Source organism: Nicotiana sylvestris, chromosome 4 (assembly GCF_000393655.2).
Source record: "Nicotiana sylvestris chromosome 4, ASM39365v2, whole genome shotgun sequence".
In the NCBI taxonomy this organism is placed as follows: Eukaryota; Viridiplantae; Streptophyta; class Magnoliopsida; order Solanales; family Solanaceae; genus Nicotiana; species Nicotiana sylvestris.
In genome coordinates this window covers 28,941,156-29,013,244 of record NC_091060.1, presented here as the reverse complement: position 1 = coordinate 29,013,244, position 72,089 = coordinate 28,941,156, and the positions used below count along the sequence as shown (strand labels likewise).

General features: G+C 36.3%; 1 protein-coding gene across 1 annotated transcript; it reads right to left on the bottom strand.

The window, feature by feature from the left end:
- Positions 1-27,195: 27,195 nt before the first annotated feature.
- LOC104240519 (uncharacterized) lies at positions 27,196-27,747 on the bottom strand. Its single transcript, XM_009795379.2, has one exon. The coding sequence runs from the start codon at positions 27,745-27,747 to the stop codon at positions 27,196-27,198; it is 552 nt and encodes a 183-aa protein (XP_009793681.2).
- Between the last annotated feature and the right edge of the window lie 44,342 nt (positions 27,748-72,089).

The window sequence follows — 72,089 nt, the reverse complement described above, 5'->3', positions numbered from 1 at the left end:
ACGCAGCAGCAACCATGGGTGTCGAGCTCAAGCTCGAGCTTGACGAAGAAGATGAAGGCAGAAGCAGCAGGGTCTGTTTGGACGTAGCAGAAGACGCGGCAACGCAGCAGCCATGGGAGCTTGACGAGCTCGTCAATGGCGGATGTTGTTCGTCGATGAAGACGAAGCTTGGGCAGCAGCTGGTCGAAGAAGAAGAAGATGCACAGTAATGGGGGTCGTTTGGTCTTCAATGGAGGACGAGGGAGGGGCTGTTTGGAGCGAGCTTGAGGGGCAACCATGGATGGGCTTGGAGTTTTGGGGATGGTGAAGGAGAAGAGAGAAAGAGAGGGGGCGGATGGGATTGGTTTAGGTTTAGGTTTTGTTTTTTTTTGTTTTGTTTTGTGAAATGTAAGATAATAGGGGTGTTGGGTATTTGGGTTATGGACTGGGTCGACCCGTGTTGAGATGGACCGGGTAATGGGGAAGGTTGGGTATTTTTGGGCCTGTGGTTTGAATTTGAAGAAGAGCCCAATTCCGATTTTCTTTATATTTTTGCTCTCTTTTATTCTTTTATTTTTCTTAAACTAAATTCTAAATATCCTTAAATTATCATATAGAACTAAATTAATTTATAAAAGCGCAAATTAACTCCCAATAACAATTAACACACAATTAAGTAATAATTAAGCATAAAATTGTACAATTGGACATTAAATGCTAAAAATGCAAACGATGCATATTTTTGTAATTTTCATTCTTGTAAAACAAGCTTAATTATTCCTAATTGTATAATTAAGTCCTAAATGCAAATGCGACATATTTTTGTATTATTTTTTTTTTTTATTAATTTAACAAATAAACATGCACAGACAAATACAAATAATTATCCAAAATGTCACAAAAATTCTCAAAATTGCGCACCAAGGAAAATCGTTTTATTTTGAATTTTTGGGAGTAATTCTTATATAGGGCAAAAATCACGTTCTCACAGCTGCCCCTCTTTGTCCGGAAGCACGAAGGGTTTTCGCGCAAAGATAAAGTGAGCGGATACGAGCGATTTTTGCCCGTTGGAATACTCCGTGCGAAGCATTTTTTGAAAGATTTGACATAACCTTTGCTTCAGAGGTTTCCTACATATCCTGGGCTAAACAGGAATCAGGTCAATGTAGTTCGGGAAGTTTTGGTAGCTGGGACTACCATGGGACTGCAATGTTACTGCTGTTGCATGCTACTTTTAATGGTAAAGACATGAAATGTATTCCCTTGTTATACAGGTGGGCGCCTAATGGTAAAGACATGAAATGTATTCCCTTGTTATACAGGTGGGCGCCTAATGGTAAAGACATGAAATGTATTCCCTTGTTATACAGGTGGGCGCCTAATGGTAAAGACATGAAATGTATTCCCTTGTTATACAGGTGGGCGCCTAATGGTAAAGACATGAAATGTATTCCCTTGTTATACAGGTGGGCGCCTAATGGTAAAGACATGAAATGTATTCCCTTGTTATACAGGTGGGCGCCTAATGGTAAAGACATGAAATGTATTCCCTTGTTATACAGGTGGGCGCCTAATGGTAAAGACATGAAATGTATTCCCTTGTTATACAGGTGGGCGCCTAATGGTAAAGACATGAAATGTATTCCCTTGTTATACAGGTGGGCGCCTAATGGTAAAGACATGAAATGTATTCCCTTGTTATACAGGTGGGCGCCTAATGGTAAAGACATGAAATGTATTCCCTTGTTATACAGGTGGGCGCCTAATGGTAAAGACATGAAATGTATTCCCTTGTTATACAGGTGGGCGCCTAATGGTAAAGACATGAAATGTATTCCCTTGTTATACAGGTGGGCGCCTAATGGTAAAGACATGAAATGTATTCCCTTGTTATACAGGTGGGCGCCTAATGGTAAAGACATGAAATGTATTCCCTTGTTATACAGGTGGGCGCCTAATGGTAAAGACATGAAATGTATTCCCTTGTTATACAGGTGGGCGCCTAATGGTAAAGACATGAAATGTATTCCCTTGTTATACAGGTGGGCGCCTAATGGTAAAGACATGAAATGTATTCCCTTGTTATACAGGTGGGCGCCTAATTACTAAAGACATGAAATGTATTCCCTTGTTATACATGTGGGCGCCTAATTGCTAAAGACATGAAATGTATTCCCTTGTTATATAGGTGGGCGCCTAATGGTAAAGACATGAAATGTATTCCCTTGTTATACAGGTAGGCGCCTAATTGGTAAAGACATGAAATGTATTCTCTTGTTATATAGGTGGGCGCCTAATGGTAAAGACATGAAATGTATTCCCTTGTTATACAGGTGGGCGCCTAATTACTAAAGAATAACTTGAATTTGTTTCCTCGATTCTCCGAGAAAATTTTCACCTGTGGCAGAAAATTTTCTGCCCCAGTTCTGGCGATATTTCTTATGGCGTGTCTTTCGGCCATTATCAACACTTTATTTTCCTATTCAAATCAAAGAAAATTTAGTTAGTTTTTAAAATATGGCGAGTGGTCATGTCACTCCTGATGGGGGATGATTGTTCCCTTCTCCTTATTCCTGTTTGGCGTTCCCAAAACTTGTTGGGGATGACGTTATTTGCTGGGGATAACATTCTGCTGGGGATGGTTTTTCCATTTATCCCTTCCCTGTTCTGTGTCTCAAAACTTGCCGGGGGTTATTTTGCTGAAGATGGATTTTCCTTTCTTCTTTTCCCACTCTGTGTTGTCCGAACACCTCGGAACTTGGTCGATATTCGGTCGGAGTTCTACTGGGGATCCTCTTGGAATTTGGCCCATAATTTCCTCAACATGTTTTTTTTCCGGTTCTTCACCGTACTTTCCTTGCCATCTTAGACCAATATTGTTCGGCCTGGCAACCAACGTCTTTTGTCTTATTGCCTTGTCTCTGGCCTGTCCTCTTCATATTTTGCGTCATACCATTTTGGCAACTGGTAGTAAGCTCTGAAAGACCTTTCTAAAAAAAAATCTGGAAAAAATCTTTTAAACAAAGAAATGAAAAGATAGAAAAAGAGAAAATCTTTCTGAACAAATGCTGGGGAAAAGAAAAGAAATGAACTTATCTCGGTGGTATAACAGATTCCAACGATCATGTCATGCATTCCAGATTAATCAACCCAGTCTATTTGTGTCGATCAATCTTTCTGATGTCTTCACTTGCTGGGGATAAATAGGTGTCCACCTCTTCGCAACATGCGGATCCTTTCCGCCAATCTATCTTGTCGCCTCATAGTGCCCTTCGCGCGGTTTTCGCTAATAAGACTCTCTCATTTCTCTCAGTTCCCGTCGTCTTATGGCGCCTTTGAAGGTTTTCACCGATAAGACTCTCTCATTTTGCTTCTCTTAACTTACGTCGCCTTATGGTGCCTGTGAAGGTTTTCACCGATAAGACTCTCTCATCTTATTTTCTCAGCTGGGGTTTGGAATGTTGCCGGTAAGATTATCTCTACTGGGAATTCTTATGGCTATCAATTCTTTCAGCTCATGATCCTCATTCAGTCGGGGACCAACGTGTTATTCTCGGCTTTCATTTGCCTGTCTTGGCACCTCTCGGACACTGATCGGGAGGTCTTTTTTGGACATCAATATGGGTTTTATGTGGGGCTTAAAAGAAAAGGATATAAAAATTCAAAACAACTTTGGTGGGTAAAACATTACAACTCTTGGAATCAAACCCTTTTTTTTTCAAAATTTAAAAACATAACTCCTGCCCCAGTTTTCTTGCTTGGGGAATTTTTGATTTTTGTTACATTATGACTGAGCCGTGAGGCGCCTACGTATCCTCTTTGAGGAATCAGGTCGAACGTAGTTCACTTGACTCCTTTGTTTTTCTTGCGACCTTCCCTTTTTTTTTGTTATTATTCTCCTTCTTTTCTCTTTTTCATTTTTTTCTTTTCCATTAATGATTCCAAGGGAGGGGTATAAAAGAATAAGTAAGGCTCAAAGGGGTAAAGCAAAGGTTAAAAATGTTTGGATAGAAGAGAGAATTGCCTCCGTCATTTCATTATCCGATAAGCACCAAGTACAAACAAACAGATAAACAACAAAAGAAATTACACATAATATCTCTTGACTGCATCAGAATTGATAGCCATGTCGATACATTTCCCTTCGATATCTGTTAAACATATAGCGTCATTGGGCTTGCTTTGTTCAGATTGCGATAATCAACACACACCTTGATTTTTCCATCTTTTTGGCCCTGATACCACATTAGCCAACCAATCAGGATATGGAGATACCCGAATAACCTTAGCATTCAGCTATTTGGTTACCTCTTCCTTAATCTTCACACTCCTGTCGGTTTTGAACTTCCTCAATTTTGCTCGACGGGAGGAAATGTCGGGTCAGTGGGCAATTTATGAACCACTAAATCTGTGCCTAACCCCGACATGTCATCATATGACCATGCAAAAACATCTTTGAACTCAATAAGTGTTTTGATCAATTCCTCCCTGATATTTGGTGCAATGTGGATGCTTATTTTAGTTTCTCTGATATCGCCGACATCCCGTAAATTGATGTCTTCTGTGTCATTTAAGTTAGGCTTGGATTTTTCTTCAAACTGGCTTAACTCCCTGTTTATCTCCTCGAAGGCTTCATCCTCATCGTATTCCGACTAATCATCACAATCTTGTACTATAAGTTCGAAATCAGATTGATTTTTTAGACTAGGTTGAAGATCCGTCGTGCATGCCATGTCATTAGAACCAGTATAAAGAGAACTGTTCAGAAGACAAAAAGAAGAAGAAAAATTAAAACAAAATAAGGAATGAAGAAAAACAACTTTCACTTTATTAAAATACGGGATAGCAAGGTTTCACACTTTGGCGAGCATAAAAAGAAATCTGGATTACAACCCTGGAATAATCCAGACAACGAGAAAGAAAATCAGAGCCCACTACCAAGACTCCCTTCGGATAGGAAGAGGAGTAGCCATTCAATTGTTAATTTTTGCTATCAGCCCCACAAACTGTACATCTGCCACCGCTTTTCCACTAGTCGACTTTTCTTTGAACCGGCATGGATCGTTATCACTGTTTGTGAGAGTTTCTTTAGCTCCCCTCCTTCGTGCACTAGTTCGATCATGTGGGCCTCACAGTGAACCAGTAACGGGTTTTCATTGATGTTGGGTGCCTCTAGTGCCTGGACCTCGATCCTATTTGTGTCAATAAGATCTTGTATGGCAGTCTTCAACTTCCAACACTTCTCAGTATCATGCCCGGGAGCCCCCGAACAATATTCACAACTTACTGAGTGGTCCAGATTTCTAGGAAGGGAATTTGGCAATTTGGGTTCAACAGGACTCAACAAGCCTAACTGCCTCAATTTGTGGAACACGGCAGTATAGGTTTCTCCCAACTCAGTGAATGTTCTCTGTATTCTTTCATTTCTGAAAACCTGATTCCCCCGGAAACCTGCCCCTGGAGGGTTCCTGTAGGCTCTTGGCGGCAAATAGGTGTTTTGTGGAGGTGGGTATGTATTTTGTGGAGCCGGCGCGCGCCATTGCGGGCGAGCCGGAGGCTGAGTGTATGTCTGGGCTTGGTGTACGGAGAAGTGTGGTTCTTGCGGCGGGTAATAGGGTTGTGGAGGGTAATTTGGAGTGTGAGGGTAGTTTGGGTGATGGGGTCTGGGTTGGTAGCGAGGGGAAGGACCTCTCGATCTGGACCAGTTGCCTGCCTCTACTGCCGCGACCTCTTCTATCTTTTTCTTTCCAAGCGCACCTCCCGTGTCGCTCTGAATGGCCTGAGTCGTTGCCTTGATTGCCGAGTAACTCAGGATCTTATTGGACTTAAGTCCCTCTTCAACCATGCCGCCTATTTTTACTACTTCATTGAAAGATTTACCAACTGACGTCACCAGGTGACCAAAGTAAGTTGGTTCCAACGTTTGTAAGAAGTAGTCCACTATTTCACCTTCCTTCATTAGCGGATCGACTCTTGCCGCTTGTTCTCTCCAACGGAATCCAAATTCCCGGAAGCTCTCCCCGGGCTTCTTCTCAAACTTTAGCAATGTGAGACGGTCAGGGACTATCTCAAGGTTGTACTGGAAGTGACCTGCAAAAGCCTGTGCTAGATCGTCCCAGGTGTACCACCTGCTCGGATCTTGTCTTGTATACCACTCTAGTTCCGACCAGCTCAAACTCTGGCCAAAGTAAGCTATTAGTAGCTCATCTTTGCCTCCCGCTCCCCTCATCTTGCTACAAAAGCCCCGTAGATGTGCCATTGGATCACCATGCCCTTCGTATAAATCGAACTTGGGCATCTTGAACCCTGCTGGTAATTGGACGTCAGGGAAAGGGCATAGATCCTTGTAAGCCACGCTGACCTGGTTGCCTAACCCATGCATGTTCCTGAAGGACTGCTCCAGGCTTTTAAATTTCCGCATCACCTCGTCCTGCTCTGGGCTCTTAGCCGGCTTTTCAATCTCCGCCAGGACCTCAAAGTGGGGATTATAGGTATGTGGCTCGGGTGCTTTGAATGTGAGTTCAGGGGGTAATATTGCGCATTGTGAGCTTGAAGAAATGGCTCACTAGACGATCTGTGCAATGGGGCTGGGGCAGGCGCCACAAAGACGGGAATATTTGGTGGAGGAGGATTCTGATTGGGTGGTGGAGCTTGGGGATCATAGGCCTCTCTTCCCTGATAGTAGTGATGGCTTGGGAAACTCGTCGAAGGGCCGGTGGAGGGGTATTCCGGTGTGTGTCCTGGTAGGAGAGTAGGAGTAACGGGTAGTTCATGCCCCTTTTGGGCTCTAGCTAAGGCTATCTGCATTTCATTCATTTCCAGCCTCATCTTTTCCATTTTTTCCATGGCCTCTTTCAACATCTGATTTGTCGTCTTTTCCGACTCAACACTGTTGTCTGAGCCAGTCATGCTTTCTGGTATGGGCCCTTTTGATCTTGTTTGATAATGGTACGGTGCCAGTACGCTTTAACAAACTAACTGATATAGATTAGAAAAACAACAAACTCGTCAGTGTTAGAGTCTTAACAGATATTGTAATTGCACGTTGGGGGATGCAATGTTCTTAGGTGGTTAACCATTTCTAATATGCTTTTGCTCTGACCGCATGCATCATCCCGGCTTATTTTATTTGTGCCTCTTTCGAGTGTTTTAGAGACCTCTCTTTTCTTCTTCTCTCTCTTTTTTTAGTGATGGTCGAATCTTATGTGGATTGCCTACGTATCATGTCCCCGCATGAATCAGACCGAGCGTAGTTCTGCCAAAATGAAAGGTAACAACAATGAAACATTTTTTTTTTTGGAATTATCAATTTTCATAATAAAACAAACTGGGTTTCAAAGGTTTAAAGATGACCTACAAACTCGAAAATCAAACAACCCACATATTCTAATCAAAAGATTTACAAACTCAAAAACAAACGGCCAGCTCCCTTTCTCCGTTTGACAAATGCAACCAAACGGTTATTTTTTGCAAATGTGGCCCCTTCCAAATTTCACATGAATTTTGAGGTCGGGGAGGATTATTTTATGACACTTTACAAACTTATCCGTTCTTTTACGAAAATAGCCTTTCGACAACTGAAAGATACTCTAAGTCTATTTCGGCAAGAACGGTTTAAGACGCTGCCGAAGCTGGCTCGGCTTATTTTGACCAAAAATCCAAACGGTATTCACATGACCGCTGACTCTTTGTTTTTTTTTCAATTAAAATAAAAGACCTGGTGTTGCAAACACAGCCTTTCAGCGTCTCGGGGACAAAGATTTTAAGACTGCGTTAGCTAACCGGCCAAAATCCTAAAAATGACCCAAGGTGGCTGTTTATACAAAGTCAGCCTTCCGGCGTCCCTTTCGGGAACATTCGGCTATTTTTGACAAAAATAGCATCACCCAATTTATTTGTGACTCTTTTTATTGTTTTTCAAAATAGAAGACCCGATATTGCAAACATGGCCTTTTAACGCCTCGGGGACGTAAATTTTTAAGGTTGTGTGTGTCAACTGGACCAAATCTAAAAAAATGACCCAAAGGTGACTGTTTATACAAAGTCAGCCTTCCGGCGTCCCTTTCGGGAACATTCGGCTATGTTTTGACAAAACAGCGTCACCCGAATTCTTTATGATGAAATTAAAATTTGACATATTTTTTGGCTATTTTAGCAAAAGGGGAGGTTGGACCCGATTAGGGCTGCCTACGTATCTCACATCCGATGAGAATCAAACCAGCGTAGTTCGCCCATTTAAACAAACTATATTATTCTTTATTTTTATTTTTTTATTTGTTTTTTTTTAAAAACAACAACATATTTTCGCTTCCTTTGGCAAATAATCTATTTTGAAACAAAATCAAGACTCTTTTTCATTTTCATTTTTCAAGGCAAGACAAATTATTTTGCTTTTCTACTTTTGAAAACAAGACAGAACAGCGACTTTTTATTTTTATTTTTTTTTATTTTCAACAAACAATAAAATAACCTATTTTTCCCAAACTAACATAAAGACTCTTTTTCTATTTTTCTTTTGCTTTTAGTAAAACAAAATATTTTATTTTATTTTTGAAAATTTCGGCAGAGTTTCGACACTATTTGGACATTGTTATTTTTTCAAAGCAGAAAATTAACCCTATACACTGTTATTTTTTTTTTTAAAGTTTCCAATATTCTAAACCGGTCAGCATGCAAGTCCAAAGCAAATAAAATGCACAAGCAGTAAGTAGGATGCATCAGGATGGTCTTTTCTGTTTCAGGTTGCTATTCCTAGACGGACCCAACCCCTGTGTTGAGTCCCTAAGTCAAAAATGCACAAGATGCAGATAAGCGTTCCTACTAGGGATCCGGCATGAAGTTGAGTTATTCTAGGTTCAGAACCTGGGTGTTTGTTCTAGACCTGGCTTACCCGAGCGGACATCTCGAGCCGAGGGGGAGGCAGCAATCCGGGAATACAGAAGCTTCGCCGGCTTTGCAACTTATCCAAACCTCGTTCTAAATTGGGATTTGACACTATACAGAAAAGAAGTCGTACGAAGTACCCTTCTTCATGATTTAGAAGACTCAGAGAGGAGATGAGTTTCGGCACAGTTTATATACAGTTCACAAAATATCAAAGCGGTAAAAGTAGTTAGTTAACAAATTATGCACAGATCATGTAACAAAATCAGATAAAACCAAATATAACAATTTATCTAAGCTCGAATTTCTAACCCTGAACCAGTGGTTCTGGGTCCCAATCCCCAGCAGAGTCGCCAGAGCTATCACACCTCTTTTTTCAGTCCCCGCAAGGGGTGAAGGAGTTTTTCCAATTAAAGGACAATCGAAATGGGATTTATTTATTTATTCAGAGTCGCCACTTGGGAGATTTAAGGTGTCCCAAGTCACCAATTTAATCCCGTATCGAGGAAAAGAATGACTCTGTATTACAGTCTGCGAACCAGAAATCCGGATAAGGAATTCTGTTAACCTGGGAGAAGGTATTAGGCATTTCCGAGTTCCGTGGTTCTAGCACGGTCGCTCAACTATCATATTCGGCTTGTTTATCTGATTTTATACAATTATAAGCTCATGTGAAAATTTTAACTCTTTACCGCTTTTATTATTATATTTTAAAAGAATGTGAACATCGTTTAAAAATATGTCTTTTTGGATTGCGTCACATGAAATGCATTCGCGATCCGGAACGCATTATTATTCAATATTTTGGGGATTTGGACTTGGGTCGCATGAAATGCACACCCGAGTTTAAGAAGGTAAGATTATTAAAATGCGTGCCTAAAGCAATTAGCGTATTATTATTTCTGGGTAAGGCCATGGAATTTTGCTAAAACGGCTTATCCCGAAGTCTAAGTAATTTTAATTAAACATTTATTGAGGGCCCCACAATTTGTGTGTTTTATTGGGCGAGGCTCTTCTCATTTATTTTAAAAGGATAATCCTAAAGTGCCTACATTTTTTTTCTATTAAAATTGTCTCTACAAAATGAAAGAGAAAAGGTCTTAATTTATTTACATGCTTGAGTTGTTATAGTTGGGTTTCGAATATGATTCATAAATTCTGAAAATGATGCAAGCAGGGCAGTCCGTTGCCAATGCGGGCCCAGGCCTAACGTGTATGGCATAAACTAAACCTGGGCCATCTTATTCACATGTTACTACCTAGTTACATTATACTAGGCATGTTTACAGTTTGTCAAATTAAAAAAAAAAATAGCAATCTAATTTTAATTCTAAACCATTTACATGCTGAAATTAACCAATAATATTTAACTAAACAACATTCCTACAAGTTCCAAAATGATCTATTCGTTTGATGAATTAACGTGTTTTTTGAGACATGGTAATCATCCAACAATAACGAATTAACTAGACGGAGTTACTGCACCATTTATTTATTTTTAGGCAATATATAGATAGTTCGTCTGTTAAGTTATCGTCAGATGTTCCACTATATATATTAAACAGCTACATGATTCTGATTAGAGTAAGCTAAATAATTTATATATACAAATAAAATTCAGAATATAATTAAAATAAATTTAGAACTTCAACTCTTCATTTTCGTATTCATGCTTCATGTTTCAGTTTACAACAATCAGCGTGTCAGTTGTGTACCTGATATTGGAAGCAAAAGAAAAGGGAGATCAGCAGCAATTCAGTAGCATACAACAACAGCAACACCCAATAACCAGCAACGAGAAACCAGTGACAGATTTTAAAATCAAGATAAAAATCCAGACACACCAACAACAATCAACGGACAGAAGCAAAGGGAATCTTTTCAGATTTGGAAGACTAATTAATGTTTAACACTTAATTTCTGAATCCGTATATCAGAATATTTAGATTGTATATCAGGTGTATACTACTCACTCTTTTAATTTCCAGAATGTTTTTATTTGTATTTTTGGAAGTCTTAATATTTTCGGAACTTTTCCCTCTCTTAAAAATTCAGCTCTCCTTTTTTTTCTCTATCTTCTTTTTTTAAAACTGTCCAAGTCCCCCTATTTATTACCATCTTTCAGCAATTTTTAAAAATTAAAACTCACTATCTTCCACTCATCCCTCTTTTAGTCCCACTACCTAATGTTTTGTCCCCCATTATATTAAACAAATACATTATCCTTCCCCCATTATATCTTGTTCCTCATGCCTATATTAAACAATTGCATTATTCCCCACCATTATGTCTTGTCCCCCACCATGTACTATTTTAATATTATTAAAAAATTATTTAATCTTAATGGACAGAGCACTCAAAATAAATAATTGTTCAGATTTTTAATTCCAAAAATACCTCTCCGCCCTTACTGAAATTACCATTTTACCCCTGAAAATACTGCAATTTACTAATCTACCCCGTCAGCTATAACCAATTCACCTAATCAATTCTAACCAAAATATAGCAGCTATAACCAATTCCTAATCAAATTTTATGAACAAACTCAAACTATATGATGAACAACAAAGAAACTTGAATTATTTTGACTGAACGATATTTTTAACAACACATATATTTTCAGATTCAATAATATTAACAAATTGAACATAACAAACAAGTAGATTTGAATTTCTAAATTCAATAATCATTTGAACTTTAAACTAAATCCAACAACATTACAACCAAGATAAATATTCAAATTAAATCAAGAATTAAAACATAAACTCACATTAAATCACCGGATTAAGAACGAACTTCAAACAAAAGATGAACACGAATTAAATCTAAGCTAATCAACAAAGATGGATGATCCAAGCGATTAAACTAACATATTTCTATATTACAACTAAATTCTTTTAAACGAATAAAAACAAACCGAAGAAGAAATAATTAATTGAATTATAACTTGAATCTAACAACATTAAATTTCTAAAAAAAATACATAAAAACACATGAAACAAACTGAAGGAATAATTAATTAAATTTGAATTTGAATCTAACAACATTAAAATTAAACTAGCAATTTCTTTTAATAAATAAAAACACATGAACAAACTGAAAAACTAATTAATTAAATTTCAATTTGAATCTAATAACATTAAAATTAAACTAAAAAAATTTAAAAACACATGAAACAAACTGAAAAAATAATTAATTAAATTTCAATTTGAATCTAATAACATTAAAATTAAACTAATAATTTCTTTTAATTAAATAAAAACACATGAACAAACTGAAAAACTAATTAATTAAATTTCAATTTGAATCTAATAACATTAAAATTAAACTAACAATTTCTTTTAATAAAAACACATGAACAAACTGAAAAACTAATTAATTAAACGATGAACACGAACAAAACAAGAATCAAACATTTACCGATTTTAGATCCGAGAATATCAAAACAAAATACGGACAAAAAATGGAACTCAAAACTCACTAACCGCATCGAAACGACGAAGAACTTGAATGAAAACAAATCCGTCCGGAAATGATTATCGCACCAAAAAAACTCGACGCCGAAGACGACCACGAACGGACCATCGAAGAAGATGGTCGTTTGGTATCCGTCGAAACTGGACGAAGCAGAAGGATTGAGCAGCAGCAATGTTGGACGACTGGAAACTCACGAGCAGTCAATGATGAAGACGATGGGTTCTTCTGCTGTTGGTGGTCGAAGACGAAGCAGTGGCGATGGGGTTTGGTTTCGAACCAGCTGCTCGACGAGGCTGGATGCAGCAAGATCAGCAGAAGCAGCTGGGTTTTGGACAAGCAGCGACGGGGTAGTAGGGTCGTTTGGTTGAAGACGATGCAAAAGAAACAGTAGGTGACGAGGTGAAGAAGAAGACGCAACAGCAGCCATGGGTGTCGAGCTCAAGCTCGAGCTTGACGAAGAAGATGAAGGCAGAAGCAGCGGGGTCTGTTTGGACGTAGCAGAAGACGCGGCAACGCAGCAGCCATGGGAGCTTGACGAGCTCGTCAATGGCGGATGTTGTTCGTCGATGAAGACGAAGCTTGGGCAGCAGCTGGTCGAAGAAGAAGAAGATGCACAGTAATGGGGGTCGTTTAGTCTTCAATGGCGGACGAGGGAGGGGCTGTTTGGAGCGAGCTTGAGGGGCAGCCATGGATGGGCTTGGAGTTTTGGGGATGGTGAAGGAGAAGAGAGAAAGAGAGGGGGCGGATGGGATTGGTTTAGGTTTAGGGTTTTTTGTTTTGTTTTGTTTTGTGAAATGTAAGATAATAGGGGTGTTGAGTATTTGGGTTATGGACTGGGTCGACCCGTGTTGAGATGGACCGGGTAATAGGGAAGGTTGAGTATTTTTGGGCCTGTGGTTTGAATTTGAAGAAGAGCCCAATTCCGATTTTCTTTATATTTTTGCTCTCTTTTCTTCTTTTATTTTTCTTAAACTAAATTCTAAATATCCTTAAATTATCATATATAACTAAATTAATTTATAAAAGTGCAAATTAACTCCCAATAACAATTAACACACAATTAAGTAATAATTAAGCATAAAATTGTACAATTGGACATTAAATGCTAAAAATGCAAGCGATGCATATTTTTGTAATTTTCATTCTTGTAAAACAAGCTTAATTATTCCTAATTGTAGAATTAAGTCCTAAATGCAAATGCGACATATTTTTGTATTTTTTTTATTAATTTAACAAATAAACATGCACAGACAAATACAAATAATTATCCAAAATGTCACAAAAATTCTCAAAATTGCGCACCAAGGAAAATCGTTTTATTTTGAATTTTTGGGAGTAATTCTTATATAGGGCAAAAATCACGTGCTCACACACATAATTTGTTTTTACTTCGTTAGACAATTATTAGGAGTAGGAGATTTGGCTTCCGTAAAAATCAATTGATTTCCTCGTATAAAACTTAGAAGTTTTAATTAATTAATTAATATAAGGAAATAATAATAAAGCTTTTATAAATTAAAGATACAATGTATGTGCGAATTAGGACTCGTACAAGTTAAAATAGGAAAATATTTAGTAGTCAATATTTTAGTTGATTTCAAACACTTAAATATTAGAAAATAACTAAATAGGAGATTTGACTTCCGTAAAAATCAATTGGTTTCCTTGTATTAAACTTAGAAGTATTAATTAATTAATATAAGGAAATAATAATAAAGCTTTTATAAATTAAAGATACAATGCATGTGCAAATTAAGACTCGTACAAGTTAAAATAGGAAACTATTTAGTAGTCAATATTTTAGTTGATTTCAAACACTTAAATATTATAAAAAGAACTAAATTACTATTTTGTCTAGTGCGAAATCTATTTTGAAATAGTAAAAAAGACGAACGACATTTCGCTAAGGGCCTTCGTGCTTTTAGTATAGTATATATATATATATATATATATATATATATATATATGTATGTATGTATGTATGTATGTATGTATATATATGCATGCTAAAGTTAAACTTGTATGTCCTAGCAACTTTTCAGACCGATTTTTGAAAATAGTCAGAGTTTGAAAATCTATTGAAAAATAGCCATTTTTAATGTAAAAACTCAATGATAGTGTTGTAGATTTTGAACTTAAATACGTAAAAATTTCATTATATCATCCTGGTTTTTTATACTCTTAATAGTATCATGTATTTTGAACTTTAAAAAGTGAAACTCTGTGACAATGTTTTAGATTTGGTCCAGGATATTGTAATTGAGTTTAAATTTTTTAAGTTCGAAATCCATAACGCTTTCATGCTCTCATAGATTCCAAAAATTTGTCATTTTTAGTGACTTTTAAATCGATAGCTATTTGTCAATTACAAATCCAGTAAATCGCTATTTTTGAGCTTTACCCTATGCTAAGGCAGTGCCGGCTCAAGCACAAGCCACTAAGACAAGTGATTTAGGCCCTCAAATTTGGAGGGCCCCATTTTTCAATAATTACTAATATTAGGGACTATGTTTATATGAGCGTTTAAAAAAAATATATTAAATTAAATTTTGATTTAAAATGAAAGACAGTTTGTGCATATATAAATGAGGTGAATTATGAGGTAAGTTAGGTAATAAAATCAACACATTTATCTTAGTGTGTGAATTGACATTATTTCTGTGATTGACCCAAAAGGTCATCACTTATTTTAAAAATGAATTATGCGTTCCGAGTAGGTGTGTTCATAAAAACCCGAAAAATCGAACCAAATCAAAAACCAAACCAAACCGACCAAAAAACCCCGATACTTTTGGTTTGGTTTGGTTTTGGTTTTGAATTTTAAAAACCGATCAAATTTGGTTTGGCTTTGGTTTTAATCAAAAAATAACCGGAAAAAAATCGAACCAAACCGACAATAGGAGTAGCTATTTCAAATTTATTATTACACCTATATATATATATATATATATATATATATATATATATATATATATATATATATATATATATATATGTATGTATATTTTTATACAAAGTTTTAAAATTTTTATGGTGAGTGTTAATCGTTTGCACTTTTAGTACACTTCTTTACCTTTATATTCTAGTTTGATTGGTAGTTTTCTTTTGTTAAGTGTAAGAATCCATTTCATGTTTAAAAAAATATATTTTTAATTGAGTCCTTAAATTATTCATCACTATTTGATTCAATTATCATCAATGTATTTTAGTGAATAATAGATTTCTCGAAGGGCAATTGATTTGATAGTGTTACGTTGAAAATGTGATCGCCGAAATATGTGTTTGGTAGTGTATGTCTTATATTTAAGAAAAAATCGACAAATAACCGAAAAAACCGAAAACCCGACAAAACCTTACATAAACCGAATCGAGAAAAAACCGACTTAATTGGTTTGGTTTGGTTCTAATATTTGAAGAACCGACTTACTTGGTTTGGTTTCTTTTTAGGGAAAAACCGATCCAAACCGAACCATGAACACCCCTAGTTCCGAGACCTTAAAAACAACTTTCAGCATCACCTCGATTTGCGTGCGTAGTTCGGGCGCGTAGCTGGAAAGCCAATATGTGAAAATTTGTGAAAAATGATGAATTTTGACTTTAAAATGAATTAATTTGACTTCGGTCAATATTTTGGGTAAACGGACCCGGACCCGTAATTTGACGGTCCTGGGGGGTCCGTAGGAAAATATTGGACTTAGGCGTATGCCCGGAATCGAATTCCGAGGTCCCAAGCCCGAGAAAAGAATTTTTAAGAATATTGTTGAGTTTTTGAAAATGATACGTGTTTAGAACTTCATGGTATCGGGCCCGTATTTTGGTTCCGGCGCTCAGTACAGGTCTTATATGTGATTAAGATAAGTCTGTGAAATTTGGTAATAAACAGACTTGAGATGACGTGAATCGGATCGTATTTGAGAAAATTGGAAAATTTGAAATTCTTAAGAAATTTCATGATTTTGATGCTAAATTCATAGTTGTTGATGTTATTTTGGTGATTTGAATGCACGAGCGAGTCCGTATGATATTTTTAGGTTGGTGTGCATGTTTGGTTTGGAACCCGGAGGGCTCGGGTGAGTTTTGGATAGGCCACGGATTGGAATTTGGACTTAGGATGTTGCAGATTTTATCGGGTATGCTTCAGGCCTGCATGCTTCGCAATTGCGAAGCCTGACTCGCAAATGCGAGCTCGTAAATGTGAGCAATGAGTCGCAAATGCGAGAAGTGGCCTGGGCTGCCTTGGGTCTCAAATGCGACGACTTTATCGCAAATGCGAAGATGCCCTGAACTCCCCAGTTGTCGCAAATGCGACAAATTTATCGCAAAAGTGACAAATGCGAGATTAGCAGAGCTTGGGTTCGCAATTGCGAACCCTGATCGCAATTGCGATACCTGCAACCTGTAAGTTCATAACTTAAACGCATTTTCAACCATTTTTCATATTTTCTCAAAACATAAACCCTCTAGGGCGATTTTTCAAAGGCAACTTCTCTTTCAAATCGATTGTAAGTGATTTCTAACTAATTTTCTTCAAACTTTAACATCTTTTCACTTGATTTCAACTCAAAATCAATAATTTTCATGGTGGAAATTGGGTGTTTTGGGTAGAATCTAGGTTTTTCAAAAATTGGGGAGTTGGACCTCAATTTGAGGTCCGATTTCAAAACAAATTATATATTTGAGTTCGTGGGGGAATGGATAATAGGATTTTGGTTCGAACTTCGGGTTTTGATCATGTGGGTCCGGGGGCGATTTTTGACTTTTGGGTAAAACTTTGGAAAACTCATTTTCATGCATTAGAATTGATTCATTTAGCGCTTATTGATATAATTAAGTAACTTGTTGCTAGATACGCGCGAATTGGTGGTGGAATCAAGAGGTAAAGCGATAGTAGAGACTTGAATTGTGTTCGTGGCATCGAGGTAAGTGTTTGGTCTAATCTTAGCTTGAGGGATTAGGAGTTGTGTCTTATTTGTTACGTGTTAATTGTGGAGTACGACGTATAGGCATGGTGACGAGTATCTATACGTCGGTGTCAAGCATGCCCGTGAGTCTTGTATTGTAATTGTTATGACTCCGTTGTGGTTTAATGCGCTTCATATGAGGATTATCATTATTGTTCCCTTGCCGGAATGTTATTATCATTATTGTTCCCTTGCCAGGATGTTATTGTCATATTATGTTCCCTTGTCGGGATGTTATTGCAATATTATTGTTCCCTTGCCGGGATTCTTTTGTGATTGTTGTTGATATGAAATGGGAGCGGGTTGCACGCCTGCAACGAGATATATGAAATAGGAGCGGGTTGTACGCCTACAACGAGATATATGAAATGAGAGCGGGTTGCACGCCTGCAACAAGATATATGAAATGGGAGCGGGTTGCACACCTGCAACGAGATATCTGAAATGGGATCGGGTTGCACGCCTGCAACAAGATATGAAATGAAAGTGAATTCTGTCTTTGTTTTCCTTATCCTTGTTAGTAATTGGATTTTGGTTTCTTTATATTCTCTTGATATTCCGTTGTTATCTGTTATTCCCCGAAGCATGTTTCCCCTGACCAATTTTAATTGTAATTATCTGCCTCTATTTTCGCTGTTTATGATATAATTGCACAGGTTTATTTGGTAGCATGGTCCTAGCCTCGTCACTACTTCCCGGAGGTTAGGTTAGACACTTACCAGCACATGGGGTCGGTTGTGCTGATACTATACTCTGCACTCTTTTGTGCAGATCCCAATGTTGTAGACTTCGGACCGCAGTGAGGTTGCTGCCTTCAGTCCAACGTCTGCGGGTCTTGGCGTCACCTTCTATCTTTCCTTTATCCTGTTTCCTTTACTCATTTCAGAAACAATGTATATTTTATCTTTCAGACTTTGTATGTAGTATTCTTAGACCGTCTATGAAGTTGTGACACCAAATTCTGGGTAGAGCTATATTTAGACTTTCGCGGTTTATATTAAGATTAATTATCAGCTTTTGTCTTCCGCTTAATTATTTTCGCTAATTGCATGATATCTACTCATCACTGATAATGGTTTAAAACCGGAAAGGGTTAAGTAATTAGAATAACTTGGCTTGCTTAGCTTTCACTAGTAGGCACTATCCCGACTCTCGAGGGTGGGAAAATCGGGTCGTGACAATTTCGAATTATATTTGACTTACTCAGTAGGATATATAATCCAAATTCTGCTTCTCTATTTAGTTTTTTCTCACAAAACAAAGTTTACTTTACTCCTTTTCCCCATTCTTCAAAGAAAATTATTATTTTGTCAAAACTAAACTGAGGTGTGTCGGACAATGTGTTGCATATTCTTTTTTGTTCATTCCGAAAGCGCAATAAGCAAATTGAAGCAGTGAATTAATAGCATCTAAAATGGGTTCTATTGTTTTAGCTTTTATTATATTTATTTAAATCTTGAATAATCCTTAAAACATAATAGTCATTTAGGTATTGTTGGCTTAGACTTATTTTTTACATTAAAAATGCTAAGAAAAAGAATAGTAGTGGAATATGATACTTTAATTGATATACTTAATCAGATAAAAGACTCAATTCTTTTTCAAATATCTATATTGCTTATAGAATAATGATAACAGTTCCTTAGTTCCTTAGATGAAAGACGTTTTCAAAATTAAATTAATAAAATATTATCTAAAATCAACAATGTCTCAAGAAAGATTAAACAAACTGACTGATAATTAATGATTGCAACTCAAAATTTTAGAAAAATAATCTTCAAATAAAGTTATATATGAAGTATTTTTTTTAAAAAAATTTAAGGCCTCCTTTTAAAGTTTCGTTTAGGCCACCGAACATGTTGAGCCGCCCCTGTGCTAAGGAGCCAAGAATACAATTTAAGTGGTCGTTTGGACATAAGAATTGTGAATTTTTTTTTCCAATTGAAAATGGTATTTGAAATTTAGAGTTGTGTTTGGACATGAATATAATTTTGGGTTGTTTTTGAAGTTTTGTAAGTAATTTAAGTGAAAATTTTTAAAAAACAGTTTTTTGGAATTTTTTTTTAAATTTTCGAAAATTTTCAAAATGTATTTTCAAGTGAAAATTGAAAATTTTATGAACAAACATTGATTTCGAAAAAAATAAAAATATTTTGGAAAAAAGAGAAAAATTTCTTATGTCCAAACGGGCTCTAAGACAGTCGTTTCAACAATTGCATTAATTTGAGGTAGTCGAAAAACGTACATCTATATATAAATATAATTGAGGGAAAAAAGAAAATGACTTGGCACCTCTCTTTGGCCAAAGATTATATTTATCTTTTTTCTCTTTTTTTTTGACTTTCCCCCCTCATTTTTTCATTTATTTTATTTTTAATAGTCTAATATGTCATTAATTTCTTTTCTCTTAATTACCATTTATACTCTTTCCAGAAACGTTTGTTCTATCCTAACGTCTCCTCTCCTTCTTATTAGTTTCATTATCCTTCCTCATTTAAACATATGCATTTATTTTCTTCCTTCACTCACATTTTAATGTGGTTGTCTGTTAATTAGTAATTAATCATCTTTATATATTTCTCCCCAGCACTCACTTCTCTCTCTATACTTTTTATTTTCACTCACTTTCTTTGTACTCATTTCCATGATTGCATATGTCTTAAAAAATTGTTATAGTTTTATAGGATAGCACTCTTAGTTGCACAGATTTTCAAAAATATATCCTAACATACTTGATTTTTTCAGGTCCAGAAGACATATTTGTAGTCTGAAGTTTTGGCGCATGTTGGTTATGTGTAATTTTTCCTTTTTAATTGGTCATTTTTAACGTCAATCTCTCTTTTGTGGCAATATCCTAACATATTTTGTTATTTTTGATTCAGAAGAGATATTTACAGCCTGAAATCTTGGCGGATGTTGGTCATGTATAATTTTTCTTTTTCAATTGGTTATGTTTAATGATAATCTCTCCTTTCTAAAGACTGTGCATGGGTATTTATATGGAATATGGTAGTCTGCAGATTTATATATTCAGATGTTTGTTACAAAGGCAAATTAGGAGGAAAAAAATGAGTTTATCTTACTGATGACAGAAAACGTAAGTTAGAGGGAGAAAAAGAAGAAAATAAGGAAGAGAAACAAAAGGGAAAAACGAAAAGAAAAAATTCGTACATTTCTTTCTTCTTTTGTAATGTATCCAAAAATTGAATTTGTGTCTTCCTTCTGCTTTTTCATGCTTTTAATTTCCTTCCTCTTTCTTATTCTTTTTCTTTTTTGGTTTATCATAAATACAAGAAATTTTGAAAAATACCAATATAGAAACTGCGCATGTATATTTATATAGAATAGTGCAGTTTGCACAATTATTTATATGTCTGTTACAAAAATAAATTAGGAGAACAACAAAGGAGTTTTTCTTAGTGATGGAGGAAAACATAACTTAGAGGGAGAAAAAGAAGAAAAGAAGGAGGGAGAAAAAGAAGAAAAGAGAAATAAAAGGGAAAAATGAAAGAAAAGAATCGTACATTTCTTTCTTCTTTTTACATAGTGTGTAAAAAAAATTTGGATTTGTAACTTCTTCTCCGTTTTCATGTTTTTAATTTCCTCCCTTTATCTTTTTTTTTTTGGTTTATCATAAACTACAAAAAACTTTATGAAGTACCAATATAGTGGGTGTGTGTATATATATAGAGAGAGGGGGTCACGTAATGTGACATAATTATCGCTAAGAAACACATTTATAATTATCATCCCTTTTTTCCCTTCAAATTATTTTTTTGGAAATAATTATATGAAAAGTCTTGGAGCTCATCGAAAAATATATGTATGTACTGTAATTTTCTCAAATTATAGAATTAAAATTATAAAGGACTTTTTTATATTCATTAATTTATTTTGTGACCGCGCGAAGCGCGAAAAATTCACTAGTTGAGATGATAATGCAGGCAAAAGTCTAATGGACCCGTTTTACGTCTTAAGTGATCGTCTAAAATTTTAAGTTAATGATATTATTAGAATGATTTTTATTAATCGAAGAAAATAGTAACACGTCTTTTCAGTAAACAACAAAAAAAAATACTCGGATATTGTCATTATCTTACCCTAAACTTCAAGTTTGATATTACTAGGACTTTCTTGATGTCCTACGATATATTACAGCATTCATACTTAAGAATTATTCTCGTGTGAATATAAAAGTTCACATTTTGAACGTTAGAAAAGTGTTACCACATCCTATCCATTTATCATAATGAGATTTATTATTAGTTTTGCATTTAGTGGACCCTTCAATAAAATAACATTATTGGATTCATGAGTGGATTTTTTCCACACAAAATCTTACTCAATCCACTCAAAAATTGCATTGTCTTCTATTATTGACTTAGAAATAAAGGAGTTTAACTTCGGCATATAGATAGTATGTACTTAGTTTTTTATGCCTTCGGATTATATTGACTTATAACAACATATAATTGTTTACAAAAGTTAGAATAGATAACTTACCATAATAACAAAATTGACAAATTCGACACAATTCGGTGAATATCAATGTCGTCCAAAAAACATCATTTTGATGCTTAACTGTAATAATTTAATATTATTTTATTCTCTTTTAATGTCAGTTTATATATTTGTTAGGGTAAATTACACAAACCTCTTTTCTAAATTGGATGGAAAAATTGAAGAGACCTTTTTCTAATTATAAAAATTACAAGAACTTCTAAAAAATATCATTGTAGAGACCTATGCTTCATACTAGATATGGGTAAACAAAAGACACAGAAAGTAAAAACTAAGAGAGAGGAAAAAGATTATTCGACATACATGATTCTTTAACAAGGGGTAGCTTAATATTTCCCCCAAACTAGTTGTGACTTAACTATATTATATGTTCTTGTGATATAGTCATTGCTTTATGTATTAATTAAAGTAAACGGATTTCTCATGCCAATTGATGGTATGCCAATTTCAGAATCAAGAAAATATTCTATCAATTTCATGATTAATATTTATTATAATGCTCGTACTCTTCAAAATAATCATTAAATGTACGCTGAATCCTCCAAAAATAATGTAAATTTTGGAGGATCCAATATGAATACGAAAATATTTTCAGAGAATCCAAGCAATATCTTTGATTTATTATGTTCTAACATACTTCATTTTATTTATTACTCCCTCAGGTCCATTTTAATTGATTTTTGGCTATTTTCACACATATTAAGAAATTTAACTTTTAACGTTAATTAACTATAAAATTGATCATATTAACCTTTGCTGTCTTTTAAATTTATTCATTGTTAATATAACAGATACTTCAAGACTCGTTATTCCTTGGGCAATTTTGACAAAAGAAGTTAATTTCATCTTCATATCTGAAAAACTTAAATATTTGGAATCACAAGAAAGGCCAAAAAATTAATTAAAGTAGACGGAATGGAGTACTAAAAGTTGATCTAAGTGGTTAAAGAAAGAAGGGAAAGTGTGGAAAATTTTCTGTATTTTCTGATTGATTTCTTTCTGTACAAGCCATGTATATTTATACAAGTATATTCCTAGTAAAAGAAAATTAGAACTAAAAATAGAAATAGAATAATTCTATGGTATTTGTACACTTGTCATGTACGTACTAAACTAATTATAACAAAATAGCCAACTAATATTCTTTCCTATCTCTCGTGCGTGTGAACCTTCTTACATGTGTGAGAAGGTTCCAGAATTGTGTTATTATTTACATGGTCTAGATTAAATCTATCATGATCAACTTTAGACACTAGGATGCTACCATGTGTCCCTTCATATTTGAGACTAGATTTTAAACACTTTGTTTTGTCCGAAATTATTCCTTCTTCTTTGATTCTCACACCTTTCCTCTTTTCTTCTTCTCTGCTGTGTGAGCCCGTGGTAAGATTGATTTCCAACATCCTTCCTCAAGTTGGAGGGGAACGACGAGATCCACAACTTGCTAAGAATTGAACGATGGGAAGGCCCTGACAACGGCTTGGTAAATAGATTTGCAAGCTGAGATTTTGATGGCACAAAAGAGAGGGAAATGAGGCTGGAAAGAAATTGCTGTCGAACAAAATGGCAATCTAACTCCACGTGTTTGGTACACTCATGGAACACGAGGTTTTATGCAATATGAATGGCAGATTGACTATCGAAGAGAACAGGAACCGACAATGAAGGTGGTATAGAAAGATCGTCAAGAAGACGAGTGAGCCATGTTAGTTCGGCGATAACCTTACACATAGAACAATATTCCGCCTCAGCGGAAGACAAAGACAAAAAAGCATGTTTCTTTGACTTCCAGGAAATAGGAGACCCACCAAGTGCGATATAGAAGCCACTAACAGACCGTCTGGTTTTCGGACATAAAGTCCAGTCAGCATCGCAAAAAGGTACGAGCTTTAGGGATAAGGCTGAATTGAGGATGATCCCTTGACCTGGGTTTGTTTTCGGATATTGTAACACTCGAAGGGCTGTTGTGAGATGAGGAAGTTTGGGGATTTGCATGAATTGGCTCAATTTAAGAACGATAAATGAGAGATCTGGCCTTTGTATGAGTCAAATAATTTAATTCTACCACTAGATGTTGATATAATGTTGGATTTGAGAGAGGAGGCTCTGATTCTGCTGTAAGCTTGGATGAAGGATGAAGGAGAGAAGCCACACATGAGGAATCTGCAATGTTAAATTCATTCAGCAAGTCCAGGTAAACTTCCTTTGACACACAATAATTCCTTGTCGTTCTCTTAGAATCTCCATGCCTAGAAAGTAATGTAGATTACTTAGATCTTTCACTTTAAATTCACAATTGAGGAAAGACTTCAAGGTTGTAATTTCTGCTGAATCATTTCCACTAATTAGAATATCATCGGCGTACACAGCCACAATTGTAGTCAAAACACCCTATCTTTTAAAAAATAAAGAATAATTGTTCATAGAAGAAGAATACCCTTTGAAACTCAATGCTCCAGCAAGCCTAGCATACCATTGTCGTGAGGCTTACTTTAAACCATAGAGGGACTTTCAAAGTAAACAAACATGATTAGGACTTGGAGGTGATAATACAACAGAGAATTTCAAATAAATTTCCTCTTGTAAATCTCCATGTAGGAAAGCATTACTGATATCTAACTGATTAATTGGCCAGTCTTTCTTAGTAGCCACTGCCAATAAACATCTAATGGTGGTCATTTTGACCATAGGGAAAAAGTTTCTATGTAGTTTATCCCCTCTCTTTGGATGTCCCCCTCACTATCAACCTAGTCTTGAGTCTTTCAATGATCCCATCTGATTTGTGTTTGACCTTGTAAACTCATTTACAAGGTAGTGCCTTTTTGCCAGGTGGTAACACCACCACATCCCAAGTATGATTTGACTTTAAAGCCTCTATTTCTGAATTCATGGCCTCTTGCCAACCAGGGTGCGTTGAGGCTTGAGTGAAACTAGTAGGTTTTGAGATTTGTGAAATAGACTGCAACACATGTTGATTGTGAGATGATAAAATCTCAAAAGAACATACATTAGACACAACAGGATCTACAAAACAAGATATAAGGTTAGTGAGGAAAATATTGTTACAAAAAAAATCCTTGAGCTGACTTGGCCATTTAGACTCTCTAGAAGATCTCCTAAGTAAAACAGGTGTGGTGGTTTGAAGAGTATTTCTGGACATTGGTGAATGTGAAGGATGTCGATAGGGATATCGGGTAAAGATAGGTGAAAAAGACATGTTATGGGTAGAGCTACAAGATTCAGGTGGGCTGGAAGGAATGACAGAAGGTGGAGGCAATGGGTGATTAGTTGTAGTTGAAGGGATATTGGGGTTAAGTATAGTATCAGGGAATAGAAAGTCAAGATATAGAGGATCTTATGGAGAAACAAGAAGGAAAATAGAATTAGGTTGTGTAGGAGTGGATGCAAAAGGAAATTCGTCCTCAAAGAAATAAACATCCCTAGACACTATAATCTTCCTTGTGTCCAATTCCAGCAACTAGTAACCTTTCTGCCTAAGAGGATAACCTAGTTTTGCTCTTAGATCAAATTTGTCTCTCTCACGAGATAAAGTAGAAGCATAGCATAGACAACCAAAAATCTTGAGAGTATCATAAGAGGGAGATTGTTTGAACAACACATAGTAGGGTGTTCTTCCTTGAATAACCTAAGAATGCATCATGTTAATCAAATAAGTAGCAGTCAGTACACATTCTCCCCAATAAGTAATAGGAACCTTAGAGTAGAAAAGTAGAGCTCGAGCAGTCTCTATGAGATGTCTGTCTTTTCTCTCAACTACTCCATTTTATTGAGGAGTAGCAACACATAATGTTTGATGAAAACTACCCTGAGAATGAAGGAAAGTAGATTCTTGTGTGTCTTTCCCTAGCTCAAAAGCATTGTCTGTCCTTAGTTGTTTCACCTTGGTGGCAAACTGTCTTTCAACCATTGTGAGAAAGTTCTTTAAAACCTCAAATGCATTACTTTTGGTGCTCAATAAAAAAGTTCAAGGGCCCCTACTAAAATCATCTACAATAGTTAAGAAATATTTGAAACCATTGTATGTGGGAACTCTGTAAGGTCCCCCATATGTCTACATGGATTATCTCAAATGCTTGCTTTGATTTAATATGACTCAAAGGAAATGGATGTCTAGTTTTCCTAGCTTTGGGACAAATATCACAGTAACATTCAGAACTTGAAGGAAAATGAATAAAATTGAGACGTCTCAGTGATGAAATAGGCAAATGCCCCAATCTAATATGCCAAAGAGTTACATCAGAATTTGCATTAGTAGAAAAAGGAAATACTGAACTTTGACTAAAAATATCATGACATGAAACTACATTCTTTTTATTGCTATTCCTAAAATTCAATGCATTAGGCTTCAAAAGATATAGTACCTATTTCGGTTCACCAAAAACTTGACCCCTGTTCATTGAAGAGGCCCACAACATACATAGAGTAGAAGAGAATGCGAGTATGCACTTAAACCTATTAACAGACAATAAATTATATCTGAAAGTAGGAACATGAAGGACGTTTTCCAGAATATAACCTGGCAGAATAGAAACCTTCCCTATATGTGTTACTGTGACCGTAAAGGAATTAGGCAGATTTATATGCAAAGGAACATGTAGTGGAGACAAGGAAACAAAAATATTTGAGTCAAAACACATATGCTCTGAAGCTCCAGAGTCTATAATCCATATACTAGTATTAAAAACTGAAAGACAGGTTTCAGAATACTTGATAATAGTACCAGCCACTGCATGAGCATTGATATCTGAACTTGGATTTCATGTATTAGCAATCTTGACTTGTTTGATCAATTGAAATAATTGTGTAAACTGACCCTTAGAGAGGTGCTGGTTCAAAGCATCAGAATAATTGCTAGCATCATCCCCCTATTCTCCTGAAATAGCACCATTTCTTTTTATGGTTCCCTGACCTATTTTTGGATTTGCGAACTCAAAATCTTCTGGAAAGCCAATTAATCTGTAACAGTCTCCCATACTATGTCCTATTTTCTTGCAGTAGGAACATGAAATATTTGGATTAAACTTTGTCTTCTTTGCCTTAAGGAATGATGGTTTTTGTGCTGAATTTCTAGTCTTCTGAAAACTATTTGCAGTTCTTTGAAACTGCCCTGATAATTTTTGTTTCCCATTTCTTTGTGGGAAGTTTGCATGCCCTGCAAAAGTACCCTGTCCTTGAAGATTTTCTTGGTTCATTGCCATGAAAGATGAAGTATCAGTAGAGACAAGGGGGTTAGCATACACCTCTCTTTGATTTTCATCTTGTATAATCAGTGAGTAAGCATGGTCAATACTGGGTAGAGGGTTCATCATGATTATGTTTCCTCTAGCCTGACCATATACTTCATTCAAACCCATCAAAAATTGAATGAGTCTTTCATCCTCTTGTGATTTTTTATGTGCTTTCTTTCCCTCATAGTGCAAGTGCATTTGATGTCGCAATTAAGTGAATCTAGCTCATCATATAATCGTTTAAGCTTTGTGAAATAACTAGCTATATCACATGTTCCTTGAGTTAATCCAGCTAATTCTTTCTGTAGATGGTATAACTTTGCACCATTGGACTGTCCAAATCTATGTTCCAAACTGGTCCATAAATTCCTTGCAGATTTGGAGTAGATTACACCATCTCCAATATCTTTGGAGAGAGAATTCAGCAGCCAGAATGTAACCATATCATTACATCTACTCCATGGTTGAAAGTCTTTGGAAGTAGGAGTTGGAGCTGGAGCTGGAGCTGGAGCTGGGCAATTCCCATTTATAAAGCCCAACTTGCTTTTTGCTGAGAAAGCTATTAAGAGAGATCTTTTCCAGCCCTGATAGCCTCTTCCATCGAAAACAGCATTCACCAAGCTCATGTCAAGTGCATCTGAGGAGTGAAGGATGATTTGGATCGAAATTGGGTCCATTTCCAGTTGAAGACCCACTTGCTTGCATTTCAGTTGAATCAGGCATGATAAAAAGAGAATGAAAAGCAAACAAAAATCAGAGGAGAGGTGAAGCTGAATTCCCTTGGATCGAGCTACTGCTCTGATACCATGAAAGAAAGAAGGGAAAGTGTGGATTTTTTTTTTGGTATTTTCTGGTTGATTTCTTTCCGTACAAGCTATGTATATTTATAAAAGTATATTCCGAGTAAAAGAAAGCTGGAAAGAAAAATAGAAATAGAAAAATCCTACAGTATTTGTACACTTGTCATGTATGCACTAAATTAATTATAACAAAATAACCAACTAATATTCTTTCTATCTTTCATGAGTGTGAACCTTCTTATATGTGTGAAAAATTTCCAGAATTGTATTATTATTTACATGGTCCGGGTTTAATCTATCATGACCAACTTTAGACACTAGGATGCTGCCATGTGTCCCTTTAGATTTGAGACCAAATTTTAAACACTTTGTTTTGTCCAATTATTCCTTCTTCTTTGACTCTCACACCTTTCTTTTCTTTTTCTCTACTGTGTGCACCCATGGTGAGATTGATTTACAACAAGTGGTAACGTAATAACTCACCTCCGTCTCAAGTTTGTGACAAGTGTGGTTATTCATATAATATTATTTAATAAAACTTCACTTCCGTTTGAATTTATAAATAAATAATGAAAGCCAAACATTTTATGTTAAATACAAAAGGTAACCAAACAGTAAATTCAGAAGATAATCTTAGTGCCTTCTGTTTTATGATTGAATTATTATTTTGACTGTTCAATGCGCATGACTTGTGAATAGTCAAAAGAAGGAAATACTTTTACCCTCACATTAAAAAAAACAATAATTTTTTATTAATGGTCAAGACAAAAGGCAGTGTTAACTCATTGGCATATTATGGATGCAATATATTGTTGCTAATATCTAAAAAGATAAGAGAAAACAGGAATTATAGAATTTTTTTTAAAAGGATAAAAAGAAGAAGAAGTTGTTTGACTTAAAAAGAATCTTTATCACGCTTGCAATTATTGATTATTGGATCCCACACAAATCCTGTCATGGAAAACATAAGTTGCTTTTACGAAGGTGTGCAAAGAATAGTTGTATTTGGTATTTCCTACGTCCAAGTTTACCTATCCATTATATTAAAAATAGATGTTTATTTTTATTTATTAAATTTGATAAACCAATGGATAATTTATCATTTTATATCTATTTTACCCATATCATTTTCTAACATTTTATTTATAATAGTCAAAATTAGTTTTTCAATAATAATAATAATAATGGGTGATATAATAAAATTATTATATTATTTATTGTTCCTTAAGGAATATACCAAGTTAATAATGGACAAGTAAACTTGACGGAGGAAGTAGTATGTGAAATTGAATATCTATCGTTTATTGCTACTTTTTGTGGGTTAACACTATTATTGATCAGGAATGATAAAAATTTTCTAATCTTAATAATCAGAACTTTTTGGTTCGAGTATTAAGAATGAAAATTACTGGCATGAAGCACTTCTCCGTATTGTATTTTATTTTTATTATTCAATTTTTTTCATGTAAAAACACTAATATTTTTTTTTGTAAATGGGCATTTCCATCATTTTTAAGTTTTTATTTTAATCAAACACATCCACTGCTTATGATCTGTTTAATTTTTTTGTTCAAACACATAATAACTATTTATTTATAAATTAATTTCAAAATTAAAAAGTATGTTTTACACTTGATACTTACCGGTTACTTCTAATCAACTACATCAAAACGGGTCTGAGATTCCGTCCAAAAGTTAAGGTTGTTAACGGATGTCTCACATTGGTGGATTATTTCAAAGTATATTATTTCACAATTAAAATAATGATAAAAAATGCAAGACCCTTATACATTAGACACCAAAGAATGTAATTTCCTCTTATTTTTATAAGTGAATATTACAATTAGATAACTCCGTTATACATATCGTAATTTTAACTAAATTAAAAGCAGAATCAAACTCTCTACAATGTGAAAAGGAAACTTATTTAAGTTTAACATAAAATAAAATGAACTAAGATAATAAAATTCAAACTCTGTCATGGTCAAAAAGTAGATAATCGTTATCAATTATGATAAGTAGGATCTTATTGGTTGAGTACAACTTTTAATAATTGAAATAACTTACACTTCATTTTGCTTTAGCTTTTTTAGTTCTTTTTCCCCCCCTTTAATATTCACTCCTATTTCTCTTAATTTTGGGAAAGCATTATTATGGTGATAATGGGTGGGGCTTTTTATGCAAAACAAAAGAAAATTAAGAGGTGAAGACCAAACGTTGTCTTATAGCATGCCATTGTACAGTTGTTATGTCATATTCCACCATGACATTATTTTTTCGCTTTTCTCAACAAAAAAATAAGTACAAATGATTGACGATGGCCCCCTCAAAGAACAAATTTCCTTTTTTTTTCCTACCGTTTATTAGACGAGGTTTTTTAAGGATAGAAAATACTTGATTATAAAAATAACTATTTCGAGTCAAAATACTTTTAACCATAGTCAGTGATAAAAGTTTATATGTGAGTCTTGAATTCATCTATTTGATGTAAACATTAGCAGGGGCTAAATTTTTAAATGTCACAAATAATAAAATTTTTGATATACGTTCAACATCTAAACCAAGAAAAACAAATAAGGTTAAGAATTTAGGGCTAACAATGCAGCAAAGAAACTAACGTTCTCTGCAAACTCCAGTGCAGTCAACCCAACCATAGTGAACATAGTCAAAGGTAATCGAGCTCAATACTTAGGACATGAACTTAATTACTTTCCCCCACCCTGAAGGATGGAATTAAAGTTGTCAAGCTAAGTGTCAATACCATACTGCAAAATCAAAAATGGAAGTCGACCTAATTGGTTATGTAATTGGGGGTTAACCCTACATTTAAATACATACTTAAGTTTCTCTATGGGATATGAAATGCTGTCACAACTCCTCAGGTTTATCTCCATGATGAATGCTATTTTATATTTAGATTTGACAATGAAGAAGATAAACTAAAGATTCTACAAAATGGACCTTACACTTACAACAATAGACCTATGATTCTGAAGCAATGGGTACCAAACTTCAAATTAGCTGAAAAACCACTGAATGCAATACCAGTATGGGTAGTGTTCCCAAACCTACCCATCTAGTATTGGGCGATAGAAAACTTGGGATGAATAGCTAACTTCCTGGGGAAACCAACCTGTACTGATAAGCTCACAGCAAAAGATGAAAGAATCTCCTAGCCAGGGTGCTTATTGAAATGGATGTGGCTCAGCCTCTCCTTGAATCAGTAACACTAGAGGAGCTTGATGGTAGCTGCATTTTGCAACCAATTGAGTATGAATAGAAACCAGAATACTGCCAGGAATGCTTGCAGATTGGTTAGCACAAAGCAAACTGCAAAGCACAGACTAAGACACACTCTGAAACAATTGACAAGCAACAACCAAGGAGACAAAAGAAGAAAGTAAAGCAGCCACAATGGAAATCCAAACCCAGTACAGAGCCATCTGCTGATGCTACTGAAAAGACAGACGATGGACCAAAGGAAAAACACAAGGAAGTGAATGCTATAGAGGAAAACTATGAAACTCAAAGATTATGCAATGACAGGGAAAATCAGAAGATGGATGAAAAAAAGGATACCAGGTCAAGGTCTCCATTAGTAACTGAAGATGTTGAACAATTCCTACGCCAGAACAGATTTAGTGTGCTAAGGATACAACCCGATAAAGCTAATATCAGCCTGGTAAAAGGGGATAATTTAAACAAAGATCCCCCATGATCATTTGCTCATGGAATATAAGAGGGCTAAACAAGCCCTACAAGCAAAAAGAATTGAAATCCTTTTTTCTTAAAAATAAAGTGGTACTGCTGGGATGTCTAAAAACTAAAATAAAGCAGAGCAGAAAAAATAAAAAGAAAGTTAGGAGCTGAGTGGCTGATACATGCAGACAAGGAGTAACCATTTTGCTATCGAATATGTAACTGCTACACTGTAAGGTTGAAGACAAGGAGTCGTAATTTGCCTGCCACATGACCTTTGTATATGGAAAGAATACACAAAATAAGAGAAAAGACTTATGAAGACAACTGGAACTAATTAGCACACTGATGTCTGATCACTGGGTTGTCATAGGTGACTTCAATACAATCCTCTCTGTGCAAGATAGAGTAAATGGATTGCCTGTGAAACAATTAGAGATTGAAGATTTTCAAAACTGCATACAAGAGACTAGACTTGGTCAAATATGATGACCCAAAAGGTCATCACTTGTTTTAGAAATGAATTATATATTCTGAAGCCTTAGAAATCTCTTTCAGTATCACCTCAATTTGCTGCGCAATTCGGGCGCGTAGCCGGAAAGCCAATATGTGAAAATCTGTGAAAAATGATGAATTTTATCTTTAAAATAAATTAATTTAACTTCGGTCAATATTTTGGGTAAAAATATGGGACTTGGGCGTATGCCCGAAATCGAATTCCGAGGTCCCAAGCCCAAGAAATGAAGTTTTTAAAAAAAATTATTTTCTGGAATATTATTGAGTTTTTGGAAATGATACGTGTTTAGAACTTGATAGTATCAGGCCTGTATTTTGGTTCCGGTGCCCGGTACAGGTCTTATATGTGATTTAAGATAAGTCTGTAAAATTTGGTAATAAACGGACTTGAGATGACGTGAATCAAATCGTATTTGAGAAAATTGGAAAATTTGAAGTTCTTAAGAAATTTCATGATTTTGATGCTAAATTCATAGTTATTGATGTTACTTTGGTGATTTGAATGCACGAGCGAGTTCGTATGATGTTTTTAGGTTGGTGTGCATGTTTGGTTTGGAGCCCCGATGACTCGGGTGAGATTTGAATAGGCCACAGATTGGAATTTGGACTTAGAATGTTGCAGATTTTATTTGGTATGCTTCAGGCCTGCAGGTGCTTCGCAATTGCGAAGCCTGGCTCGCAAATGCGAGCAATGAGTCGTAAATGCGAGAAGTGTTCTGGGCTGCCTTGGGTCGCAAATGCGACAACTTTATCGCAAAAGCGATTACGCAAATGCGAAGATTCCCTGAACTCCCCAGTCGTCGCAAATGCGACAAATTTATCGCAAATGCGACTTTGCAAATGCGAGCTTAGTAGAGCCTGGGTTCGCAATTGCAAACCCTGATCTCAATTGCGATACCTGCAACATGTAAGTTCATAACTTAGATGCATTTTCAACCATTTTTCACATCTTCTCAAAATATAAACTCTCTAGGGCGATTTTTCAAAGGCAACTTGTTACACCCCATGTTTTCGTACGTAAGTGTACATCATAAGTCATTTAATGTAAGCTCAGAAACGGAATCATCTTTGAAAGTTTACAAAGCTAGTTCATCATGTCAACGTGGAGGTTACAAATATTTAAGATCATTGATACCAAGTAGCAAGAGGGTTTAAAGGCTTAAAATCTAAACAAATTGAAAAACATAAGTTTCGTCGAAAATCGACAAGTTGGAATATTTTACCATGTACTTTTGGAGTGAAACTAGGGTTATTAACATTATAAGGAGATTATAATATGAGTTATTTTAGTCGTATGATAGTTGGTTTTATGTTTTGAAGTCAAGCGAGTTATGAAACAAAAGTTGAAAAAGGTCATCACAAGTTCCATTCATAAATATGCTGAAAATTAGGCCAAATGTAACTGAGCTTTTCTCCCAATATACTTGGAATTAAGGGATAATCTACCTACAAAATTAAAGATCTATAAGTCTAGTTTCTAAAGCATTAAATCGTTTGTCGATATAAAGTCGGAGTAAGGAGATACTCGTATTTTTGCAAGACTGTGCAGGCTGGTAGGTGACAAGTAGGTGCATCACCTACTTGCCAAAATGAGAGGACTCAATTAAAAGCCCCAAAGTCGGCCAAGAGGGGTATTTTAAGGGATTATAAACTCATTTATTTCACCCATCTTCCAGACCTTGAAAACCTAATTGAACCCCTGCAACTCCTCCCCAAAATTCCCACACAAACCCTAGGGTATTCCGGGTATTACGACGGGATTCTAGTGCTGAAAAGTCCGGACAACTTGCTAGTTTCTCTTTCTCCTTCTTGTAACCGTGTTGAGGAACTTATTTTTAATGACTAAGGACCAGGTTTTGTGGGTTATACTCAGTACAAGGTAAGTTTATGCTTCTCCTTCCATTATCTATGCGTTTGCGAGTTGTAACTCGATCGTAAGGAATAGACCTAGCTAGTTTCGAAAGAATGATATGTTATTTGTTCTTGCGTAATGGTTAGCTGGCTGGTTGTGAACATATTTTTAAGTTAAATTCATGGCTGGTTTATTGGATAAGAGGTATAATGATATACTTTTGGTCGTATTTCTCAATTTGAAAGAAAAGACAAGTCGAAACGTGTTTAAGTAAACTGAAAATATTATTTTTGAGTTGATGAACTTGTGGGACTATTTTTGGGTTGTTTCTTGTTGGTATTGGGTGTTCTCTTTTACTACTGTTTTTATGGAGTTGAGAGGAGGAAAGGCGTGGAGAAACACCATTTAATGACAAGGTTGTTTGTTGGTCGTTCGTCGTAGCATTTTCGGATTGTTTGACACTATTATGGTTGTCGTGTTATGTATGAAGTGATAGGGGTATGTTGGGCTGTTTGTGATTGTTTTGACTAGTGTGAAGTCATATATATAGGGTAGGTGCTGTCCGTTTCATTGTAAAATAGGTTGTGGTCGATACATAATAGTTACGACGCTTAAACGATAACGAGAGTGTCATTTCTCTTATTGTAGACTAAGGAGCCGTGAAATTGCATAGCTTGAGGTTGGGAAGAATATACAAGGTATGTTAAGGCAACTTACTTCTTTCTTTTGGCATGATCTAAAGTGACATGAACATAAACGGTACGCTAATTCATAACGGATCTACTCCTAGAAACTAAGGTTGTCCATGTTGTTCTTTCCTTATAAAGTTATTCTAAACAAGTGTGTATGATCCTTAAATCCTTCTAAGGTTCATATTGAAGGTAGGGATGTCCATAATGTTCTTAAGTCACCCCAAAAGTTTTAGAACGTGATTCCATGAGTCGAGCATGAATTTTATATATATATATATATATATATATATATATATATATATATATATATATATATATATATATATATATATATATCTATTTTACTCTACCGAGCCACGCTATAGTTGGCTGGGTACGACACCTATTGTGCAACCACTGATCAGTTGGAATTACCGAGCTCCACGTAGTTGGGTAGGATTCTACCGAGCCTTATGATGGCCGACTACGTTTTTACCTAGTCCTCGTTGAGGCCGGATACGATATGATGATGATGATGACCACAGAGGCGTATGCTTTTTAAAAGTTTATATATATATATATATATATATGTATTATGCATTTCATGTTAGTAGCCCCCAGAGGCACTCAGATATTACAGGTTGTATCTTCTCTATCTCTCTTTACACTAATGTTCTTGTTTATGTTTTCTTGCCTTACATACTTGGTACTTTATTCGTACTGACGCCCCTTTTGCCTGGGGATGCTGCGTTTCATGCCCGCAGGTCCTGATTGATAGGTTGACAGTCCTCCAAGTAGGCTATCAGTTTAGCGAAAGGTGTTGGTGCACTCCACTTGCTCCGGAGTTGCCTATTTGGTCAGTATGCTCTGGATATGTATTGATTGGTATGGCGGGGCCTGTCCCGACCTTTATGATATTAGGTACTCTTAGAGGCTTATAGACAGATGTCAGGTGTATGGATACTTTTATGGCCTTTTCGACCTATGTTTTGAGTTTACAAATGGTCATGTCGGCCTTATATGCCCGTATGTCATATGTATAAGTTAGCATATCATGTTGGGTGGTCATATGTTGAGTATTCCCTTATGTTTCATTCTTGTTATCTCATGACGAGTTTTTTGGCTCATTTACCCATGATAGTATAATAAGAAAGATATGTTACGTTGGTACTCGGTTGAGTAAGGCACCTGGTGCTCGTCGCGGCCCATTCGGTTTGGGTCGTGACATAACTTCTCTTCCAAATCGATTGTAAGTGGTTTCTAACTAATTTTCTTCAATTTTTAACATCTTTTCACTTGATTTCAACTCAAAATCAATGATTTTCATGGGGGAAATTGGGTGTTTTGGGTAGAACCTAGGTTTTTCAAAAATTGGGGATTTGGACCTCGATTAGAGGTCTGATTTCAAAACAAATTATGTATTTGAGTTCGTGAGGGAATGTGTAATCGGGTTTTGGTTCGATCCTCGGGTTTTGACCATGTGGGGTCTGCGACGATTTTGACTTTTTGGGTAAAACTTTGGAAAACTCATTTTCCTGTATTAGAATTGATTCATTTAGCATTTATTGATGTAATTAAGTAACCTGTGGCTAGATACGAGCGAATTGGTGGTGGAATAAAGAGGTAAAGCGATAGTAGAGACTTGAATTGTGTTCGTGGCATCGAGATAAGTGTTTGGTCTAACCTTAGCTTGAAGGATTAGGAGTTGTGTCTTATTTGCTACGTGTTAATTGTAGAGTACGACGTATAGGCATGGTGACGAGTATCTATACGTCAGTGTAAAGCATGCCCGTGAGTCTTGTATTGTAATTGTTATGACTCCGTTATGGTTTAATGCGCTTCATATGAGGATTATCATTATTGTTCCCTTGCTAGGATGTTATTATCACTATTGTTCCCTTGCCGGGATGTTTGTCTTAATATTATTGTTCCCTTGCCGGGATATTGTTGAAATATTATTGTTCCCTTACCGGGATTCTTTTGTGAATGTTGTTGATTTGTAAATGGGATTGGGTGGCATGCCGCCACGGAAATATATGAAATGCGAGCGGGTTGCACGCCCGCAACAAGATATATGAAAAGGGAGCGGGTTGCACGCCTGCAACAAGATATATAAAATGGGAGCGAGTTAACGCCTGCAACGAGATATGTGAAATGGGAGAGGGTTGCACGACTGCAACAAGATCTATGAAATGGGAGCGAGTTGCACGCCTGCAACGAGATTTGTGAAATGGGAGCGGGATGCACGCCTGCAACAAGATATATGAAATGGGAGCGGGTTGCACGCCTGCAACGAGATATATGTTATGAGATCGGGTTGCACGCCTGCAACAAGATGTGAAATGAAAGAGAATTCTGCATTTGTTTTCCTTATCCTTGTTAGTAATTGGATTTTGGTTTCTTTATATTCTCTTGAAATTTTGTTGTTATTTGTTATTCCCTAAAGCATGTTTCCTCTGCCCAATTTTAATTGTAATTATCTGCTTCTATTTCCGCTTTTTATGATATAACTGCACAGGTTTATTTGGTAGCCTGGTCCTAGCCTCGTCACTACTTCGCCAAGGTTTGGCTAGACACTTACCAACACATAGGGTCGGTTGTGCTGATACTACACTCTGCACTATTTTGTGCAGATCCGAGTATTGTAGACTTCAGACCATAGTAAGGTTGTTGCCTTCAGTCCAACAGGTGACCCGAGGTAGTCTTGCAGGCGTCCGTGGGCCTTGTTGTCACCTCTTATATTTCCTTTATCCTGTTTCCTTTACTCATTTTAGAAATAGTGTATATTTTATCTTTCAAACTTTGTATGTAGTATTCTTAGATTGTCTGTGAAACCGTGACACCAAATTCTGGGTAGAGCTGAATTTAGACTTCCGCAGTTTGTATTAAGATTAATTATCAGATTTTATCTTCCGCTTAATTATTTTCGCTAATTGCATGATATCTACTCGTCACTGATAATGGTTTAAAACTGGAAAAGGTTAAGTAATTAGAATAACTTGGGTTGCCTATCTTTCACCAGTAGGCACCATCACGGCTCTTGAGGGTGGAAAATTCGGGTCGTGACAAGTTGGTGTCAGAGCTCTAGGTTACATGGGTCTCACAGTTCACAGACAAGCTTAGTAGAGTCTGAGGGATTGGTACGAAGACGTCTGTATTTATCCCTTAGAGGCTACAAAGTTAGGAAAGACTTCACATTTATTCTTTCTTGTCGTGCGGTTTGGTTTCGCAATGCTAATTGGATTTCTACTCTATTCTTTCGCATATGGAGATAAAACGCGCTTCCTCATCCACTGATCAGCAGCCTGAGCCCCTAGCAGCAGCTCCCACGAGGGGTAGAGGGCAAGGCCGTGCTAGAGGCCGAGGCAGGGACAGAGCTCAGCCCAGAGCAACTGCACCAGCGGCGGAGCCTCAGGTTGACTTTGATGACGAGGTTCCAGCCCCAGCAGTTCCGGTAGGACCAGCTTAGGTCCCATAGGGGTTTATTGCTACCCAGTACTCCAAGATTCTCTGGTTCGTCTAGTGGGCCTTATGAAGAGTGTCACCCGGGGAAGCTTTCTTCCTGTAGCCTTAGCCGTCTCTCAGGCTAGAGGAGGAGCCCAGACTCCTGCACTCGCACTCCGGAGCAGGTAGCTCCCCAGTTTCAGACTCCAGAATTTCAGCCAATTGGAGCAGTTTAGCCGGGTGTGGTAGCCCAGACCGGTGATGGAGTAGCTATATCTGCCGATGCTTTGTAGAGATTGGACAGGTTTACCAAGCTCTTCACTACTACTTACAGCGGTGCTTCTTCTGAGGATCCCTAAGATTGTTTATATAGTTGTCATGAGGTTCTCAGTAATATGGGGATAGCGGAGACCAATGAGATCAATTTTGCTACTTTTCGCTTGTTTGGATCCGCCAAAACTTGGTGGAGAGATTATTACTTGGCTAGACTAGCCGGATCACCAGCTTTGACTTGGGAGCAGTTTACCTAGCTATTTCTGGAGAAGTTTCTCCCTATTACTCAGAGAGAGATCTATCGAAGGCAGTTTGAGCATCTCCAGCAGGGTTCTATAATTGTTACTCAATATGAGACCAGATTCATCGACTTGGCTCATCATGCTCTTATCATACTTTCCATCGAGAGAGAGAGGGTGAGGAGGTTCATTGAGGGACTTATCCAGCCTATTTGACTTCAGATGGGCAAGGATACTGGGAGTGATATTTCTTTCCAAGAGGCGACCAATGTGGCCAAGAGAGTTGAGATGGTTCTATCGCAGGGAGGTGGTCAGGGGTCTGACAAGAGGCCTTGTCATTCAGGCCGATTCAGTGGTACCTCGTCTGGAGGTAGAGATTCGTATGGTAGAGGCCATCCTCCTAGGCCTTTTCAGTCAACACTTTAGGTTTCTCATGGTGCTTCAGGTGGCCGTGGTTCTCATATGCAGTATTCTGATCAGCAGTCCTATAGTGCACCACCGGCTTCTATCAGTGCACCACCACTTTAGAGTTTCCAGGGTCGTCAGCCCCAGCAACCGAGGACTTGTTTTACTTTTGGCGACATGAGGCACATTGCTAGATATTGCCCTCGAGCACCGAGAAGTTCTCAGCAGCAGGGTTCTCGTGCCATGGTTCAGGCACCGAGTGTTCCACAGCCTGCCCAGCCAGCTAGAGGTAGGGGTAAATGTGCTAGAGGTAGAGGTAGATGTATTAGAGGTGGAGGCCAGCCAGCAGCAAGCTGTCCTAGAGATGTAGTTTAGGGTGGTGGGGCCCAGCCCTGATGTTATGCTCTTCCAGCCAGGCCCGAGGCTAAGGCTTCTGATGTAGTTATCACATGTACTGTTCTTGTTTGTAGTAGATATGCTTCGATTTTATTTGATCCAGGATCTACGTACTCCTATGTGTCATCTTATTTTGCACCGTATCTGGTCATGCCTAGTGATTGTTTGAGTGCTCCTGTTTATGTGTCTACACCGATGGGTGATTCTATTGCGGTAGATCGAGTCCAACATTCATGTATAGTTGTGATTAGGGGTCTTGAGACTCGTGTAGATTTGCTTCTGCTGGACATGGTTGATTTGATGTCATATTGGGGATGGACTGGTTATCACCTTACCACGCTATCTTGGACTGTCATGCCAAGACTATGACCTTAGCCTTGCTGGGTTTACCTTTTTTAGAGTGGAGAAGGACTCCTGGTCATTCTACCCGTAGTTTTATCTCATATATGAAGGCTCGACGTATGGTCGAGAAGAGGTGTTTGACCTATTTGGCCTATGTTCATGATTCTAGTGCTGAGGTTACTTCAATTGATTCTGTGCCTGTTATTCGTGAGTTTCCTGAGGTATTTCCTTCAGACCTGCTAGGTATGCCACACGATAGGGATATTGACTTTTTCATTGATTTGGCTCTGGGCACTTAGCCTATTTCTATCCCGATGTATTGTATGGTCCCACCTAAGTTGAAAGAGTTGAAGGAGAAATTGCAAGACTTGCTTGAAAAAGGTTTCTTAGACCTAGTGTTTTGCCTTAGGGTGCGCCGCTGTTGTTTGTTAAGAAGAAGGACGGATCGATGCGAATGTGTATAGATTACCGACAGTTGAACAAGGTTACAATCAAGAATAAGTATCAATTGCCGAAGATTGATGATTTGTTTGATTAGCTTCAGGGTGCTAAGATATTTTCAAAGATTGACTTGAAATCAGGCTACCATCAGTTGAGGATTAGAGCATCCGATGTCCCTAAAACAGCTTTCCACACTAGGTGCATGCATTATGAGTTCTTGGTGATGTCATTCGAGTTGACAAATGCCCCAGCAGCTTTTATGGATTTGATGAACCGAGTGTTCAGGCCTTACTTGGTGTTCGTGATAGTCTTCATTGATGATATTTTGATCTATTCCCACAGCCGGAAGGAGCACGAGCAACATCTTAGGGTGGTTCTTCAGACTTTGAGGGATAGTCAGTTGTATGACAAGTTTTTGAAATGTGAGTTCTGGTTGAGTTCGGTTGCATTCCTGGGTCATGTGGTATCAGTGGAGGGTATTCAGGTTGATCCGAAGAAGATTGAGGTAGTTAAGAACTGGCCTAGACCAGCATCAGCTACAGAGATCCAAAGTTTCTTAGGATTGGCAGGCTACTATCGTCGATTTGTAGAGGGGTTTTCATCTATCGCATCCCCGATGACTAGGTTGACCCAGAAGAGTGCCCAGTTCAGGTGGTCAGACGAATGTGAGGCGAGCTTTCAGAAGCTCAAGACAGCTTTGACTACGACACCGGTGTTGGTTTTGCCCACAGGTTTAGGGACTTATACAGTTTATTATGATGCATCTCGTATTAGAGTTGGTGCAGTGTTGATGCAGGATGGCAAGGTCATTGCATATGCTTTACGGTAGTTGAAGATTTATGATAAGAATTATCTGGTTCATGATTTGGAGTTGGCAGCCATTGTTCACGTGTTGAAGATTTGGAGACATTATCTGTATGGCGTGGCATGTGAGGTGTTCTCGGATCACAAGAGTCTGCAGTATTCGTTCAAGCAGAAGGAGCTAATTTTGAGGCAGAGAAGGTGGTTGGAGCTATTAAAGGACTATGATATCACCATCTTATATCATCCAGGAAAACCTAATGTGGTGGACGATGCTTTGAGTAGGAAGTCAGCCAGTATGGGCAGTCTTGCTTATATTCCGGTCGGTGAGAGACCGCTTGCTTTGGATATTCAGTTCGTGAGGTTGGATGTTTCTAAGCCCAACCGTGTGTTAGCTTGCACAGTTGCTCGTTCTTCTTTATTGGAGCGTATCCGAGATCAGCAGTATGATGATCCTCATTTGTGTGTCCTTAGAGACACGGTGCAGTACGGAGGTGCCAAGCAGGTTACCTTAGGTGATGATGGAGTTTTGAGATTTCTGGGTCGAGTTTGTGTGCCTATTGTGGATGGACTCCGAGAGTTGATTTTAGAAGAGACCCATAGTTCCTAGTACTCTATTCATCCGGGCGCCGCTAAGATGTATTAGGATTTGCGGCAACATTATTGGTGGAGGAGAATAAAGAAGGATATCGTTGCATATGTGGCTCGGTGTTTGAATTGTCAGCAGGTTAAATACGAGCATTAGAGACCTGGTGGTTTGTTTCATAGGATTGAGCTTCTCGAGTGGAAGTAGGAGCGGATCACTATGGATTTCGTTGTTGGACTCCCATAGACTCGGAGGAAGTTCGACGCAGTGTGGGTTGTTGTTGATAGGCTGACCAAGTCAGTATATTTCATTCCTGTGGCAGTCTCCTATTCATTCGAGAGGTTAGTTGAGATCTATATCCGAGAGATTATTTGTCTTCATGGTGTGCCCGTGTCTATCATTTCGGACCGAGGTACGCATTTTACCTCACATTTCTGGAGGGCAGTTCAGCGAGAGTTGGGCACACAGGTTGAGTTGAACACAACGTTTCATCCTCAGATGGATGGGCAGTTCGAGCGGACTATTCAGATTTTGGAATATATGCTCCGAGCTTGTGTCATTGACTTTGGAGGCTCGTGGGGTCAATTTTTGCCTTAAGCAGAGTTTGCCTACAACAATAGCTACCAGTCGAGTATCTAGAATGCTCCTTACGAGGCTTTTTATTGTAGTCAGTGTCGGTCACCCGTTGGATGGTTTGAGCTGGGGGAGGCTTGATTGTTGGGTACGGATCTAGTACAAGATACCTTGGATAAGGTCAGGATTATTCAGGATAGGCTTCGTACAGCTCAGTCCAGGCAAAAGAGTTATGCCGACCACAAGGTTCGAGATTTGACATTCATGGTCGGTGAACGGGTATTGCTTCGAGTGTCGCCTATGAAGGGCATGCTGAGATTTGGGAAGAAGGACAAGCTTAGACCTAGGTTTATTGGCCCGTTTGAGATTCTTGATTGAGTGGGAGAGGTGGCTTACAGACTTGCATTGTCGTCGATCTTATCAGTCGTGCATCCAGTGTTTTATGTGTCCATGCTTCAGAAATATCACGGTGATCCACAAGGACTTGTCTTATGAGGAGGAGCGGTAGCTATTCTAGACCGGCAAGTTCGTCAGTTGAGATCGAAGAGTTTTCCTTCTATTTGTGTTCAGTGGAGAGGTCAGCCTGCCGAGGCATCGACCTGGGTTTCCGAGTCCGCTATGCGGAGCCGTTATCCCCATCTTTTCCCTGACTCAGGTACTTCCTTCTTATGTCCATTCGAGGACGAAGAGTTGTTTTAGAGGTGGATAATGTGATGACCCAAAAAGTTATCACTTGTTTTATAAATGAATTCTGCATTTCAAGGCCTTAGAAAACTCTTTCAGCATCATCTCGATTTGCGTGCACAGTCCGGGCGCATAGCCGGAAAGACAATATGTGAAAATCTGTGAAAAATGATGAATTTTGACTTTAAAATGAATTAATTTAACTTCGGTCAATATTTTGGGTAAACGGACCCGGACCCGTGATTTGACGATCCCGTAGGATCCGTAGGAAAATATGGGACTTGGGCATATGCCCGAAATCGAATTCTGAGGTCCCAAACCCGAGAAATGAATTTTGTAAAGAAAATTGTTTTCTGGAATATTATTGAGTTTTTGGAAATGATACGTGTTTATAACTTGATGGTATCGTGCCCGTATTTTGGTTTCGGTGCCCGGTACAGGTCTTATATGTGATTTAATATATGTCTGTGAAATTTGGTAATAAACGGACTTAAGATGACGTGAATCGGATCGTATTTGAGAAAATTGAAAAATTTGAAGTTCTTAAGAAATTTCATGATTTTGATGCTAAATTCATAGTTGTTGATATTATTTTGCTGATTTAAATGCACGAGCGAGCCCGTATGATGTTTTTAGGTTGGTGTGCATGTTTGGTTTGGAGCCCCGATGGCTCGGGTGAGTTTTGGATAGGCCATAGATTGGAATTTGGACTTAGCATGTTGCAGATTTTATCTGGTATGCTTCAGGCCTGCAGGCTTCACAATTGCGAAGCCTGGCTCGCAAATGCGAGCAATGAATCGCAAATGCAAGAAGTGGCCTGGGCTGCCTTGGGTCGCAAATGCGACGACTTTATCAGAAAAGCGATTCCGCAAATGCGAAAGTCCTTTCGCAAATGCGAAGATGCCCTGAACTCCCAGTCGTTGCAAATGCAAAAAATTTATCGCAAAAGCGACTTCGCAAATGCGAGCTTAGCAGATCTTGGGTTCTCAATTGCGAACCCTGATTGCAATTGCGATACCTACAACCTGGAAGTTCATAACTTAGACGCATTTTCAACCATTTTTCACATCTTCTCAAAATATAAACTCTCTAAGACAATCTTTCAAAGGCAACTTCTCTTCCAAATCAATTGTAAGTGATTTCTAACTAATTTTCTTCAATATTTAACATCTTTTCACTTGATTTCAACTCAAAATCAATGATATTCATGGGGGAAATTGAGTGTTTTGGGTAGAACCTAGGTTTTTCAAAAATTAGGGATTTGGACCTCGATTAGAGATCTGATTTCAAAACAAATTATGTATTTGAGTTCGTGAGGGAATGGGTAATCGGGTTTTAGTTCGATCCTCGGGTTTTGACCATGTGGGGTCTGCGGCGATTTTGACTTTTTGGGTAAAACTTTGGAAAACTCATTTTCTGTATTAGAATTGATTCATTTAGCACTTATTGATGTAATTAAGTAACCTGTGGCTAGATACGAGCGAATTGGTGGTGGAATAAAGAGGTAAAGCGATAGTAGAGACTTGAATTGTGTTCGTGGCATCGAGATAAGTGTTTGGTCTAACCTTAGCTTGAGGGATTAGGAGTCGTGTCTTATTTGCTACATGTTAATTGTAGAGTACGACGTATAGGCATGGTGACGAGTATCTATACGTCGGTGTCAAGCATGCCCGTGAGTCTTGTATTGTAATTGGTATGACTCCGTTGTGGTTTAATGCGCTTCATATGAGGATTATCATTATTGTTCCCTTGCTAGGATGTTATTATCATTATTGTTCCCTTGCCGGGATGTTATTGTCATATTATTGTTCCCTTGCCCGGATGTTTGTCTTGATATTATTGTTCCCTTGCCGGGATGTTGTTGAAATATTATTGTTCCCTTGCCGGGATTCTTTTGTGATTGTTGTTGATTTGTAAATGGGATCGGGTGGCACACTGCCACGGAAACATATGAAATAGGAGGGGGTTGCACGCCTGCAACAAGATATATAAAATGGGAGCGGGTTGCACGCCTGCAACAAGATATATGAAATGAGAGCGGGTTGCACGCCTGCAACAAGATATATGAAATGGGAGCGTGTTGCTCGCCTGCAACGAGATAGTGAAATGGGAGCGGGTTGCACGACTGTAACAAGATATATGAAATGGGAGCGTATTGCATTCCTGCAACGAGTTATGTGAAATGGGAGCGGGTTGCACACCTACAACAAGATATATGAAATTTGAGCAGGTTGCACGCCTGCAACGAGATATATGAAATGGGATCGGGTTGCATGCCTGCCACAAGAAGTGAAATGAAAGTGAATTCTGCATTTGTTTTCCTTATCCTTGTTAGTAATTGGATTTTGGTTTCTTCATATTCTCTTGATATTCTGTTGTTATCTGTTATTCCCGGAAGCATGTTTCCCCTGCCTAATTTTAATTGTAATTATCTGCTTCTATTTCCGCTATTTATGATATAACTGTACAGGTTTATTTGGTAGTCTGGTCCTAGCCTCGTCACTACTTTGCCGAGGTTAGGCTAGACACTTACCAACACATGGGGTCGGTTGTGCTGATACTACACTCTGCACTCTTTTGTGCAGATCCCAGTGTTGTAGACTTTGGACCGCAGTGAGGTTGCTGCCTTCAGTCCAACAAGCGACCCGAGGTAGTCCTACAGGCGTCCGCGAGCCTTGGCGACACCTCCTGTCTTTCCTTTATCCCGTTTCCTTTACTCATTTCAGAAACAGTGTATATTTTATCTTTCAGACTTTGTATGTAGTATTCTTAGACCGTCTGTAAAGGTGTGACACCAAATTTTGGGTAGAGCTGAATTTAGACTTCCGCAGTTTGTATTAAGACTAATTATCAGATTTTGTCTTCCGCTTAATTATTTTCGCTAATTGTATGATATCTACTCATCACTGATAATGGTTTACAACTGGAAAAGGTTAAGTAATTAGATTAACTTGGGTTGCCTAGCTTTCACCAGTAGGCACCATCACGGCTCTCGAGAATGTAAAATCTGGGTCGTGACATCAAATCAGGAAAAAGGGTTGTACCTACTCCTGGTGTAATAAGAGAGAGGAAAATGATAGAATATATACAGTTTGATTGATTGGACATTTGGTAATGATCTCTGGTTTATGAGGTATGAAAAGCTGGAAACATTCTACCATCATCTGGAATGTTCAGATCACTCACCAATCATTATCAGAACAGAGGGGGCCAAACAGAAAATGCCTAGGCCATTTAGACTTGCTAATGTACTATTGACTCAAGAGAACTTCAATGAATCATTATACAAAGCTTGGGGACAACATATACAAGGACATACCATGTATGCAATATAGAGGAAACTTAAGTTGATAGAGTTGGAAACCTCCCAAATGAATAGAGAAATGTCAACATTGGAGAGAAAACTGAATGAGCTAAAAGACAAGCTGCAACATACACAGTTGGAACGAAGTTCAAATATGTTCAATGAACAATTCATTACAAATGAAAAGGATACTCTAGTACAACTGGAAAAATGGACAACTATACATGAGAAAGTACTTCAACAGAAATCTAGAGCAACATGGCTAGCATATGAAGACTCGAACACAAAATTCCTTTCATGCAGCACTGAAAGCTAAACAAGCTAGAAATAGAATCTCCTCTATTTTCACAGAACATGGAATACAACTGCATGAGCCTGCTCTAATACAATTTTTTTTATAGGTTTCTTTCAGAACTTACTAGAAAAAGTTGTAGCAGAAATGCCATGCCTAGACCCAACCATAGAAAGAGATGGACCTTGTCCCACTCATGAATAACAACTGAACCTTATACAGGAAGAACAGAAATAGAAGTGCTTCAGGCTCTGAAAGACCTTCCAGCTGATAAAGCTCCTGGCATTGGTGGATTCCCAACTGAGTTCTTCAAATAATACTGGCATTTGATAGGAAAGGAGGTAACAAAGGCTACAATGCATTTTTTTCAAACTGGTAAACTACTTAAGGAAGTAAATTGCACTACTATAACTTTAGTTCCAAAAGTAAAAAGACCCCACCTTTGTGAAGGAATTAAGACCCATAGCCTGTTGTACTACACTGTATAAACTGATAGCTAAAGTCATTACTACTAGGTTGAAATTAGTAGTTGACTACTCGGTAGGACTTCACAATCAACATTCATTGAGAGGAGAAACATTCTAGATAATGTGATTATGGCACATAAAATGGTGAAGGGTTACACACAAAAAGAAGTGTCTCCTAGATGCCTAGTAAATGTAGATACTAGAAAAGCCTATGATACAGTTGAATGAGGCTTCCTCAGAATGGTCTTACTAGAATATGGGATGTCCAGAAAGTTTGTAAACCAAATTATGGAGTGTGTTAGCACAGTGAGCTATTCTTTGCTATTCAATGATGGCCTTACACCCAGATTTCAAGCTAAGAGGTCCAATATAGGGAGACCCAATATCTCCATACTTGTTTGTTCTTGTGATGGAGTATTTGAATAGATCCCCCAAGCAGCTGAAGCACAATCCAGACTTCAACTACCGAAGATGCATCAAGTTGGAGATAGTACATATATGCTTTGTTGATGATTTAGTTATATGTTGCAGAGCTGATCTAATTTCTGTAAAGTTGATACTGCAACAGTTCCAGCACTTCTCTGCAGTATCTAGTCTCAAGGAAAATTTGAAAGAGAGTTCACTGTATGTGGCAGAGATGAGTCAACAACTCAAGGAACAACTATTGAATTAAATACAATTCTTAGAGGGAGAGATCCCATTCAAGTATCTGGGAGTTCCTCTTTCCTCAAAGAAGATCACGGTTCAACAATGCCTTCCACTGGTTGAGAAAATAGTTGCAAGAATAAGATGTTGGTCCACTAAATTCCTATCATATAGTGGAAGGATGCAACTTATTAAAGGTGTGCAATTTGAGATGCAAATCTACTGGGCTTAGGTGTTTCTAATTCCTAAAAAGGTTATTCAACTCATAACTAGAGTTTTCAGAATATTCCTATGGACAGGCAGTCATGAGAGCTCAAAGAAAGCATTGGTTGCATGGGAGATATTATGTAAACCACAGTCAACAGGTGGTCTGAACTTCATATAGTTTCATACATGGAATATAATAGCTATCAGTAAATTACTATGAGCTGTAACAACTAAGAAAGATGCACTCTGAATAAAATGGATTCATTCCTTCTATATCAAAGGGAAAGATGTACAATAACTAAATAAACCTACACATGCCTGCTGGTTGGTAAAGAAAATATTGGATGCAAAGAAATGGTTCCTGAACATGGACTACAATGTGACATTACAGAGTTACTTTGATAAAGATAAGTTGAGCATTAACAAGCTTACTCTCTCTTTCTTCCACAATTTCAGAAAGTTCAACGGAAAAGGCTAGTGCTTGGAAAAACTACTATACCAAAACATAAGTTTATCCTTTGGCTGTCACTACTGGGTCGATTGGCTACTGTTGATCGATTGCAAAAATGGACCATACATGTCCAAACTAATTGTGTCTTATGTAATACTGGAGTTGAGGAAAACCTGCAGTTTATTGTTCTTCCAGCGCCCTTACTCATCTCAAATTTGGAGTGCATTACTCAGGTGGCTAGGGGAGAATAGGAGAATTAGCAACTGGGAGGAGGAGATTGATTGGATAAGCAGAAAGATGAGGAACAACAGACCACGAGCAGAGATCATGAAGTTCCTATGTGTTGTTGCTGTCTACCATGTATGGAGTGAAAACAATGCAAGGAGATTTCAGGCTGAAAAGAAAGAAAGCCAACAGAGAGTAAAAGAGATAACCATACAGTTGCACACAAGAGGGCAACACTTCAGCAAATGGAAGAGAGTCTTAGAGTCGTTGATCAGTTACCCTATTTAGAGGTTGTTGATATACTAGAAAGAGAAACTTATACCTTCACAAATAGGTACTGAGAATATGAGGACCAGTTATAGAGTCAAATATAACTAGTGGATGCATATAATTATACTTAGTTGAAATAAAACTTTTAATTTTGACCAAAAAAAAAAAAGGTTGAGTGAACTATAATTTTCTTCTATAATTGATCGATATAAACGTGAACAATTTTGAAGTGGATCAGTTTTGCAAGAACTTCACTTGAACCAAAGGTAACATATCACTCCTAGAAGTAGTTGACAATTTTTAAATCGTTTTGAAGGAGAGAAAAAATCACAAATAAGTAGTAATTAAATTAGATTATTCAAATTAGCGAGTCGATAAATTCTATGGGGATTTTGGCATGATGTAACAATTTACCCACATAATTAGCACTAAAAAGCCCTAGTTATAGATAATGACACCAAATAGCCAATAAATGTATATCACAACAGTAATATGTATATCAAGATGCATATCATAATTTTATTTTACGTTTTTGTGTATATTAAAATTTTATTTATATCAAAAGTATGCAATTATAAATATAATTGTTTAAAATTTATTGTTGACTCTATGTCAATGCATATCCAAGTGAATAACAAAAAAATAAATATATTATTTGTATATCACAATGTATAACACATCAAATAATGTGTATACTAAAATGTATATTATAATTTTATTTTTATTTTATGTGTATATCAAAATGTATATCATTTTTTTGTATATCAAAATATATATCAAAATTTTATTTTTTTTCTATACCTTAGCGCATACCTTAGCGCTAAGGTATGCGTTATAAGACTAATACGTCTTATAACGGTTCCGAAATTTATGAATGGAATCTTGATGGTCTAACTGATAGACAATTAACCATTCTCGTACACAGAATGCTCATGTATTCGACTATCTGTAAAAGTGTTAAAAATACAGATAGAACTATTTGCAAAATGATTATTGCAGGTTTTACTGGCCAACTTCGTGGCTGGTGGGATAATCATTTATCTGTAGAGGAAAAGGCGTTCGTTATAAATGCTACGGCAACCGACGAAGGTGTTGATAACATAGGTATGGCTCTAGTAGTGGGCAGAGAGGATGCAGTCTATACTCTTATCCTTACAATTTTAGAGCATTTCAACGGTAGATTTACCTCAAACCATCAGACCGTCCGAACTTTACTTAATGGACTTAGATGTAAGACCCTTAGTGAGTTTAGATGGTATAAAGATACTTTTATGAGTAGAGTTATGGAACTACCCGAGAATAGATATGAGCACTGGAAAGCCAAGTTTATAGACGGCCTCCCTTCCTTATTTGCTGAAAGAGTAAGGAATGTGTTAAAGGGTAGTTGCGGAGAGATTCTGTATAATAATTACACCTATGGTAAGCTTATAGGTGTTTGTACAGAAGAAGGTCTTAAATTATGTAATGAGCTAAGACTTTCTAGACAGCTTAAGATAGATAAGCTTAAAGAAAGGTCCCAAGTAGGTGACTTTTGTACCCAGTTTGGTTTACCCGGAACTTCCACTCAAAATAGGAAGAAGAAAACCAAATATCATAGGTACCCTAACTCGGATAGCCCGTATAAGAAAAAGAGGTCTAGATATAGGCCTAAGGAAGAACGTGATACTAGAAAAGCGAACAGGAAATCTACTCGATTTGCGAAGAATAGATCCAAACGTGATCTCGCTGATATTAAGTGTTATAAGTGTGGAAAGTTTGGTCATATTTCTCCAAACTGCAAGCTTCAAAAGCTAAAAACCTTAGAACTCGATGATGAGTTACACGATAAGGTTTATGGCTTGTTATACACTTCGGGATCAGAATCTGACTATTACTCAGAGACTGAATCTGAAGCTGAAGTTGAGTTAATTGATTTTTCTGATAATAATAAAAATGTTGATACTGCTTGCACTGCTTGCAAAGGTGATATTTGTGCTTGTGATAGTGACGAATTTTATAAATTGAAATCACAATTTGATGATCTTAATATAAAAACTATTACATCTGACAATGTAATAGAACTTTTAAAAGAAGTTACTGATGAAAAACTTCGTGAAAAAATTATTACTTTAGCTGCAAGTTCAAGTTCTAGTAGTTCAAAAACTGTTGAAAAATACAAAAACGAATTTGAACACTTTGCACCATATTCTTTATCTGAGATAAATAGAAGACTTCAAAAGTCCAGTACTCCAAGTCGAGATACTTCTTTTGATGATTTAAAAGAAGAAATCGAAAATTTGAAAAGAGATATTAAGTCTCTTAAGCAAAATCAAATGATTTGCGATCACCGGATTACTCAAATTGAGAAAAATAATTCTCTACCTGAATCTTCGACTAAAGGATTTTCTGATTTTTCTAATGATAAAGGAAAAGAAATTTCTGATGAAAAATCTGATTTATTTTTAGGAATGATGCAAATTGTTACTGCACACAAATGGTATATTAAATGTACTATTTTAATTGATAATAATTTTTCTATAACTGATATAGCTATGATTGATAGTGGTGCAGATGTAAGCTGCATTCAGGAAGGATTGATTCCTACTAGATATTTTCAAAAGACTACTCATTTGGTGAAATCCGCTTCTGGTCATGCTTTAGATATAGAGTACAAATTGCCTAATACTCATATTTGCCAGAATAAAGTCTGTATTCCACATTTCTTCTTTTTGGTAAAAAACCAGTTATACCCTCCAATCATACTTGGAACACCTTTTATTAATGCTATTTATCCGTTTAATAATATAGATAAACATGGTTTTTCTGCTACTTATCAAGATAAAAAGATAAGCTATTCCTTTGTTACAGATCCCGTAACTAGAGATATTAATGCCTTGATTAATATGAAACAAAGGCATGTTAATTCACTACAATTAGAAATTCTTAGTATGAATATATTTGATACTATACAATCTGCAAAAGTTCAGCAGAAGATTAAATTAATTGCTGAAAAAATGGCCGTTGATGTTTGCGCCGATCACCCTAGTGCCTTTTGGAACAGGAAAAGGCATATTGTAACTCTTCCATACGAAGAAACCTTCTCTGAGGATGATATTCCTACTAAATCTCGACCTTGCCAGATGAATGCTGAGCTAGTTGAATTCTGCAAAAACGAGATTGATAGTTTGTTACAAAAGGGTTTGATAAAACCCTCAAAATCTCCTTGGTCATGTTCTGCCTTTTATGTTAATAATGCGGCAGAAAAGGAACGAGGTATTCCCCGCTTAGTCATAAATTATAAACCATTAAATAAACATTTGAAATGGATTAGGTATCCTATCCCTAACAAAAGGGACTTGCTATCCAGATTATATGACGCCAATATATTTTCAAAATTTGATTTAAAATCTGGTTATTGGCAAATTCAAATATTTAAAGAGCATACTTATAGGACTGCTTTTAATGTTCCATTTGGGCAATATGAATGGAATGTTATGCCATTTGGTTTGAAAAATGCCCCTTCTGAATTTCAAAAAATTATGAATGATATTTTTAACTCATATTTGGATTTTATCATCGTTTATATTGACGACATATTGGTATTTTCTAAAACTCTGGAGATGCATATTAAGCATCTTGATATTTTCAAGAAAATTGTTATACAAAACGGTTTAGTAATCTCTAAGCCCAAGATGAGTCTATTCCAAACAAGTGTTCGTTTTCTAGGTCATAATATTTGCCAGGGAAAAATTACCCCAATACAAAGATCTATTGATTTTGCCTCAAAATTTCCTGATGTTATCACTGACAGGACTCAATTACAAAGATTTTTGGGAAGCTTAAATTATATTTCCCCTTTTTATAAAAGTTTGTCACGTGATCTAGCCCCTCTATACGATCGGCTAAAGAAAGATCATAAACACCCTTGGACTAACCAACATACTGAGTTAGTCAAAAGTATTAAGGGGCGTGTTAAATCTTTACCATGTTTAACCCTTGCCAATCCTACTTGGCAAAAGATTATCGAGACAGATGCGTCTAATGTTGGATATGGAGGGATTTTGAAACAAGTAAATCCCAATAATAAGAGTGAATACTTAATAAGATTTCACTCTGGTAAATGGACCGAAGCTCAAAAGAAATACGCTACTGTGGCGCATGAAATGTTAACTATTGTTAAGTGTGTATTAAAATTTCAAGACGACTTATACAACCAAAAGTTTTTGATAAAAACTGATGCTCAATCGGTTAAATACATGTTTGACAAAGATTTTAAGCACGATGCTTCAAAATTAATATTTGCTAGATGGCAGGCTCAGCTAGCACCTTTCGATTTTGAAATACAATACAAAAAAGGAATTGATAATTCCCTTCCGGATTTTCTATCCCGGGAATATTTAGAATAGATTATGAATTATTATACCATGTTTTTGGATGATAAGGTACTAATCACTATTCTTAAAGTGATTAAATTAAATAGAGACTTACAAGAAGTTATACTTGATATTATTATGGCTGACATTATTCAAACAAGGGATGAAGAACACTCTAATTTTCAAGAAGTTATTGATATTCTTCAGTTAATTGAAAATGTGCGTCCCTTCGGTCAAGATGATATCAGCACTAGAATTATGTTATCCTTTTTAATTAATAATGATTTGCAATCACTTTTTAATAATGATTTGTAATTTCCGCAGAATGGACCCTTCATGGGTCACCCGGGGCAGAGGTAGGGGAAGATCTTCCCCTAGTAGAACTTATTCTCAGGGATCGTCATACGGATCCTCATCAACCGCTCCAGTAATACAAAGAGGAAAAAAGAGTTTGATAAACTCAAAGGTACCGCATACAGGAGAATCCTCAGGACATTCTATACATCTGGAAGATATTCCAGAAGACAGTCCGTTATACGGACATCTGCAGGCTTATTTAGCATCTAAAAAGCAAAGTGATACTTTTGCTTCAATTGCTAAGGAAGAAGACAATGATGATATCAAGTCATATGAAAAGTTACCAAAAAGAGAAATGATATTTCTCCTTGAAAACTCTGAGATTCAGAGAAAAGAAGAACCGTGGAAAATATTTCAGAGATATCTGATTAATGGATTATACTATCCGGGTGAATCATATAAAACCCGTACCTATTATGAAACTATCCTGATCAGTACAGGTAGTGCAGAATTCCAGCACTTTTCAGGTTATAACACAAATGAAAATGTTTATAACTTTTCAAAAGTCATTATCAAACAGATTATATCTGTTGAAGAATGGGGTATTTCCACAATGAAAGAAAGGCAGATAAGCCTTAATAAATCACCAATGAATTTCACTTATTGGGATTATATTCAAGCATTTGATAGAGTGCTTTATTATAACAATGAAAGACATAAGCATACTTGGTTTATCAAGGTATGCGCTAAGGTATTTACAGGACCTATCCCTAACTGGTTTTTAAACTGCCAGAGACCTTCTTAGCAGCTCTTAGAGATGCTAGAAATCTGAATTTCAGACAGTCTCTAATGGGTTCGATAGAATCTACAGTGGCTTATGGTCCAGTATATTTTAATACTCAACCCAATTTGCAACTATCTCTTTCTGATGTTAATATTCTTGATGCTTTAACTTTAAATGTGAAAACGCATGGTTATAATTATGCGCCTGGTTCTGAACTTATATGTCTGTCCTATAGGATTTATTTCAAATTATTATCTACTTTAAATCCGAAATGTAAGTTATACGATACTTCGGATCAGACCATATTGGTCGAAACCAATTTTGCAAAGTCCAAGGTCACCACTAGGAGACCTATCAGATGGGAGGAAATTAATTTTCCGACTACATGGACTTTAAATTCTGTTATATCCCCAAGTCAGATTACTAACGACTTGTCAAATACTGAATTTTCGCATGTCACTCAAAATCCGGATGGTAGGATTTGTATTCAATTTGATGATAAGTCTACTATTTATAATAGACATTCTTTTTCTAATCACAGACTTCTACCTGCTATGCAACATATTTCCCCTGTTGAACCAGTTTACGGTCCAGCTCGCAATCGTGCGGCTTCTTTACACACTATTGCTAGTGATTATCCCGATACCAAAGATAAGAGGGTTGAAAGGGTTAAGATTAACCCTCAAACTAGGTAGGCGGGCGGTAGTCCGCACGGCCATCCAGATCTAGCTGCTTTAGTACACTTTTAAAGGTTGGCGGTAGTCCGCACGACCAATAAGGATTCGAAATATACGGAAATTCTATTATAGTTTAATGACTGTATGGAAGGATCTATATCCTTTTACCCAAGCAAGGGGCCTGTCTAAGCCCGATACATACTCTTACGGAGCCCATGTGTCTAGCAGTTCTAACTGTGAAAGAGATAGCCCTTTTGACAACTTCAGCGGGCTTTAATGTCACAGCTGGCTAGACGTAGCCACTAAGGCAAAGCCAATAAGAGTAGTACCAGAACCGACTGTACCACCATCTTGGAACCAAATCAAGAAACTATATTAAAATTTCTTTATATTTTGAAAGAGTCTGGATTCTTCATGGTTAATATGCAAGAGAAATTAGTGCTTCAACATAGATATGAATCCGTTTAGCCGGACATAGTCACGGCTAGGGAGAGATACTAAAAATACTTGAAAGAAGAATAAATATGTACCTTGTAGGCCGAGAAGCAAGGCCCTGAAGATGAACTTCAAAACTTTTATTAATTCTTGAACTCGATTTACAAACTAAGCTATGAACTAAGTGTTTACAAAGGGGGTTGGTTGAGAGAGAGAGAGAGGAGAGAGAAAGTCGAGAGAGAGGGGGGTTCCGGCCTTCTTCTTCTTCAAATGAAGAAGCATTCTTAAATAACAAAAAAAAAGAATCTTGAATAGTAAAATGGGTCCCACATCTGGGTCCCTACACAGTGTTTTTACTGTAGATAAACAGTGTTTCTACTGTTGATGAACAGTGTATCTACTGTTTAAGTGGGTCCTGGCGGCTGATAAGCTGTCAAGTCTTCTTTTTGTCCATATTTTGCATCTGTTGGAGGAATTCTTCCACCTTGTCAATTTCTCTGTCAGATAATATCATTTCTGGCTGTATAGGTTGAGTATCTTCTACGAGGTCATCACCACTCGTCTCACTTCTCATTGAAGTGTCTGATTTTTCACACTGATCTAGTGATTGGAGCAGATTTCTTTTCAACCCTTCTAAGTATTGATTTATCAAATCCATTTTATCTCCATCTTGGATTGATATTCTCCGAGCAATATGTTTAACAGTGCTTTCTTCTACTATCCTTTTTTGAGGGGCTGTCACATATAAATGAATTTGTGTTTTTATAGAATCTAATAATTCTTGGCCGTATAACGTCTTTGTTTTGGGATCAGTTTTCATCAATTTGTCCCAAAAATTGTTGTAGAATACCCTATATAAACAAGGGATTTGTTCTTCCGTATAACCCATTTCCGGGGTCCATTTATGGATCCAGGGGATAGAAAATTCAATAAAGAAGTAAATCTGATCAATTTTTTCTAAATAGCAGATATGATCTGCGTGATATAAATTTGTTAAGAACGGAGAGGCTTTTGTCCATTCTTTGTATAATTTCAGGAATGGTTCAGGCAAAATTTTGGTAGTAGGACCATGGTATGACCACCAGTTTAAAAACCAGTTAGGGATAGGTCCTGTAAATACCTTAGCGCATACCTTGATAAACCAAGTATGCTTATGTCTTTCATTGTTATAATAAAGCACTCTATCAAATGCTTGAATATAATCCCAATAAGTGAAATTCATTGGTGATTTATTAAGGCTTATCTGCCTTTCTTTCATTGTGGAAATACCCCATTCTTCAACAGATATAATCTGTTTGATAATGACTTTTGAAAAGTTATAAACATTTTCATTTGTGTTATAACCTGAAAAGTGCTGGAATTCTGCACTACCTGTACTGATCAGGATAGTTTCATAATAGGTACGGGTTTTATATGATTCACCCGGATAGTATAATCCATTAATCAGATATCTCTGAAATATTTTCCACGGTTCTTCTTTTCTCTGAATCTCAGAGTTTTCAAGGAGAAATATCATTTCTCTTTTTGGTAACTTTTCATATGACTTGATATCATCATTGTCTTCTTCCTTAGCAATTGAAGCAAAAGTATCACTTTGCTTTTTAGATGCTAAATAAGCCTGCAGATGTCCGTATAACGGACTGTCTTCTGGAATATCTTCCAGATGTATAGAATGTCCTGAGGATTCTCCTGTATGCGGTACCTTTGAGTTTATCAAACTCTTTTTTCCTCTTTGTATTACTGGAGCGGTTGATGAGGATCCGTATGACGATCCCTGAGAATAAGTTCTACTAGGGGAAGATCTTCCCCTACCTCTGCCCCGGGTGACCCATGAAGGGTCCATTCTGCGGAAATTACAAATCATTATTAAAAAGTGATTGCAAATCATTATTAATTAAAAAGGATAACATAATTCTAGTGCTGATATCATCTTGACCGAAGGGACGCACATTTTCAATTAACTGAAGAATATCAATAACTTCTTGAAAATTAGAGTGTTCTTCATCCCTTGTTTGAATAATGTCAGCCATAATAATATCAAGTATAACTTCTTGTAAGTCTCTATTTAATTTAATCACTTTAAGAATAGTGATTAGTACCTTATCATCCAAAAACATGGTATAATAATTCATAATCTATTCTAAATATTCCCGGGATAGAAAATCCGGAAGGGAATTATCAATTCCTTTTTTGTATTGTATTTCAAAATCGAAAGGTGCTAGCTGAGCCTGCCATCTAGCAAATATTAATTTTGAAGCATCGTGCTTAAAATCTTTGTCAAACATGTATTTAACCGATTGAGCATCAGTTTTTATCAAAAACTTTTGGTTGTATAAGTCGTCTTGAAATTTTAATACACACTTAACAATAGTTAACATTTCATGCGCCACAGTAGCGTATTTCTTTTGAGCTTCGGTCCATTTACCAGAGTGAAATCTTATTAAGTATTCACTCTTATTATTGGGATTTACTTGTTTCAAAATCCCTCCATATCCAACATTAGACGCATCTGTCTCGATAATCTTTTGCCAAGTAGGATTGGCAAGGGTTAAACATGGTAAAGATTTAACACGCCCCTTAATACTTTTGACTAACTCAGTATGTTGGTTAGTCCAAGGGTGTTTATGATCTTTCTTTAGCCGATCGTATAGAGGGGCTAGATCACGTGACAAACTTTTATAAAAAGGGGAAATATAATTTAAGCTTCCCAAAAATCTTTGTAATTGAGTCCTGTCAGTGATAACATCAGGAAATTTTGAGGCAAAATCAATAGATCTTTGTATTGGGGTAATTTTTCCCTGGCAAATATTATGACCTAGAAAACGAACACTTGTTTGGAATAGACTCATCTTGGGCTTAGAGATTACTAAACCGTTTTGTATAACAATTTTCTTGAAAATATCAAGATGCTTAATATGCATCTCCAGAGTTTTAGAAAATACCAATATGTCGTCAATATAAACGATGATAAAATCCAAATATGAGTTAAAAATATCATTCATAATTTTTTGAAATTCAGAAGGGGCATTTTTCAAACCAAATGGCATAACATTCCATTCATATTGCCCAAATGGAACATTAAAAGCAGTCCTATAAGTATGCTCTTTAAATATTTGAATTTGCCAATAACCAGATTTTAAATCAAATTTTGAAAATATATTGGCGTCATATAATCTGGATAGCAAGTCCCTTTTGTTAGGGATAGGATACCTAATCCATTTCAAATGTTTATTTAATGGTTTATAATTTATGACTAAGCGGGGAATACCTCGTTCCTTTTCTGCCGCATTATTAACATAAAAGGCAGAACATGACCAAGGAGATTTTGAGGGTTTTATCAAACCCTTTTGTAACAAACTATCAATCTCGTTTTTGCAGAATTCAACTAGCTCAGCATTCATCTGGCAAGGTCGAGATTTAGTAGGAATATCATCCTCAGAGAAGGTTTCTTCGTATGGAAGAGTTACAATATGCCTTTTCCTGTTCCAAAAGGCACTAGGGTGATCGGCGCAAACATCAACGGCCATTTTTTCAGCAATTAATTTAATCTTCTGCTGAACTTTTGCAGATTGTATAGTATCAAATATATTCATACTAAGAATTTCTAATTGTAGTGAATTAACATGCCTTTGTTTCATATTAATCAAGGCATTAATATCTCTAGTTACGGGATCTGTAACAAAGGAATAACTTATCTTTTTATCTTGATAAGTAGCAGAAAAACCATGTTTATCTATATTATTAAACGGATAAATAGCATTAATAAAAGGTGTTCCAAGTATGATTGGAGGGTATAACTGGTTTTTTACCAAAAAGAAGAAATGTGGAATACAGACTTTATTCTGGCAAATATGAGTATTAGGCAATTTGTACTCTATATCTAAAGCATGACCAGAAGCGGATTTCACCAAATGAGTAGTCTTTTGAAAATATCTAGTAGGAATCAATCCTTCCTGAATGCAGCTTACATCTGCACCACTATCAATCATAGCTATATCAGTTATAGAAAAATTATTATCAATTAAAATAGTACATTTAATATACCATTTGTGTGCAGTAACAATTTGCATCATTCCTAAAAATAAATCAGATTTTTCATCAGAAATTTCTTTTCCTTTATCATTAGAAAAATCAGAAAATCCTTTAGTCGAAGATTCAGGTAGAGAATTATTTTTCTCAATTTGAGTAATCCGGTGATCGCAAATCATTTGATTTTGCTTAAGAGACTTAATATCTCTTTTCAAATTTTCGATTTCTTCTTTTAAATCATCAAAAGAAGTATCTCGACTTGGAGTACTGGACTTTTGAAGTCTTCTATTTATCTCAGATAAAGAATATGGTGCAAAGTGTTCAAATTCGTTTTTGTATTTTTCAACAGTTTTTGAACTACTAGAACTTGAACTTGCAGCTAAAGTAATAATTTTTTCACGAAGTTTTTCATCAGTAACTTCTTTTAAAAGTTCTATTACATTGTCAGATGTAATAGTTTTTATATTAAGATCATCAAATTGTGATTTCAATTTATAAAATTCGTCACTATCACAAGCACAAATATCACCTTTGCAAGCAGTGCAAGCAGTATCAACATTTTTATTATTATCAGAAAAATCAATTAACTCAACTTCAGCTTCAGATTCAGTCTCTGAGTAATAGTCAGATTCTGATCCCGAAGTGTATAACAAGCCATAAACCTTATCGTGTAACTCATCATCGAGTTCTAAGGTTTTTAGCTTTTGAAGCTTGCAGTTTGGAGAAATATGACCAAACTTTCCACACTTATAACACTTAATATCAGCGAGATCACGTTTGGATCTATTCTTCGCAAATCGAGTAGATTTCCTGTTCGCTTTTCTAGTATCACGTTCTTCCTTAGGCCTATATCTAGACCTCTTTTTCTTATACGGGCTATCCGAGTTAGGGTACCTATGATATTTGGTTTTCTTCTTCCTATTTTGAGTGGAAGTTCCGGGTAAACCAAACTGGGTACAAAAGTCACCTACTTGGGACCTTTCTTTAAGCTTATCTATCTTAAGCTGTCTAGAAAGTCTTAGCTCATTACATAATTTAAGACCTTCTTCTGTACAAACACCTATAAGCTTACCATAGGTGTAATTATTATACAGAATCTCTCCGCAACTACCCTTTAACACATTCCTTACTCTTTCAGCAAATAAGGAAGGGAGGCCGTCTATAAACTTGGCTTTCCAGTGCTCATATCTATTCTCGGGTAGTTCCATAACTCTACTCATAAAAGTATCTTTATACCATCTAAACTCACTAAGGGTCTTACATCTAAGTCCATTAAGTAAAGTTCGGACGGTCTGATGGTTTGAGGTAAATCTACCGTTGAAATGCTCTAAAATTGTAAGGATAAGAGTATAGACTGCATCCTCTCTGCCCACTACTAGAGCCATACCTATGTTATCAACACCTTCGTCGGTTGCCGTAGCATTTATAACGAACGCCTTTTCCTCTACAGATAAATGATTATCCCACCAGCCACGAAGTTGGCCAGTAAAACCTGCAATAATCATTTTGCAAATAGTTCTATCTGTATTTTTAACACTTTTACAGATAGTCGAATACATGAGCATTCTGTGTACGAGAATGGTTAATTGTCTATCAGTTAGACCATCAAGATTCCATTCATAAATTTCGGAACCGTTATAAGACGTATTAGTCTGATTCCAATCTCGTTCCTCAATCAACACATCTTGAGGAGTAGGACGAGGATAATAATAGGTCTGCATTCTCGGTTTATCAGCATACCTATGATTTTGTTTAACAATCCCTTTGAGTTTATTAAACTCTGACCAAGTCTCAGTTTTATAATCAGAAACGGTCTCCATTTTATCAGCAAAATTTTTTGATAAATCAATAGGTCTAATATTTAAACCAGAAAGCTTTTTATCTAAAAGCTGAGCTAAGTCATCAAGAGATTTAAATTTAAAATCCTGAATCTCAGGAGGTCTTTGAATATGGGTAAGAATGTTTTGATCAGCTGTTTTACTTCCTGAAGTGGAGGCAATATCAGTTGGTCCTTTCTTAGTACCCATTTTTTTTATTAAAATAGTCAAATCATCAAGTTTTTTATCAAGAGAACCAATATGTTCTCCTAAAATTTTAACATATAAACCCAAATAATTGTTTTGAGAAATCAATTTATTAATTTCTGCAATACTAATAGCTGCCACATTATCATCAATAAATTTTTGAAAGGCAGTGAAAGTAATACCAGTATTATTAGGTAAAATAAAGGGAGCCTGAGGCGGATAAATTGCTTTAGTAATATTACCACTCCCGTCTTTATAAGATCTTTCTAATACCTTTATATAAAGAGGTAAATAAGTTGTTATAAACCAAGGAACAAAATACATAATTTGATTATGTAAGGCACAAGTTTCATAAAATTCTTGAGATATATTACTCAAATCCTCTTTACTATAAGTATCAAAAAACCATGTTTTAAACTGGTTCCATTTTTCACTAAAAAATTCTTTTTGAATATAAATACGGGCCCGGGAACCTGGGCTAAAATCAATTTGGTGTGGAATCATTAAATATTATTGGGGTCGAAATCCATCTCAGATAGAGAAGGAATATCCTTATCTGAAATATTGTCATTATCTTGAACAATATTTGTTTGAGGGTTAATCTTAACCCTTTCAACCCTCTTATCTTTGGTATCGGGATAATCACTAGCAATAGTGTGTAAAGAAGCCGCACGATTGCGAGCTGGACCGTAAACTGGTTCAACAGGGGAAATATGTTGCATAGCAGGTAGAAGTCTGTGATTAGAAAAAGAATGTCTATTATAAATAGTAGACTTATCATCAAATTGAATACAAATCCTACCATCCGGATTTTGAGTGACATGCGAAAATTCAGTATTTGACAAGTCGTTAGTAATCTGACTTGGGGATATAACAGAATTTAAAGTCCATGTAGTCGGAAAATTAATTTCCTCCCATCTGATAGGTCTCCTAGTGGTGACCTTGGACTTTGCAAAATTGGTTTCGACCAATATGGTCTGATCCGAAGTATCGTATAACTTACATTTCGGATTTAAAGTAGATAATAATTTGAAATAAATCCTATAGGACAGACATATAAGTTCAGAACCAGGCGCATAATTATAACCATGCGTTTTCACATTTAAAGTTAAAGCATCAAGAATATTAACATCAGAAAGAGATAGTTGCAAATTGGGTTGAGTATTAAAATATACTGGACCATAAGCCACTGTAGATTCTATCGAACCCATTAGAGACTGTCTGAAATTCAGATTTCTAGCATCTCTAAGAGCTGCTAAGAAGGTCTCTGGTAACCCTTTAAGGGTTAAAGGTTTAAAAGCAATTTGAACCATACCAATATGCACATAATGGTAATGATGTTTATATAAATCAATATCATGCTTGTTTAACAAACGAATAGTCTGTTCAGATGAATTTAATGCTAAAGACTGTTCAGTCGTTTTTATCAATTGTTTAGAAGAAAGTTTATCAAACCAACCATAATCATAAATGGTTTTTATAGAAACTTTAGGAATTGTCCATTTATTTAACAAATCAAGGTTTTGAGGTATATCTACCTCTTCAAGTCTAGTACTTTTAGTACTTGTTTCTCCCAGATCCATTCCAAAAGCTTCATATCTATGTTGAATCTTTCATATCTATTACACAATTACCATGAAAATTCCTAGGCTCTGATACCATTTTACACCAGGATCTAGGTAGGCGGGCGGTAGTCCGCACGGCCATCCAGATCTAGCTGCTTTAGTACACTTTTAAAGGTTGGCGGTAGTCCGCACGACCAATAAGGATTCGAAATATACGGAAATTCTATTATAGTTTAATGACTGTATGGAAGGATCTATATCCTTTTACCCAAGCAAGGGGCCTGTCTAAGCCCGATACATACTCTTACGGAGCCCATGTGTCTAGCAGTTCTAACTGTGAAAGAGATAGCCCTTTTGACAACTTCAGCGGGCTTTAATGTCACAGCTGGCTAGACGTAGCCACTAAGGCAAAGCCAATAAGAGTAGTACCAGAACCGACTGTACCACCATCTTGGAACCAAATCAAGAAACTATATTAAAATTTCTTTATATTTTGAAAGAGTCTGGATTCTTCATGGTTAATATGCAAGAGAAATTAGTGCTTCAACATAGATATGAATCCGTTTAGCCGGACATAGTCACGGCTAGGGAGAGATACTAAAAATACTTGAAAGAAGAATAAATATGTACCTTGTAGGCCGAGAAGCAAGGCCCTGAAGATGAACTTCAAAACTTTTATTAATTCTTGAACTCGATTTACAAACTAAGCTATGAACTAAGTGTTTACAAAGGGGGTTGGTTGAGAGAGAGAGAGAGGAGAGAGAAAGTCGAGAGAGAGGGGGGTTCCGGCCTTCTTCTTCTTCAAATGAAGAAGCATTCTTAAATAACAAAAAAAAAGAATCTTGAATAGTAAAATGGGTCCCACATCTGGGTCCCTACACAGTGTTTTTACTGTAGATAAACAGTGTTTCTACTGTTGATGAACAGTGTATCTACTGTTTAAGTGGGTCCTGGCGGCTGATAAGCTGTCAAGTCTTCTTTTTGTCCATATTTTGCATCTGTTGGAGGAATTCTTCCACCTTGTCAATTTCTCTGTCAGATAATATCATTTCTGGCTGTATAGGTTGAGTATCTTCTACGAGGTCATCACCACTCGTCTCACTTCTCATTGAAGTGTCTGATTTTTCACACTGATCTAGTGATTGGAGCAGATTTCTTTTCAACCCTTCTAAGTATTGATTTATCAAATCCATTTTATCTCCATCTTGGATTGATATTCTCCGAGCAATATGTTTAACAGTGCTTTCTTCTACTATCCTTTTTTGAGGGGCTGTCACATATAAATGAATTTGTGTTTTTATAGAATCTAATAATTCTTGGCCGTATAACGTCTTTGTTTTGGGATCAGTTTTCATCAATTTGTCCCAAAAATTGTTGTAGAATACCCTATATAAACAAGGGATTTGTTCTTCCGTATAACCCATTTCCGGGGTCCATTTATGGATCCAGGGGATAGAAAATTCAATAAAGAAGTAAATCTGATCAATTTTTTCTAAATAGCAGATATGATCTGCGTGATATAAATTTGTTAAGAACGGAGAGGCTTTTGTCCATTCTTTGTATAATTTCAGGAATGGTTCAGGCAAAATTTTGGTAGTAGGACCATGGTATGACCACCAGTTTAAAAACCAGTTAGGGATAGGTCCTGTAAATACCTTAGCGCATACCTTGATAAACCAAGTATGCTTATGTCTTTCATTGTTATAATAAAGCACTCTATCAAATGCTTGAATATAATCCCAATAAGTGAAATTCATTGGTGATTTATTAAGGCTTATCTGCCTTTCTTTCATTGTGGAAATACCCCATTCTTCAACAGATATAATCTGTTTGATAATGACTTTTGAAAAGTTATAAACATTTTCATTTGTGTTATAACCTGAAAAGTGCTGGAATTCTGCACTACCTGTACTGATCAGGATAGTTTCATAATAGGTACGGGTTTTATATGATTCACCCGGATAGTATAATCCATTAATCAGATATCTCTGAAATATTTTCCACGGTTCTTCTTTTCTCTGAATCTCAGAGTTTTCAAGGAGAAATATCATTTCTCTTTTTGGTAACTTTTCATATGACTTGATATCATCATTGTCTTCTTCCTTAGCAATTGAAGCAAAAGTATCACTTTGCTTTTTAGATGCTAAATAAGCCTGCAGATGTCCGTATAACGGACTGTCTTCTGGAATATCTTCCAGATGTATAGAATGTCCTGAGGATTCTCCTGTATGCGGTACCTTTGAGTTTATCAAACTCTTTTTTCCTCTTTGTATTACTGGAGCGGTTGATGAGGATCCGTATGACGATCCCTGAGAATAAGTTCTACTAGGGGAAGATCTTCCCCTACCTCTGCCCCGGGTGACCCATGAAGGGTCCATTCTGCGGAAATTACAAATCATTATTAAAAAGTGATTGCAAATCATTATTAATTAAAAAGGATAACATAATTCTAGTGCTGATATCATCTTGACCGAAGGGACGCACATTTTCAATTAACTGAAGAATATCAATAACTTCTTGAAAATTAGAGTGTTCTTCATCCCTTGTTTGAATAATGTCAGCCATAATAATATCAAGTATAACTTCTTGTAAGTCTCTATTTAATTTAATCACTTTAAGAATAGTGATTAGTACCTTATCATCCAAAAACATGGTATAATAATTCATAATCTATTCTAAATATTCCCGGGATAGAAAATCCGGAAGGGAATTATCAATTCCTTTTTTGTATTGTATTTCAAAATCGAAAGGTGCTAGCTGAGCCTGCCATCTAGCAAATATTAATTTTGAAGCATCGTGCTTAAAATCTTTGTCAAACATGTATTTAACCGATTGAGCATCAGTTTTTATCAAAAACTTTTGGTTGTATAAGTCGTCTTGAAATTTTAATACACACTTAACAATAGTTAACATTTCATGCGCCACAGTAGCGTATTTCTTTTGAGCTTCGGTCCATTTACCAGAGTGAAATCTTATTAAGTATTCACTCTTATTATTGGGATTTACTTGTTTCAAAATCCCTCCATATCCAACATTAGACGCATCTGTCTCGATAATCTTTTGCCAAGTAGGATTGGCAAGGGTTAAACATGGTAAAGATTTAACACGCCCCTTAATACTTTTGACTAACTCAGTATGTTGGTTAGTCCAAGGGTGTTTATGATCTTTCTTTAGCCGATCGTATAGAGGGGCTAGATCACGTGACAAACTTTTATAAAAAGGGGAAATATAATTTAAGCTTCCCAAAAATCTTTGTAATTGAGTCCTGTCAGTGATAACATCAGGAAATTTTGAGGCAAAATCAATAGATCTTTGTATTGGGGTAATTTTTCCCTGGCAAATATTATGACCTAGAAAACGAACACTTGTTTGGAATAGACTCATCTTGGGCTTAGAGATTACTAAACCGTTTTGTATAACAATTTTCTTGAAAATATCAAGATGCTTAATATGCATCTCCAGAGTTTTAGAAAATACCAATATGTCGTCAATATAAACGATGATAAAATCCAAATATGAGTTAAAAATATCATTCATAATTTTTTGAAATTCAGAAGGGGCATTTTTCAAACCAAATGGCATAACATTCCATTCATATTGCCCAAATGGAACATTAAAAGCAGTCCTATAAGTATGCTCTTTAAATATTTGAATTTGCCAATAACCAGATTTTAAATCAAATTTTGAAAATATATTGGCGTCATATAATCTGGATAGCAAGTCCCTTTTGTTAGGGATAGGATACCTAATCCATTTCAAATGTTTATTTAATGGTTTATAATTTATGACTAAGCGGGGAATACCTCGTTCCTTTTCTGCCGCATTATTAACATAAAAGGCAGAACATGACCAAGGAGATTTTGAGGGTTTTATCAAACCCTTTTGTAACAAACTATCAATCTCGTTTTTGCAGAATTCAACTAGCTCAGCATTCATCTGGCAAGGTCGAGATTTAGTAGGAATATCATCCTCAGAGAAGGTTTCTTCGTATGGAAGAGTTACAATATGCCTTTTCCTGTTCCAAAAGGCACTAGGGTGATCGGCGCAAACATCAACGGCCATTTTTTCAGCAATTAATTTAATCTTCTGCTGAACTTTTGCAGATTGTATAGTATCAAATATATTCATACTAAGAATTTCTAATTGTAGTGAATTAACATGCCTTTGTTTCATATTAATCAAGGCATTAATATCTCTAGTTACGGGATCTGTAACAAAGGAATAGCTTATCTTTTTATCTTGATAAGTAGCAGAAAAACCATGTTTATCTATATTATTAAACGGATAAATAGCATTAATAAAAGGTGTTCCAAGTATGATTGGAGGGTATAACTGGTTTTTTACCAAAAAGAAGAAATGTGGAATACAGACTTTATTCTGGCAAATATGAGTATTAGGCAATTTGTACTCTATATCTAAAGCATGACCAGAAGCGGATTTCACCAAATGAGTAGTCTTTTGAAAATATCTAGTAGGAATCAATCCTTCCTGAATGCAGCTTACATCTGCACCACTATCAATCATAGCTATATCAGTTATAGAAAAATTATTATCAATTAAAATAGTACATTTAATATACCATTTGTGTGCAGTAACAATTTGCATCATTCCTAAAAATAAATCAGATTTTTCATCAGAAATTTCTTTTCCTTTATCATTAGAAAAATCAGAAAATCCTTTAGTCGAAGATTCAGGTAGAGAATTATTTTTCTCAATTTGAGTAATCCGGTGATCGCAAATCATTTGATTTTGCTTAAGAGACTTAATATCTCTTTTCAAATTTTCGATTTCTTCTTTTAAATCATCAAAAGAAGTATCTCGACTTGGAGTACTGGACTTTTGAAGTCTTCTATTTATCTCAGATAAAGAATATGGTGCAAAGTGTTCAAATTCGTTTTTGTATTTTTCAACAGTTTTTGAACTACTAGAACTTGAACTTGCAGCTAAAGTAATAATTTTTTCACGAAGTTTTTCATCAGTAACTTCTTTTAAAAGTTCTATTACATTGTCAGATGTAATAGTTTTTATATTAAGATCATCAAATTGTGATTTCAATTTATAAAATTCGTCACTATCACAAGCACAAATATCACCTTTGCAAGCAGTGCAAGCAGTATCAACATTTTTATTATTATCAGAAAAATCAATTAACTCAACTTCAGCTTCAGATTCAGTCTCTGAGTAATAGTCAGATTCTGATCCCGAAGTGTATAACAAGCCATAAACCTTATCGTGTAACTCATCATCGAGTTCTAAGGTTTTTAGCTTTTGAAGCTTGCAGTTTGGAGAAATATGACCAAACTTTCCACACTTATAACACTTAATATCAGCGAGATCACGTTTGGATCTATTCTTCGCAAATCGAGTAGATTTCCTGTTCGCTTTTCTAGTATCACGTTCTTCCTTAGGCCTATATCTAGACCTCTTTTTCTTATACGGGCTATCCGAGTTAGGGTACCTATGATATTTGGTTTTCTTCTTCCTATTTTGAGTGGAAGTTCCGGGTAAACCAAACTGGGTACAAAAGTCACCTACTTGGGACCTTTCTTTAAGCTTATCTATCTTAAGCTGTCTAGAAAGTCTTAGCTCATTACATAATTTAAGACCTTCTTCTGTACAAACACCTATAAGCTTACCATAGGTGTAATTATTATACAGAATCTCTCCGCAACTACCCTTTAACACATTCCTTACTCTTTCAGCAAATAAGGAAGGGAGGCCGTCTATAAACTTGGCTTTCCAGTGCTCATATCTATTCTCGGGTAGTTCCATAACTCTACTCATAAAAGTATCTTTATACCATCTAAACTCACTAAGGGTCTTACATCTAAGTCCATTAAGTAAAGTTCGGACGGTCTGATGGTTTGAGGTAAATCTACCGTTGAAATGCTCTAAAATTGTAAGGATAAGAGTATAGACTGCATCCTCTCTGCCCACTACTAGAGCCATACCTATGTTATCAACACCTTCGTCGGTTGCCGTAGCATTTATAACGAACGCCTTTTCCTCTACAGATAAATGATTATCCCACCAGCCACGAAGTTGGCCAGTAAAACCTGCAATAATCATTTTGCAAATAGTTCTATCTGTATTTTTAACACTTTTACAGATAGTCGAATACATGAGCATTCTGTGTACGAGAATGGTTAATTGTCTATCAGTTAGACCATCAAGATTCCATTCATAAATTTCGGAACCGTTATAAGACGTATTAGTCTGATTCCAATCTCGTTCCTCAATCAACACATCTTGAGGAGTAGGACGAGGATAATAATAGGTCTGCATTCTCGGTTTATCAGCATACCTATGATTTTGTTTAACAATCCCTTTGAGTTTATTAAACTCTGACCAAGTCTCAGTTTTATAATCAGAAACGGTCTCCATTTTATCAGCAAAATTTTTTTGATAAATCAATAGGTCTAATATTTAAACCAGAAAGCTTTTTATCTAAAAGCTGAGCTAAGTCATCAAGAGATTTAAATTTAAAATCCTGAATCTCAGGAGGTCTTTGAATATGGGTAAGAATGTTTTGATCAGCTGTTTTACTTCCTGAAGTGGAGGCAATATCAGTTGGTCCTTTCTTAGTACCCATTTTTTTTATTAAAATAGTCAAATCATCAAGTTTTTTATCAAGAGAACCAATATGTTCTCCTAAAATTTTAACATATAAACCCAAATAATTGTTTTGAGAAATCAATTTATTAATTTCTGCAATACTAATAGCTGCCACATTATCATCAATAAATTTTTGAAAGGCAGTGAAAGTAATACCAGTATTATTAGGTAAAATAAAGGGAGCCTGAGGCGGATAAATTGCTTTAGTAATATTACCACTCCCGTCTTTATAAGATCTTTCTAATACCTTTATATAAAGAGGTAAATAAGTTGTTATAAACCAAGGAACAAAATACATAATTTGATTATGTAAGGCACAAGTTTCATAAAATTCTTGAGATATATTACTCAAATCCTCTTTACTATAAGTATCAAAAAACCATGTTTTAAACTGGTTCCATTTTTCACTAAAAAATTCTTTTTGAATATAAATACGGGCCCGGGAACCTGGGCTAAAATCAATTTGGTGTGGAATCATTAAATATTATTGGGGTCGAAATCCATCTCAGATAGAGAAGGAATATCCTTATCTGAAATATTGTCATTATCTTGAACAATATTTGTTTGAGGGTTAATCTTAACCCTTTCAACCCTCTTATCTTTGGTATCGGGATAATCACTAGCAATAGTGTGTAAAGAAGCCGCACGATTGCGAGCTGGACCGTAAACTGGTTCAACAGGGGAAATATGTTGCATAGCAGGTAGAAGTCTGTGATTAGAAAAAGAATGTCTATTATAAATAGTAGACTTATCATCAAATTGAATACAAATCCTACCATCCGGATTTTGAGTGACATGCGAAAATTCAGTATTTGACAAGTCGTTAGTAATCTGACTTGGGGATATAACAGAATTTAAAGTCCATGTAGTCGGAAAATTAATTTCCTCCCATCTGATAGGTCTCCTAGTGGTGACCTTGGACTTTGCAAAATTGGTTTCGACCAATATGGTCTGATCCGAAGTATCGTATAACTTACATTTCGGATTTAAAGTAGATAATAATTTGAAATAAATCCTATAGGACAGACATATAAGTTCAGAACCAGGCGCATAATTATAACCATGCGTTTTCACATTTAAAGTTAAAGCATCAAGAATATTAACATCAGAAAGAGATAGTTGCAAATTGGGTTGAGTATTAAAATATACTGGACCATAAGCCACTGTAGATTCTATCGAACCCATTAGAGACTGTCTGAAATTCAGATTTCTAGCATCTCTAAGAGCTGCTAAGAAGGTCTCTGGTAACCCTTTAAGGGTTAAAGGTTTAAAAGCAATTTGAACCATACCAATATGCACATAATGGTAATGATGTTTATATAAATCAATATCATGCTTGTTTAACAAACGAATAGTCTGTTCAGATGAATTTAATGCTAAAGACTGTTCAGTCGTTTTTATCAATTGTTTAGAAGAAAGTTTATCAAACCAACCATAATCATAAATGGTTTTTATAGAAACTTTAGGAATTGTCCATTTATTTAACAAATCAAGGTTTTGAGGTATATCTACCTCTTCAAGTCTAGTACTTTTAGTACTTGTTTCTCCCAGATCCATTCCAAAAGCTTCATATCTATGTTGAATCTTTCATATCTATTACACAATTACCATGAAAATTCCTAGGCTCTGATACCATTTTACACCAGGATCTAGGTAGGCGGGCGGTAGTCCGCACGGCCATCCAGATCTAGCTGCTTTAGTACACTTTTAAAGGTTGGCGGTAGTCCGCACGACCAATAAGGATTCGAAATATACGGAAATTCTATTATAGTTTAATGACTGTATGGAAGGATCTATATCCTTTTACCCAAGCAAGGGGCCTGTCTAAGCCCGATACATACTCTTACGGAGCCCATGTGTCTAGCAGTTCTAACTGTGAAAGAGATAGCCCTTTTGACAACTTCAGCGGGCTTTAATGTCACAGCTGGCTAGACGTAGCCACTAAGGCAAAGCCAATAAGAGTAGTACCAGAACCGACTGTACCACCATCTTGGAACCAAATCAAGAAACTATATTAAAATTTCTTTATATTTTGAAAGAGTCTGGATTCTTCATGGTTAATATGCAAGAGAAATTAGTGCTTCAACATAGATATGAATCCGTTTAGCCGGACATAGTCACGGCTAGGGAGAGATACCATTTTAAGACATGATCTAGGTAGGCGGGCGGTAGTCCGCACGGCCATCCAGATCTAGCTGCTTTAGTACACTTTTAAAGGTTGGCGGTAGTCCGCACGACCAATAAGGATTCGAAATATACGGAAATTCTATTATAGTTTAATGACTGTATGGAAGGATCTATATCCTTTTACCCAAGCAAGGGGCCTGTCTAAGCCCGATACATACTCTTACGGAGCCCATGTGTCTAGCAGTTCTAACTGTGAAAGAGATAGCCCTTTTGACAACTTCAGCGGGCTTTAATGTCACAGCTGGCTAGACGTAGCCACTAAGGCAAAGCCAATAAGAGTAGTACCAGAACCGACTGTACCACCATCTTGGAACCAAATCAAGAAACTATATTAAAATTTCTTTATATTTTGAAAGAGTCTGGATTCTTCATGGTTAATATGCAAGAGAAATTAGTGCTTCAACATAGATATGAATCCGTTTAGCCGGACATAGTCACGGCTAGGGAGAGATACTAAAAATACTTGAAAGA

Bases quoted from the DNA above. Each gene is read 5' to 3' on its own strand.
- LOC104240519 (XM_009795379.2), bottom strand. From the start codon at position 27,747: ATGGACCCAATTTCGATCCAAATCATCCTTCACTCCTCAGATGCACTT.